This window comes from Corvus hawaiiensis, chromosome 26 (genome assembly GCF_020740725.1).
Source record: "Corvus hawaiiensis isolate bCorHaw1 chromosome 26, bCorHaw1.pri.cur, whole genome shotgun sequence".
NCBI classification, from domain to species: domain Eukaryota; kingdom Metazoa; phylum Chordata; class Aves; order Passeriformes; family Corvidae; genus Corvus; species Corvus hawaiiensis.
This window is the reverse complement of record NC_063238.1, coordinates 12,447,653-12,498,393: the sequence shown is the minus strand read 5'-3', so window position 1 is coordinate 12,498,393 and position 50,741 is coordinate 12,447,653. Positions and strand designations below refer to the sequence as shown.

The 50,741-nt window shown below is 41.8% G+C and overlaps 2 protein-coding genes across 3 annotated transcripts; one reads left to right on the top strand and one right to left on the bottom strand.

Annotated features, from left to right (window-relative positions):
• Window positions 1–12,815: 12,815 nt before the first annotated feature.
• Window positions 12,816–39,626, bottom strand: RDH10 (retinol dehydrogenase 10). 2 transcript variants are annotated; one of them, XM_048286558.1, is made up of 6 exons: window positions 39,022–39,626; window positions 38,315–38,550; window positions 18,477–18,575; window positions 17,006–17,151; window positions 16,563–16,694; window positions 12,816–14,629 (listed from the first exon to the last, which is right to left on the bottom strand). In XM_048286558.1, the coding sequence occupies exons 1-6, from the start codon at window positions 39,311–39,313 to the stop codon at window positions 14,506–14,508; spliced, it is 1,029 nt and encodes a 342-aa protein (XP_048142515.1). In that variant the 5' UTR covers window positions 39,314–39,626; the 3' UTR covers window positions 12,816–14,505. The 2 variants fall into 2 exon arrangements, with proteins under 2 accessions (XP_048142515.1, XP_048142514.1); XM_048286557.1 differs by having other exon boundaries at window positions 38,315–38,553; window positions 39,022–39,625.
• Window positions 39,627–42,129: 2,503 nt separating this feature from the next.
• Window positions 42,130–50,165, top strand: RPL7 (ribosomal protein L7). Its single transcript, XM_048286947.1, has 7 exons — window positions 42,130–42,233; window positions 43,350–43,452; window positions 44,207–44,373; window positions 45,026–45,163; window positions 45,525–45,634; window positions 46,749–46,959; window positions 50,101–50,165. The coding sequence occupies exons 1-6, from the start codon at window positions 42,220–42,222 to the stop codon at window positions 46,955–46,957; spliced, it is 741 nt and encodes a 246-aa protein (XP_048142904.1). The 5' UTR covers window positions 42,130–42,219; the 3' UTR covers window positions 46,958–46,959; window positions 50,101–50,165.
• The last annotated feature ends 576 nt before the right edge of the window (window positions 50,166–50,741 follow it).

Here is a 50,741-nt window from a genome sequence, read left to right as displayed (position 1 = left end):
CCTTTAGCAAAATCTATATGGAAAATAAGTTTATATTTTAAGTTCAGGAAGGAACAGAAAGAGCCCAGAGGGTGCTGATTGTCTGAACACGGTGTACCTGTGAGTGCCCAGGTAAATGCATTTATGTTTGTTTCACTAGGCAACCTTCTTTTCTCACAGGCTGTAGTCTGTGAAGAAGCTTTTTTTCCAAGACTTGAATGTTTCACACTGGGGTTCCTCTCAATCCTCATTTCACTCAAGGGACTGTGATAGCAGGGTGTTCTCAGTGACCCAAGTCCAGATGGAGGCAAGTGTGGTGCCAGTGCAGGATGGGGTTCTGATGCTCAGCACCCTCTCCCAGGAACTTGTTTGGGGGAAAACACTGCTGAGGAGCCCAGCTGCAGTGAAGCCCCTCACTGAGAGGATGGGCAGGAAGCTCTGCCCCAGCAAAGCCCCAGGAGGTCTGGGTTTGGTCTCCCAGCCCCACAGATTCAGCAAAGGTTGGTATCCTGAAATTGTACCAGGATAGTGCTGCACTTTAACCCTTACTTGCTGGTAGTCCTGAATATCTGAAGATGATGGGAAAGGCTGCAACCCTCTCAGACAGTTCTGGAACTGTTCCTCCAGGTCAAAGACAAATCAACAAATCAGATAGATAGATAGATAGATAGATGCAGTATCAGTAGATGCAGAACCAGCCACACTTTTGGCCGGAGATGGCTACAGAAAGAAATCAGAAATCAGAAAGGGATTAATCACAAGGAAGTAGTCTTTGTTTTTAAAAGCTCCTCTCATCCAAACAGCCCTTTCAAATCTGGTTGGGAATAGTCTCCCAGGACACTGGATGAGCAATGAAGCCAGGTGAAGACAGAAGAGCTGCTCAGCCGCTGTGAGATAGCTGTGACTAAGAATGATGACCGCTGTCTGCCTTAATCAAAAAAAAAATAATCCTGTGTCTCTTTTCACTCCCATTACAAGGAACTCACAAATGGGTTTGCATCATTTTCCATAAAGCAGAAGGAAAACCCCTGCTGAGGTATTTTTACTCTCACTCTATCTCACTGTCCTGGTCTAACACCCACAGTTCTCCTGAAGATACAGTCACTGCTTATTCAAAGTTCAAGTGTAGGGGGACCCTGAGCTGTTCTGCCAAAAGCTTTCCCCTTCCCCCTCCACCCCCGCCTGAATCACTGGCAGCAAACATAATGGCAAAGGGTGTCACATTCTTCTTACCGTAATTCTGTAAAGCAGACTGGGATATTTTCTGAGATTTCTTGTAAAGCTGGATTCAAGCAACTGTGTGTGTGTGTGTGTGTACATGTGCGCACACCCGAGTGCCAGTAAATCATCTTAAACTCACGTGTTTGGAAAATAACTGCCTGATTTGGCTGTTTTCTCATAACTGTGTATTCAAATTATAAGTGAAGATTTACTTCTTCAAGCTTTATTCTTCCAAGCTCTTTGTTAAATTTCATATATGAATAACACAAAAGCGTATCCCGGATAGCCGAAAGGCATGAATTGTAAGTGCCCACACCTCAATGCACACATTTTTATAATGGCTTAGGCTGACATGAGCCAGGAAATTCAGAGTTTGGTCTCACATGGTCTTAATTCATACCTTTGAACACACAAAATCTTCTCCCTGTAGGGTTATATTTTAAAAATAGCCAGTGGGACTTAACCCCAAATTTCTGTGCGACTCTGATTACATTGGCTCTTTCTTTTTCAGCTTTATCTTTTACAGAGTTTCTTGCTCATTTTTCAAAAAGATAACAGTTAGAAAGAAGGATTGGGAAAATATTAATTAGTTTTCTATAAGACCAATGTTATTTTTGAAGTGCTGGGGTATTTTTTTTTCCTTTCAGTATACCTTCAGCATGTGTATATTTTATATGTTCTTATCAACACAGCGAAAGATACTGTAATTAAGTGAACCAAGGACTCAACAGTTAAGAAATGCCAGAATAAATTGCTTGCACAAGTCTGTTAACTTTTCTTACACTTATGTCCAGGGAGATGGCTTCCACTTAGGATCAATGAACATTCACTCTGGCACTTGCCCTTACCAGATCCCTCTGCCCTCCATGTCCTCCTGGATCACTGTCACCTTGGCCAGTCAAGCTCAGTCCTCCAAAGTGATCATCAGATCATGGCCTCTCATGCCTCTTACCCTGTTTTTCCACACGTCTCCTAAGCTCCTGGCCCACAAAAGCCAGAGTAATCTCCCAGCTCTCCTCTCAAAGCGTGGTTCTCACTGACAACTGGCACATCACAGTGGAGAGAAATTGGCTGTAGATTGGGTGATTGTTTTGCACATACCCAAATACACCATCTATCAACAAGTCTCCCACGTACTTCACCTGCCACCTGCCCAAGCCAGTAGGGGATACAACTAATTCCAGTTTGCTGATGAAGGCAAAGGAAGGATGTAGGGGCTAAAGACAGGAGATGAGAGTTTAAAGCCAACCCACATTTGCTTGAGCTGAGCAGCCTGGACACAGGACAACCTATGACCGCACAGACCTGACTGTTTATCTGCTGCTGCAGTCAGCAATTTGTCAAGGAGTTGTGCACATCTGGTTGCCTGAGCTGCTCTACATTTGGAAATTGAAAGATCTCTGGTTGCATGAAGGAAAAGGCTTACAAGTCTGGCAGGCCTGACTTCGGCAAAGAGCAAGAAATCAAAACCGCAAACCCCTTACCCACCCACTTTTTTCCTTGGGCATAAAGATGTCCCATCCCAGCCTGCTTTGAATGTTCATGTGGCCCTTAGGCCAAGAACAGAAAAAAGAAAATTGGGTCCCTGACAAAGAGTAGGCCTTTCATCTAGGAAACAAACCTGAAATGTTTTGACTAAAGAAGGAAGCATTAGCCAAAGCTGTGCCACCCCTCCCTGTAAAAGGACCTTTCCCACCACCTAGCTCCTCAGAGCCTCCCTTAGCTGAAGCTGGGCCAGCAGTGAATGAGGCAGCATGGCCCCACAGCTGAATGATCTGGGACTTGCCTGGAAAGCAGCTGAATTCTGCTCGCTTATTCAATGTTTTCGCTTCTAACTCAGTGACAAGACAGTTAAAAAAAACGCATTTCCAAGACTCCCCAAAAACAGGCTACAGTGTCATACCACTTCCTATGTTGCCTGGGTGGTTCCTGCGTTGCTAAATTTGTCCAGAAATGTGATTCTGAGAAAAGCCTGGGGAGAGGCAGTGTCCCAAATGGAGCACTGGCTGACAGCGATGTGAAACAGGGAGCAAAAGGACTGTCACCTGCAGCTTGAGACCTCCAGAGAAAGCATAGTTTCTGAATTTTTTGTAAGCAAACAGGATTGTCTCAGAGAGACAGCTGACTCCATCTTCTGTTTCCCATGCAACACCTGCAGCTCCACATATTTGGCTGAAGTTTGGGTCAAAAAAAGGGTAACATTAATATAATCAAAGTAATATAATGAATTTAACTTAGTGAATGATTTCTAAACAGCCCAAGGTCTTTTGGGCTGTGGACTGTTGGGATTCTGGACCTAAAACTTGTCAGTCTTTTCCAAAAAGGCCAGTGGGCATCTAGGACACAGAGTATACCTTCACTGACAGCTTGATTGACACTATGCTCCCAGTGAGCTAGAAAGGCTTTCATCCATATGGAGACATTTCCAGTGCCCTCAAAAGTTGTGTTTTAGGGCTGCAGTTCTGGTTCTGTCCCTCTCCCCCATTTCTCACTGGGGAGAACAGGATCAGTGCTGAAGACCACAGTCCTGGCATTGCCCACTATACAGCTGAATATAAAGGACATGTAGGATTCTTGCCCTGAAATAAAATCTCTGAATCATATCCTAAGTATTCCCTAAACTCTATATCATCTTACTTACTTCTTCCAGTTTCCTAAGATGCATTTTTATTCCCAGCTTTATTCACTGCATCTTCCAGAGCTCTGCCGCTTCACCTCCATCGATCTGTTCCTTAGTTTACATCTCTCAATACCGATCTTGTCTGTGGCTGAAAGGATGTCCCTCCACCCCCTCCCAACCGTACATATTCTCATAAATCTTTGAAAAACCCTGTTGATAAAGAGCAGCTTGTTGGTTGTTCTCACTGCCTTGGCAGGTAAACCAGCCTGGAGGAACAAGGAGTTCTCTACCCTTGCTCCAGTGGAGGTACAGCCTCCCTTCCACTGTTGCCAGCAGTCTCCAAGAGTACAGAATAACAAAAAAAGTACCCCTAAAGAGCCAAGGAAATGTGACACTGTCTAAAGTCAGGTAAAAGGTTTTTTCACACTAGTTGCTTTGTTTGGTTGGGAACACCAATGGGGTAAGGAAGCAGTGGAAGCTGTTTTCTTGCCTTTCAGCAGAGGCAGCATCAATTGACTGGGTTTAATATAGTGTCACTTACGACAGATGTATGGAAAACTGCTGTGAGCAGTAGCAAACTGCTTGCCACTGGGCAGGTTTTACACAGAATAAGCCATGTGTTCTGGATGCAGACTCAGGGTGCTGAAAAAGAGGAGACAAGGAGAGCTGTGGCATGTGTGTGTCCATACCCAAAACGCCTCACTACAAAGCCCAAACTTGAAGCTGCACCATTTCAAACAGAAGAAACTCTAGAAAACACAGTCACAGGCAACTTCTCTGTGAGGAAATACTAGATTTAAAACCTAAAATCTCTTTTTCATTCTTCTAGTCCACTCAAGTTTCAGTTGTTTCAAAGGACTTTCTTAAAAGAAGAAGAAGAAAAAAAAAACGCCTGAGCAGCAATTTGAGCTTATGCTTTGTGTAACAGTCTCTAGCTTGAACGTGTGGAAGTATTTTACTTTATCTTTGATTCAAGACACAGGCTCAATTCACTAACACATGTCACAGTCTACAAGTTAACTCGTGGTTTGCTCCTGTAACCCAGAGAGTTAGCTGAAGGATCCATCCCACTGGATTTTCAGGTAGAAGATCTTTTTTAAACTCATTGATGGATTTTTTGGGTATTAGCCACTGAGACGTTGAATGCACAGGTGCTCTGAAAACATGAAGTATTAGGTTACACAATAACTGATGTTAACTGATGTGATCTTTTGACTCTTGCATCTGATTGTTAGAAAAAAAAAAGGATAATAAGAAGAAAAAACATCAATTGACTCTACATTTCATTAGAGCTTTTCGTCCAGCAAAGAGGCCAGATGAATTTCTTAATTCTACCTTTCATTTCAGGACCTTATGTGTAATATCAAACAGAGTAAATGAATTACATCAATCCCTGATTCAGCACATGTAGACCCTTGTCACTGAAGTTTCCCAGTCAATCTATCCTCTTCCCCCCACCCCTGACATAAATAAAGTAAGGAGTGGAAGATTCCCTTCAAGGAAATTTATCTCTTTGACAGTCAAACAGGTGGTGAAGTTAATGCAAACCCTCAAGAGAACTTGGTTGGTAAGAAGGGCTCTGCAATAACTAACCACAATGATTTACAAGGGACTAAATTGCCAGATTAGGCCTTGATAATTTTTCAACTCTTGACTTCATTATTACCTTGTGGATCTGGATCTTACATCACCTCTAGGAATGCCTGGGATCAAATTAAAGTGGAAACACCTGGTTGAAAGTCAGTTCAAAATACAGATTTAAGAACTAGGGGGGTATTTGTGTGCTGGATCTGCTTTTCATGCGTGGTAGACAGCTATAAAATTCTGTTTCTCTGTGTTCAAGCTTTGTTTCCAAATGCCAGTTTGCTTTGCGTGTGTGCTTGCTAATAATCACTGCTCTTTGCAAGCACACTCATTGCCTAGAGATCTACAGATCTGTCACGTGAAGCAGATTTAGAAGTTAAATGGAGTGTTCAAGTGAGTCAAACTACAAACTCAAAGACTTAGATCGGTCTGAAAATATGTGGTTTGACCTAACACAGCATGACTGTCCAAGGAAGAAGGCGGAGGTACTCATGCAGCAAGGATTTGCACACAAAAAAAAATAAAAGAGGATCCAGTAGTTAAGATAAAATGCAAAATTTTTAAAGTAATATGTGAGAACAAATAACAATTTTTTCCAGGAATCTGTAGCTGGAACAAACCAGTGGAACACTCAGAGGAACAGTAGACAGTGATTTATTGTCACAGTACTGTTACTACACAGCTCTGTTTGAGGAGTCTCCTACAAGCCTTTATGCGTTTCTTCCCTTTGCATCCTAGTTGTCCTTCACCAGCTCTCCTGCTCAGCTGGGCAGCTGCAGGCAGTACTCATGGTTGGGTTTCCATGAGTCAGGGAATTCAGCACTGGCACAGGAGAGGCAAAGCTCTACAACACTACAGCAATAGGAACCCTTCACAGGACACCAGGTGGAAAGTCAACAATTTATCTAGTCCAGACAGCTGCCAGGCTGCTTAATGAGAAGATGGCTATTTATAGAGTAGAAGAGAAATTCTTTCAGTTAGTTCTGCTGCTGGCACACAAGCAATGGCTGCTTCATCAGAGAAAGTCTCCAGCTCCAGTGAGTCCTGCTGATTTTAATGGGACCTTGCCTGGAGGGTTTCAAATGACAGTTCTGGCCTAACAACCTTGGTGGGTGAAAGCAGTTCAAGCACACTTCCCATGTGGAAAGACTTAATATGATCTGGAGCCATTCCTCAAGGGTACCACCCCATGTGGCTGATAGCACAACTGGGCATGCCATGCCATTCAGAGACCAGGGTACTGGTGAAGCTGGGAAGGACTTGTTGCCATGTTTCAGCAACCAATCCATTGCTTGGTCCTCTTTAATAGGTCAGATTCTCCCATGTGTGGTGCCTTTCTGTTTGAAAAAGATGCATGTGCAACAAGCTTCTGCCTGGGAAGAAGTCCAAGGTGCTTGCAAAGGTGCAGAAAATGACTGCCCATGGACACTGGAGCTTCCTGCAGATATGTGCTCTTTGCCTATGTCCTCGTGTTTGACTTTTCCCGGACTAAAGATGCTTTCTTAGGTGGACAGTGCAGCACAGGGGCTTGAGAGGCAACTTCTATAGCTCAGAAGGTTGGGCCGGAAAAATCACCTGCATGCACGGACCAGACTGTAAGTGGTAACTCTCTCTCCTGCTTTGTTGAGGGCACTTGAAACTTCCCAGTGTAGGCTCGGAGAGAAGCAAAAACACGAAGATGATGGTAAATAACTTCCCCCTTGTGAAAATGACATGACAGATGGGGAGCTCTCTCACTGCCCATGCAATTCGGCTTCTGTTCCTCCTGGGACCAGACCTGGCAGCCCTGGCAGGAAGAGGAGGCCAGGATGCAGCACCTCGGCAGGTGAGAAAGCTCAGAATCCTGACCATGACACTGGAATTGTCTTCAGGGAGTGAGACTCTAGGAAAGGCTCCAGACAGTGACAGAGCAGGAAGTTACAGCAGCTGTAGGAGCTGTGGTTAATGAATTTCCCAGTGGGGCTTTAGCTTTTGCTCTGCCTTGCTCCCTCTGGCCCAGAGTGCCGTATTAGTTTCTCCACTTCCCAGCCATCCCAGTCCCACAAGCTGTTTCGTGTAAGAATTTTCAAGGCACCAGATTGTGTTATGAGTCCCCAGTGAGAGAATAATTTTAGGTCTGTTTCCAAATATTTAGTAACAAAGGCTCAGCTTCCCAAGGTGAATCCCAGGAACACTGACAGCATCTCCACATCTGATCATTCAAGCATCAGGGGGAAGGAAAAAAATGAAAATATGCAGGTTTTTTTAGAAAACAAGAAACTTGGGTCCCACAAGCTCAAGGGTTGTGGAATTTCACGTGCAATTTTGTCCCTTCAGTAAAAAGGGGTTACCTTGGCTGACCTGACTGCTCTTATTAGATGCTTTAGGTCTTCAGAGGAGAACCTCCACAGGGAACTGCAAATATTTATAATACCAAAAAGACAGAGAAAGGTAAAAGCTGCTTGTTGGAGACTCTGGGAACACTTACCTCCAAGTCTATTGTAGTCACTAATTTCAGTTAAAAGTTAGCATATTTTCCAGGTATGAAGAACCTGGGGACAAATTCTCTTCTGGTCCCTGTCCCTGTCCCTGTCTCGGTCCCAGTCCCAGTCCCAGCCCCAACCTGGCTTGGACAGTGGCTAGGTGAAAGTTACTACTGTTCCCTTTAAGCAAAGGAGAAATTAATTATTTCCTTGAAAAAACGCCATCTACCAACAGCTGTGGCTCAGAAGTGCTCTGCCCATAAATAAGGATTCTACATTAAAATATAGTTAAAATTATTTTTAAAAACTAACTCCCAAAGATTATAACCTCTTCATGGGCCTGTCATTACTTAGTTTGTTATCCCATCTAGTAAGAACAATTGCACATCTCCTAATTGCTCCATTTGTTCTAGTTTGCTACACAAAACAAAGATGTAAAAGAAACTGAATGACTGCTTGAACAACCTGCATTTTCAGAACCACTCTAGTATTCCTCCAGAACTCCCAGGTTAGTGCTGGGACTAACAGAGTGCCTTGTTTTGCACATGCTAACAGACGATGTATTACACGAGTCACACGTTGGTTTTAAATGTCAAAATTTTTAAAGAGCCAAACAAGTGATCACTTCTGTGACTCAGAAAAAGAATACAATTATTTAAATGATCTTTGTTTAGAGTCACTGCAAGTAGAGAAAAGCTGGCATTTTTTATCAGGTTTTTACAAGAGATGAGGAAATCCACGTATCAATACTTTTGCTGGACTGTTCTAGTTTATGATGTCTCTAATGAAGCTTTGGTCCCATCTGCCTCATGCTTATTTCCCACCACGGTGAAGACTTGCTGGACAAGTAGCTGGCAACCCTCAGCATTTCAAGCACTGCAGTTCACAGGCAAGCCCTGGGAAAGCAGGGGCCTTGAGGACACACTGGGCCCTTGGAGCTGTATCTGCATGAGGGCTCCCACTGCTGCTACCATAGTGAATTAATAGCAGCCATGAGACAAGAACTGGCGATGAGACCTCTGTGAAGACACCAATAAAATGAAGAGCACTGACACCAGCCTGATTTGGAGATATTTGGGAGATCTTAATTCCACCCTCTGCTCCAATCCTACTGTTGACACATTACCTTACCTTACATGCTGAAGATTTAACTAGGCAGAAGCTCCCTTTTAAAACAGCTGCAGAGGTCAATATTCCTGGCTCTCAGCATGGCAGGAAAACCTAGCATCCTTAATCACTGTGGGATGCTTCCATCTGCCCATTAACTACTGATCTATGTAGAGACCTAACTTGTATTGAGTAACATTTGTTCTAAACATGGATCCAATGCACTTGCCTGTTAAGAAAATAGACCAATTTTAAGCTAAGTGTATTTTAAGTGGTTGCATCCGAATGAAAGTTTGTAATTATCTTCCAAGGGCTTGTTTAGATGTGATGGTTGATGGAAATGAGAGTAAGACAGGCATTCCAAAGGCACAGGCTAGTCCCAAATCCCAGAGCACAGAACTTCTTACTCCAGAGTATCATTCTCGTTTAAGTTGAGCTGAAGCAGTTTACGCTTATTGCAAAATATATAGGCAAGCACACACACATACACACACACGCTCTTAAGTGCAGTTGTTCCAAAATAACTCTTGTGCAGGGCCATGTGTAGAAGAGCCCTGGTGGATGAGCTCAGGACTGTGGCTGCTTGCAGCTGCGATGGGAAGGGAGGGCTGGATGTCAGCACGAGCAGACGCTGTGCATGCACACACCCTGCAACAGGAGCTTCTAGAGCAGGTACAAAGGGGAGATCCCTAGAGCCATCTTAGCACCCCATTCCTCCTCTTCCACTAAGAACCTGTCCCTGGACACAGCTACTAGCTTTCCAAATGCTTCAGCATGAGCTATTCCCCATATTTTACTGCCACAGCAGCTTTTATTGATAATTGGATTAGGAGAGGCCATAGGCATTGGCCCAGGCACATTGTTTGCTAAAATGTTTTCAGACAGAATGGATAACATTTTAAAGGCAGTTTGGTCAGCCTGTACAGACAGGGATGTGTTAAAAGGTTTAATTTTTTTCAAAATACATTGTGGCTCCTTAGATAAGTGCTACAATTGCTCTGCTTAGGAAGAGAGCACCAAACATCCTGCCAATTTAACTTAGGCACAGACACACACAAACACTTGATCCTGACTTCTGCACATTGACCATTTAGTTCAAAAGCTTTTTTTAAATTTTGTGGAAGAAATGAATTGTTTGTGTATTGTCAGCATTAAGCAGATAGGTAAGTATGTAACCTGGATTGTTATTTCTAAAGTTATTTTAAATATTTGGGTTGTCTTCTTAAGTTGTGTTTAAATAAAGTTACTATGAATTTCTTTGTTCCACTGAAGCCATGATAAAGCCACATTTTGTCACTAGATACATCAGCATTTAATGGCCAGGGAAAAAACATGACAGGCTAATTAGCATACCAGGAGGTTGGGGTTTCTGTAACTACTTTTTTAACTTTATTGGACACTGTCCCTAGACTCCCTAGCTTTTTTTTTTTTTTTTGCAAGGTTTGTGACTAAACACCTCGAATTTAGGCTTAGGAGCTTCAGGACAAAGTAACACTTAAATAGATGCCCTCATCAACCATTCTGCCCAATCTGCTGTTTCAGGGACTGTTAGAAGACCTAATCTCTGTGATAGATAGTTTTATTTCCTGTTTATGGGCTATGAACTTGGCAGCAGTGGAAAACTGAGCAGAGCCCCAAAGCTTCTGTACTTGGAAAACCTGGGTTTTAATGGACAGAAACAAGGTTAAATACTGGGGTTAAATACTTACCCAATTACCATTTGCATTATAATGATCTCATTTTGTTGAACAGAGGACTTACCTACCCAGAGACACAAGAAGAGTTAGGACTCAAATTCAGAGGTTAGGTTAATGATTTTATATGCATCAAATTCTTGAGCAGGTGCACACTTTCAGAACCATAGCGGCCCATAACTTACTCCTTTGTGTGCATTCACTACACAGCTCTGATCCCTCTGAATTTTCCCAAATTGCTGCTGAAGACAAGACTCATAAGGGTTTGTCTAAACACAAAAGTTAGGACAGATTATGATGGTGTTGGAAAATAAAGAATAATGCTTGCTTCTGAATTATTTATTTGTTATGAAGTTAAAGGGTATTGTTCCTGATTAGCTCACTTCAGTTAGGTCTTCTGCACAAGTCCTTATGACATAAGGTAAAGTAAACATTTATTGTGTGTTACCAACCCTACATACACAGACAGGCTTAATGGGGGGGGAAGAAAAATTTGTACTACAATGGGCATCCAGCTTAGGTGCTCCAAGCTTCAACTACACTCACACATAAAATAACCTACAAGCACATGACATAGGAAACTACTAACACAAAAAGCAAAGATACTTGAAGCCTAAACTTGTCTATCTTGTTCCAATGACTGAGTGGGTACACCAAGTTTAGAGAACTGGCAACCCCAGATTCTTTTTAAAGACTAGGAAATAGAGGAGAAGCTCTAGAAACCTACTATAGATGAACCAGTGATGCAAATTGTCCTGCTCATTGGGAAGTAGAGTGCTACAGAATGATCTTCAAACACCTTGTTTACATGGCTATAAAGCTTAGCACCATTAAGATAGGAGCTTTCTGAGAAAACTCTCATCAGCTGCATATCCCATCGGGTTGTTACAGCAAGACAAAAAGTCTCAAGAGATGCACCCATATCAGCTCATCTGGGTTTAACAGTGAACTTTCATGGCATTGTCCTACAGAATGAAGGAAAATGTTCCTACATTAAGCTACTAGTCTAAAGTATTAATTTAAAACTCCTACCTGAGCTATTTAAACTAGGCTGGCTTTACATGAAAAAATACACTTCATCAGTCACAGCCCTGAAGAGACACAATTCTCATAGTTTCTGATTGTAGTGTTAAAGGAAACTCTCAGCATCACATAATATTTGCAACAGTTTAGGGCAATATAAACAAGGGATACCCCAGCTCTCACTCCATCCTCAGTCACAGATCTTCTCTTCCTGCTTCATAGGAATCACCCATGCAACTGGAAAGTCACCCAGTCAACAGAAAACCTTGGAGAGGTGATTGACTTCTTTATATGATATTTTTTTTTTTTAAGGTGTGACTAGAGGTGACAGGAGTTTCAGGATTGTTTCCAAAATAGCTCATGTGTATCACAAAAACTAACAAACTGAATTCTTCTGGAGGCTTGGATTGAATTTAGGCTCAGTTTCCTACTATGTAAGACAAGCAGTATACAGCCTCAAAGATCCTCCCCCCAAGCACTTAAGCAAGTCTCATTATATCTACAAGGTATCTGGTATTCCCTTTCTCTATGTGTACCTGTGACTTTTGAATAGAAGATGAAAAGTTAAGGGAATGGGTTTTAGAAACATGCTCACTGAGTGCACCAGCCACAAACCACTCCCCAGTCACACCGCTGAAGAACTGAGAGAAAAGGTAGTAAATTTAGAGAAATCAGGATGACCACACATTCAGTAATTAAAGTAGAACTCTGCAAGCCTTGAAACTTGCTTTTTAAGTAAGCCTGTAGCCATTGTAAATTGGCAGGATGCTTTTGCTTTATAGAACACCTTGGTATTATTGGTTGGCTTTTAATTTTTTCTTTTCTGTCAGGCTAGTAAGTGTCAAGTATCAAACTTTAAAAGCTGCTTCTTAGTCTGACACAGGAGCAAAGATTGAGACATCTTAGGAAAACAAATGTGCAATACAGTGATGCTATGCAATAGAATTAAATTTGTTGTACATGCTCTTAGTGACTTTGCTGTAAGAACATGGGAGGTAATTTGGCCCTGGGGAAATCTTCTAATGACTTTTTCAAAAGAGCATGGAATTTGGAGTAAGGGTTAATGTAAACATTTTCTTCTACTTTCAATTAATTTCTAAACAGAGTTAGTTAACAACACTGTTCTTGACACAGATACAAATGTTTTATTTTATATGTGTGTTATATATATGCAGTAATAACTACAGCTGTACTGAAACTACATTTACTTTTTAACTCACTAAAACTGCACCGACACCACATTTTTTCATAAACCTGAATGCAGCTCTATATAACACTAAAATTAATGTTCTTCATAACCTCTTTGACCAGCTACTTCATCAGTGAGTTTAGAAGATAGACAAAACTGTCAGCTCCTAAAGCCCAATTTCACAGTACCTACTGATAGTCTTCGGAGATTACACTGTAAGGCATGTAACTGACAAAGTGGATACAGGAGTTGAGCCATAAATATTTGATCTGTGTTGACACCAAAGAGCTGTGGAACAGGCACAAGTAATTCGTGTTAGTTCAGTCTTTAAAGGAAACATTCCAGTCACTGTTTTAAGGAAAAGGTGGCTCACTTTAATAACCACAGGCATTGGTCACTATTTAACAAGACATTCTAAAAAAGTAATCACAATTTTTCTGATAGTAGTTTACAAGTGGATGGTATACATTAAGATACAGAGGTAGAATTTCACTTTTACAATGCTTCACTAATACAGATTACCAAATTCAAGGCACAAAATTGTTTGCTTTACAAAAAATACTGTAAAAGTGTCATTTGCCATTCTACAATGTGAGTACAACTCAAAAAAAAATCTTTACACCCTTTCATATTCTGAATGTAGAGTTGCATCAGGCATTATTCTGTTTTTGCCTTTGCTAATAATTGGCATATGACCAGCACTTACATAAACGGTTTGTATCTCAGCTGAGTTGCTTTGTCTTTTAGGCACAAGTCCAGTTAGAGAATTTAAGACAACAGCTTCCTTAGGGGGTGGGAGGACTCTGTCAGAAGTAAGAATGAGGAAGAAGAAAATAAACTGTAGTCCATAATAGTAAATTGGACTCTGACATATCGAGGGAAATGGAACAGAGCATATTTCAAATTAAGTCAACTTGAAAAAAAGTCAGATTAAATCACTGACTGCATTCCTAAAAAAACAGATGCCCAGTACAAGTTTGCTCTGAGAGTATGTAAGACATTCATTTGCCTTTGAATCGGCAGAGATTTACAAATTTCTTTTCATCTTTGTTTAAATAGAACACACATAGTTGCAACAAAAGAGAATTACACCACAATTTGGCCATGTGTCCTTTAGAGAACTTGGGTGAACGAATGAAGAGATGCATTCAGAAACTGTCCTTGAATTTGCTATAATATCATGAGTAGTAGCTTAAATTGCAAGATTTCCCTCCCTTCCTAAATAACATGAGGAAAGTCAAACCATTTCTGAAACATTGCATCTTCTGGTCGGAGACAGCTCTTAGAAGCCTTGGCAGACTAAGGAAGAGATATCACACAGTGCATCCCTACAACAAGTAGTATGACTAGTTTTCTGTACATACAGTGATATTCTAAAGGACAATGGTGGCAGCTACATTGTAAATTCTTTTGAGTTACCTATCACATTTCCCAAGTACTCTAGTCAGTTTTATTTACAGTATATAAAAATCCATTGATTTTTAGAGTTCAATACACAGGTTTAGGACCCAAGAGAATGCCACAGTAAGATGTTGACATTTGCATCTGTTAGATGCAAGTGCACTTTGCAATTCAGTCATGTAGCATTATTGCATTCACCTATAAATGTTAGTCCATCCCAAACGGTTAAATTCCATTTTTTGCTTCATTGTTGTTTGTAGCCTGTTTCCGTTGAGCGATGAAAGGATACATACACTTGTCTGCTCCCAAAAATCGGTACATGCATACAACTGCTTCAAATGGGAGAATACTGGGAAAAAGAAGTTAGAGATTTGTTAGAAGACAGAATAAAACAAAAACTCTGTTTACTTTTAAGTACATGTACTTACATGCACTATGTACTTGATCTCCTTAAAAGCAATATAGTACCTATTGGAGAGTCTTCTTAAAAGACTTAAGGGATTTTTATTTCATAGGGATACTTTCAGAGTGAATTGAAATTCTAGAGTCCCAACCACACAGGCAAGCAGAAAGGAGAAAGAAGCTGCTTATTCACGTGTCCATCTTAGACCAGATTTTCTGTTTCTTCACAAGCAGCGTGATAGCTTGTTTTAAAGAAGTGGAGCAGGGGGGATGGGGGGAGGCAAGGGCATCACAGAAAGCCTGGTAAAAGCAAAGCATCTGCTAAAAGCCACATCAGCAGAGGTCATCAGACATTTAAGATATTCTTTAATGTGGGATTAGTGTTAGTTAATGCCATTCTTTGATCACCAGATGTCTAACAACCTTGATTTATATTCTAAACTCAATCATCCATCCTCAAAAAGAAAGGTCCAAAGTAAAGAGAGCAATTCCCCCCCCTCCAGATAAAATTCCAGGAGGTGATTATGTGATGGATACCTGGCTACAGATCCTCCCCTCCTTCTCACATGAACAAAATACTGTTTTTATTTCAAGTGTAATACTCAGGGGCTCCAGTGAAGGACTAAAATGGGATTCTTCAGCCCCTGGAAATAGCAACAGGCACTTATTCAGTGGCAAGCAGTGCAACTCCAGCCATTAGGAGTAATGCCCACTGAAGCACCAAGACATAGTCACTGGTACAGGTGTCCTCAGTGCCAGCAGCACTGCTTGTGCAGTGACTGGAGGGCCTTTGATCTAAAGGCTGCTGCCTGGGGCATGGATTATGCAGAAGCTTTGATCTCCCTGTTGGAAGCTGAAGTGTTGAACCAAGGAAACCCGAAGGGCTTTTGATGTGGCTGTTGCTGCATCAGGCACTGCTTGTGCAGGAAGCACTGAAGCACCCTCTGAGCTTCTGGGTGAAGGAGTTAGTTCTTAAAGATACTGACAGTGGCCTTCATTTGGTGTCAGAATAGACACATACATCTCTTCCAGGAAAGATGTGAGCAGCTCACAGCTCACTATTTTTTGGTGAGCCTGTCCACCAAGAGACACTTGAGACACAGGAGAACAACCACCTCATAAGCAGAATAAAAATCACCAGGGTGGTCAGTTTCAACCATCCCTTGCAGAAAGAAAATAATACAATGCTATATTTTATAGGTTCCCCCTACACGCTACAGATTTAAAACAAAACACAGAGGCCTGTGAAGCTGTTCTCCATAAACTAGAATTCAAGTGATGTTGTATCACAGGAATTGAAGCAGCTCCTGTATTATCCTGCATCATTGAAATGTCAACCTGATTACAGATTAAAACAGTTTTCATCCTAAAATTGCAGTGCTTCAGAATGAAAGAAGTAATTCCTTTAAATAGCCCTTCCACCAAACTTAGACTCTGAAAATTGGTTCTGGAAGTACCAATTTTCAGTTTATCTACCACATCTGTGCAAGTTCTGAAGAATCTGCAGGCAGGACCTTCTCACACACTGGATCTAGAGACAAGCAGCTAGAGGTTGCTCTGCTGGTAGCTGCCTCATGTGCCATTCCTAAAGAGGAACTCAAACAATGGAATTAAGAGTCTGTTGAAAAGAAAATAGGAATCTAAGGAGGATGGAAGATACAAGAAGGTTAAAACAAAGATGCATAGATACACAGGATCTCAGTTAAATGAAGCTTCCCAAGCAAGCAACCTACAAGCATGCAAGCCAAGAGAGACTTATGAATTCTAACAACATGGCACCTATGGCCTGTGTGGGTGGGAGGGTGTTTGTATCCAGAAACTGGGCACGCTCATGTATTTTGTGGATTGCATTGCCAAAGAACTGGAAATTCAATTCTTACCTTTTCATCAAGGTGACCATATACATGAGGCGAGGTGTGCAGATCATTGGCTGGTCTGTAAGGATGGCTCTCATAGCCTGCTTCACACAGTACTCAGGTTTCAAGGGTGGAAGAAAAGGCTCAATTTCTTTTCTGGAACATTTGATTAAGACGGATTAATACGATACATAAAAGACCACAGACCCCAGTGAACAGTTAACTCAATTTCTTCGGAACTTTTTTATATTCATTGTTAAGTTACAAAGACTATAGCTCAAAACTTGCATTGCCTCTGTACAAAAGGACAGAAGACAGTGAATTCAGAAAGTCTCTTTTTGAGTCTAACACTTACATATACTAAAGGGAGATAATATTTATTTAAATATTTTTATGGTAACAGTTGAGTTACCTCTAAATACTTTTATGACACTACCAGCACAGAGCAGAAGGAGAATTCTACTCACCTGATCCTGCATCCTCTAAACATTCCTGTATCTACAAGATAAGGGCAGACTAAAGTAGTTTTGATTCCGTCCTTTTCAGCAGCCTTCAATTCATGGCTCAAAGACTCATGGAAACCTACAGCTCCAAATTTGCTGGCACAATAATCCTGTGTTGGCAATGAACGAAGCAGGGGAAAAAAAAAAAAAAAAAAAAAGAACTTAAAAAGGACAGATATGAATGATGTTCAAAGCCAGCATACCTGAGGTGATTCTGCACAGATTTTCAAAGCAACAACAAAAGACACCCACTGAATAGAGCATCACATCAACTCATTTATCACTTTACTTTTGAGGTAATTAGCACAGAATCATGAAAGCAGGAAAGCTGAATGTAGGAGGATATTATCTTAGATTCAAGTCTTTGAATCAGGCAGGCTCACATGACAAGTTACTCCAATTACCAGTTTGCTTAATAATAAATGGTGCAACAAAGGACAGATACCTAATACTACCTTGGGTCAGATTTGAAAAAGTTTAAAGAGTTGGCAGGGCATAGGTGTAAAAATCTTAAAAGTGTTATTTTTAAGGTTAGTTTCAACAGAAGACACAATCAAGATTTAAGTATTTCTATGAGATACACAAATAATTCAAATGCTACTGTTGTCTATGCAATAATTTTTTACTGTTGCTGAATTTAGTGTGTTTTCAGTCGGATGTGTCCACCTCTGTTGGTGGTCACACCCAGTCTAGGAAATTCCTTGTAGCTTTCTCAAGACAGTAAACACTCTAAAAAGCCCTAAGTTACACCATCTTCATTCATGTTATGAAACACTGCAGTTTAAGGTCCTGGACTGAGCCTTACTTATATGCAAAGAAGTCTGTTTATGGGGTAATATGACCATTATTATATTAGACACATTAATTAATTTTCACTAACTGAATGCTTTTTGTTCACACTTGCATTTGTATTAATGACTCAAAAAACAGGACAAGCGCTAATCCTAACCTATTTTTATGCACCAGACAAGTCTCACAAACTGGAGCTCTCCAACAGCTGCTAGTGAAGCAGGTGAGCCATATATTCTAGAAGGTTTGCAGTCATTTCCTCACAGAAACAAGAAGCATTACTTTTGAAAGCCCTTGCCTTTGGCTTCAAGCTTTGCACTGAAGATCTTGACAGGAGTAGGTTGAATGACACCTTTCAAGTTCCTAAATTTACCAGGTAACTCAAAGATCACCTGGCATTCTGAAACCCCCAGCCATCCTAGGCTTTTGCTCTAAGTGCCAACTCCACCATCCAAGTAAATGAATACAATGCCTGCCCAAGTCCTGTGGCTCCCACTCATAGGGAGCCATGCGCTGATATGGTACTCAGCACCATAATCTCCAAATATCTTTGAAGATTTGACCTTATTTCCTCTATCTGATAATATGAAAAAACTTGTCTTTGGCAAAAAGTGCCAAATTTTTTGTTCATTATAGTCTAACAAACCTCCACTCCAGCAGTACTGAATAACCCCAAGGAACTTGCAACTGTCACGATGTGTCCGTGGTTCATTTCCAGCATCTTGGGAAGGAATGCTTTAGTGGTCTACAAAGTAAAAAAAAAAACAAAGAAAACAAACCAAAAATAAAACCAAAAAACAAAGCACATGTAAACTACATAAAAAACCACTTCATAAACAAGTTACATTAGCAATGAGTTCTCAGAATCTCTCAGTTTATTATCAAGAATATAGAAATACAATCATTGTACAGGTTTTGAACTTGAGTTTGTCAAAAATGCTAACAGAAAATCTACAGCTTGTTTTTGAATTCAGACAGCATGGCAGCAAAGATTGTGTATCCAGAAATCCCAAGTTTAAAGGATCAATTGAGCTCAGACGTGTTTATTTTTCCACAAGAGACTAGTTATCAGAAGGAGATAATTTGACCTTAAAATGGAAGTCATTTTTTTAAAGACAGAAAAAGAAATGCAAAGTGTTTAATTACACCATCCAGCACATCTCTGTTGAGACCAGTACCAATCATCAGTTCTAATTATTGACAGTGTTTTTTAAGTTAGATATGGCAAGTTTTATCTGTATAACTTATCACCTTAGGCATTTTATATTAAAAGAAATACTAGAGGCAGAGCTTTTGCTGATGTTACTTTTTACCTACAATAGAGTCAACATGTGCTAGTTTAAATTACTTTTCATCTTCATTAGTATCCATGGCATTGCTACAGCTAAAAAGACAAGATACACATTTCTGTTACTGATTCCTTAAGAGTTTAAAAATAAAACAAAATAAACCCAAAGCAAGTCTCAAGATGAAACTTTAACCTCCAATTTTTATGTTTTGATTATAACAAAGTTTGTTTCCATTTAAAAACCTGAGTCAGAGTCAACACCTTTTAAAAATTAAATTTGTAGCAATATATTGAAGGTACTTGCTGGAAGATCACCCCTACCAGAATACCTATCTTTGTCATATCTCTCTTTGGAAGCTGACTCAACACTTCCTTATTTTAAATAAGTATTAACCAGAGCACCTAGTTAATACACTACAAAAAATCGATAAAATAGCAAAATGGTATGTGTAGTTATGATGTACTTCAGCTTTTAGAGTGTCAGCGTCCTATATGAGATCACTTTTAAATTGCCCAAGAACTTCAGACAATGCTTTTTAATCACAAACATGCCTAGTTAATATGTTAATCTATTAGTGACAGAGCTACTAATCTATTTGAACTCAGTCAGTACCATGAATGCTTTACCCTCCCAAAAACCAACTCTTCCCATGTAATTTGTATCCAAACTCAGAGCACGCAAATGCCCCCAAAGTATTTCCTACTTGCTTAATTGTTGGTCTAAGTCATGTCAGCTGCATTCTTAAAAAGACGTGCAAACTACAGCTGAATCCATCTAATTCCATTCTTACGCTGTCTGCATTTTCCAATCACAGACGTCAGACAGTTTTGCTCTAATGATTTTCACATGTTCTTGTACAACATTTTTGCCTGCAGGTGTTAAATGACTAATCCAGACCTCCTAACACCACACAAAAAGTGTTTTCACTGGACAGCTGGCAGATGATAGAAGATTAACAGACCTCCTGACTCCTTGCCTTTTCTACTGTTGATTCATACAGCTCCTAGATTCTGTCATAACTACATAACAAAGCTAATTATAAAAAACAATCTGAGAGCAAGCTGCCTTGCATTTGTTTCTTTCCTTATGGCAGGGATCTCAATCTCAAACCAGGACACTCTAACATAGAGCCTCGGACAAGAATTCAGTTTGCTGTTAAACTAATCTGTGCCAGGCACACAGTTTCAGCCTCTGTTCCCATGTTGCATGGCAACAAAGCCCAGCCATCATCAGGCAGCGCCATCCGAAAAAGAGGCTTCGCTTGGACAGCACTGAAGTTTTACAGACTGTTCTTTATTTGCAGCCTGCCTTGCACACTGCAACACCAATGGTGTGCACGCTAACCCCGATCCTCTGTGCTATCCCTGTAAGACATCCGTGCTCCCAGCTCAGTCCTGCTAAACAGTTTACTCCACTCCCCAACATTTGTCAGCTCCATCAGCAGTTTCCACTTACGTCTCAGCTATCTGTCCACATCACATTGGAATGACTGATTGCCACCTCACATTGCCAGAAAGCTTGATAATGCAGACTGGAGCTCTGGCTGCAAACCACAACAACTACAGAAAAGGGGCCTTGGAGTTTGTCTTGTGGGAGAAAAAGAAGGGAAAGAAGTAGTAACAGATTTTTTCCTACCACTTTCAAGACATGAATCAGTATTGTCTTCCAAGAGATGAATGAGCAAGAGCACCAAGCTATTATCTTTAATATGGCACTGCTTTTTTTCCTCTTTTTATTTTGTTGTTGTTGTTAATATGGTGAACTATAACTGTGTCCATAAGTGCCTATGTTTAGCTTGGCTGAGGAAGAGAATTTTTAGAGTCATATATATATAAATATGCAACATAACCAGACTAGTAAATTTCAGAAAGCCCACTCAACTATGCTATACTGTTTCAAAGCATAAATATTATAGAAACTGAATTTTCAGAGCTTGTGGCTCAAGTAACCCATTTTCAACCAGATGAAAATGGCATATGACAAATACAACTTGCTGCGGACACTTTTGGGTGATGTCTTCAGCATCTCAACTGCAGACTTGAACAACTCCCAGCAGCAGAACTACAGTCACTTCATGTAAGTCATCTCTTAAAAGCCATTTACAGCTACACTGGAAAAAAACCACAGCTCCTCTGCTTCAAAGACAATTAGAAATTCATGGCAATCTCTGCATGAGACCTCAGTGCTCTGAGACAGCCTGTTCAGAGCAAGCCCCTATACTTTGTCATGGCACATTATCCTGAAAATCCACCTAAAACCTGAAGCTGAGGCAGTCTACAAAGATAGCATAACTACCATACGTAGAAAACTTAGTAGTCAACTATCAGCATCTCCACTAAATGGATGTCAGAGAAAGTCATCTCGATTGCTGCCATCCTCCAGCCATCTGCAGCAGCTGGGAGTCAGCACTTGAAAACAAGCACTGTCAGAGGCAGACACACCCTACCGGGGGATGCATTTCCAGGCTCAGAGTAAAGGCTTGCCCACTGCTCCTCCCAGCCGCCTCTCGCTGGGAAAAACAATCCCAAAGTGAAGTTACTCTTTCGTGGTATAAGCAATCCCCAAATAAATCAGTGTTCTTACTGGGTTTCTGGCACTGCACACCTCCTTGATCAAAGCAGCTTCCTCCATAATCTGGTTCCCAGTTTTTCTACCCATTACATAAACCAGATCAACCTAGTTTCTTGCTTCTAGTTTCTTTCAGCTTCAACTACATCTGCCTACCAGACCTGAAGTCTTCTGTGTGCTTGTTGTGCTGCTGACAAACTAGTTAAGAGTTTGACTGGTTTGGAGCAAGATGCCTCCTGGGTGGCCTTCCCATCTGGAGTTTGTCTGAACAGGTACACAGCCCACATTAGTCTTCTGAGGTGATGCACGGACATGCTAATCCTCCATAAAAAAAAGTATTAGAAGACACCAAGCAAAAGATGGGTTTTGTCCACGGCATTAGAGGTCACGAACCAGGTCTTCAAAATAATTCAAATCAAGTCAAGTGGTTTAATCAAACTATCTGCCTTCTGGTTTGATCCTTGAAACTTCAGTTTTACTCTCACAGCTGCAGAGGAAGACATTTAACCAAAACACAGAAGTATTTAAAGTCAGAGCTGGGTCATTTATTCATGACAAACATACCACAGTTTTCAACAGTGAGGAGAAACCAGTAAGTAGAATATAGAGGGTGAAAGGAATTGTGTTGTGATGTATCAGGGTGAACAGTCAGGGAAATTATGCAGTGTTCAACATCAGGAAATACAAGTTAAGCATCTTCTTAACTCATAATTAGCTCTTTTTTAAAATTATTATTTAGGAAAAAAAACCCAACAGCAAAAAGCAAACCCCAAAAGCATAGTGAAAACATGAATTTTCTAACCTGCCGTATACTTCAGACAGACAGAATCTAGGTAGGATAGACAGAGCATATGAAGCTGTTGTGAACAGAGTAGAGCTAGTTTTTCAAGCTAGTTCAGCCTTTAAGTTTTTTGGAATGTAGAGATCAATTCCCAATCTTCTGAGCATTTTCCTCTATGATTTTGAATATATTAGTAAGACCAAACTATTCCCAGCAGCTGTAACCAAACTTCTATCTCATGTGCACCCAGCTTAAATGACTTATTTCTCACTAAGTGTGAAACTGAACAAGCATTTACATGTCACTTCATAGCTTTCGTAATCTGTTCTCAACATTTTGGTTTACGGCAAATTAACTTCTAACAGTCTAGCACTTCTTCCCTCCCCTTCCCCAAATTCTTTAGTTCCATTCTTAATGAAACAAAACTCAAAAGATTGTGCAACACAAAGAGCAGCACAGCTGCAATGTCAAGACAAATTAGTCTAAATACAGCAAATGAGAATATGAAGAAATACTGTGTTTGGGAAAGTGATTTTTTAAATTAAATTTCAGATTAATTATTCTTAAAGAAGAAAGCAAGCATCCACAGAAAACAATGTTAGCTGTATGCAGCTCAAGACAATGGATATTGAATGCAGAAAGCACACCAAAGTAGAAAAGTATGTGCTACCTCATGTTTAGAGAGTTGCCTTTATAGCAAAGAAAGAAATAAACAGGTAAACACATAAGATCCTTCAAGTTTCTCTTTTTCAATACAAAAAAAATTCCTTCATACTTTCTGCCTTCTGTCAACAGCCTTTTAAACTATTTTAATGGCATAAACAAGCTGTATTACTATAAGGTACCTTTATGCCTTTATGCCAAAGTACATGCCAAAGCTCCTTTCCTATACAGCTCCTTCAGGTAAGGAGCATGGTTATTTTTTTTTTTGAGGCTTATCAAAAGAGGCGACTTTTTACATCACTAGTTAGACATAACAGTGGTGTACTGATATAACAGAGAAAACATTTTCTGCCAAGCCACAGCTATTCCTGACTGCCAGAGCAGCTGCCTGACAGCACAAATGAGTGCAACATTTGGGTAAATGTATTGTTTCATCTTCATGTTAAAAACTATTCAGGCAGATCCAAGAAGCAAAACTGGTGTGGTTAGTCAAGGACTCACATCCAGACACCTCTGGGAACTAAGGTACCAGAGACCATAAACAGCCTGCTGCCACACATTAACTAGTTAGTTTAACTAAGAGTGACAAGAGAAGTTTTTTATCTAAAAAAACATGTTTTCTCTCTCTCCCTTAGCATGCACATTCAGCTTTCTTTTCTTCCCATTCTTCTTCACAGCCTACAGCACAACACACTGCAAGTTCTCTTACTCCTGTGCAGGACAGCATGTGGCCACCCACTCCACCACAGAACCAAACAGAGATTTCCATGTGCCCCAAGTTCTTGTTCCATTCCAGTATCTGAGAAGAAATGCGTAAGGGTCTGATAAAGGAGCACCTCTAACTCTTCTGCACACAGGCTGTGGCAGTCTTACCTATAGTAGGTTTGTCCAAACTATATGGTATTGCACTAAGGCAACGTTATATATGTTAAAAAGGAAAGGAAGGTGCCTGAAAGGCAGAAAACCTCAATGGCAAGCTTATCAGTAAACATACTGAAGTTATTTTTGGCTACAATCATATAGCCCAGCTTATTTCAGACAACAGCCACTTTACATGGAGTTTATAAACACAGGTTAAAACCTCACTTAGAGGATTACAGGGGAAGTCATTGCCAAATGGTTTTAGAAGAGGCCTTGAAAATATACCCTAGAACTCTCTCATAGGAAGATTTATCCAAAGTAGGCATTATAATATCCAAAATGCCTTCTCACGCACCAAAGGATGAAGTTGCAAGCCTGCATTTAACCATTTATTTTCCTTCTAGCTTTTTTATTTGGTTTCAAAGAGAAATGAGAGTAATTACTTGTCATTTGCACTATCATCTCAATTACTTTCCCCACGTAGTCCCCACATCCTTCCTGAATTCCCCTCTACAAGCATCTCTGAAATGTTAGCTTAAGGTGAGATTAGTAACTGCAGTAAGACTACAGGAAAATACTGAGTACGGAGCTGAAGACTAGAGAGACCACACAATACAAAGGATGTGGCTCTGACAGTAACAGGCTGAATACAGCAGGCAGACAGAAGTCTACAACTACTGATGACCTTGCTAACACAAGGGACCAAAGCTGTACTTTAAAGGACCTCAGATGTCTCTACTGACTGTTTTCAAGAACTGCTGGGCCCCTTCTGGATAATTAGCCACTGTCTAAGTAAATATTTGAATAGCTGTGGAAATTAGAACTATTTTTGATCTTTGGTTTCTATTCTCAAGAAATGATAATGAAATATAGGTCAGAATTACACAGTCTTCCTAGAGTAATGAATTAAAAAATAAAGTCACATTTCTCTGAATTTTTTGATAGGCCTACCCATATCCTTTTGAATCAAAAAGGATCAGGAGATAAACATGACATCTTCAAGCCAAGCTTCCATAGGTGGCTATGTTGAAAGCAAAACCAGAAACTATTCAAGGACTATCCTCAAGTGTGCCTTGCACAAGCCCTGCATTCAGAACAAAAAAAGCTAGAACTTCCAATATTTCATCTCAAAAGAAGTCCCTTTGTTATTTATCTCCTGGCAGGCAACACAACCTTCAAGTTCTCGCTAAAGGTTTATCTGTCCTTCACATAAAAACCCACTGTTTTGGGGCCACAGGGATTCCTTTAATACTGAACTGCACCAGCAGTTAATGCTTAACATACATGCACAGTAATAATGCTAAGATTGCCTTGCAACCAGGAGTTCATGAAAGAACAAAACAGACTTAAACAAAAGTCTGTAATGGTGATGAGTAACACAGAAGCAAACCCACACATACACTCCCCAATACCTTGGATAGCCTACATTAGCAGACAGAGTGAAACTACAGATAAATCTGCTCAGTTTAAGAAGTGAAGGTAATAAAATAAATACCCTAAAAAAGTAAATCACAAATGAAAAGAAACATCAGTTAATTTAAAACTGTATTTAATTTACCAAGAAATAAGCATACTTTTCTTCTCTCCCAGCTCTGCATGAAATACTGCATTGAAGTACATGAAGTCTTAAATAAGTAAAAACATAAGCTATTACTTGAATCACTTGGTTTATAATTTATTATTAATTTATGGAAGCAATTTTCTCTACCCTCATGACCAATCTACAAACATAAAATCCCCTGCTCCTCAACAGACATATTAAAACACCCAAGAAGCACCAAAGTTGTACAAAATAAGGTTGAATCTTATTTATGGAAGGCTGTGAGTGGGTTTGTTAGTAGCAATAAGCATCTGTCACACCATTTGCTAAAGAACAAGTATGCTACAGCCCATATTTACATTACTACATTGTTTAGTATTTGTATTGTTTAGGGTTCAGTTCCAGAATTTCTCCAGTTTTCAAAGCCAATAGTCACCACTCTTTCCTATGAAGAGTTCAGGTATCATAGTGGTTCCTCTTTTACATGAGTTAACTCATGTTGAGTTTATCAGACAAAGCTGAAACTGAATTAAATAGTGCCACAAAGCTGTTTACAATGGGTAGACAGCAAAGATAAGATAAGTAATGCTATTAAACAAAAAAAAAAGCACACAGGAAACTAATACCACTAGTTATCTCTCAAACATTAATCATTGATTTCCACTCTTTACTACTAGAACTAATTATGCTATGCCTAGGGCACTGAACATTGCCTGACTAAATTGCCTTTTGTATAGTTTGTTAATAAGGCTTAGCTGAAAAAGGTTGTGTCTACAGAGAGAGGGATATAAAAAATGCTTACGGAAGGATATTGCAACAGAAGCTTTTATTACTGTTGCCTTATCACATTGCCACATTGTCTCCCCCGCCATTCTTCTAAGGGTTTAATTTCCTGTGATCTTACCCCAAACTGGGGTAGAAAACAGCTTTGTGTAGTACATCTAAAGTGTAGGTTAAGTACTCAAGAACACTACCTAAATAATGCAATTCTGACTTCAGAAACTTTCCTCTTGAGCATCAAGGTGGAAAAGGTATCACTGTAAGTTTTATATTGCTCCACTGCTAATCAGACTTCAAGGTCTCTTCCGTAAAGCTTTTCTGCATCCCCCATCACTGCATCACTCTAGATTTTGTGTGCAGCATAACCTAGGGCAGGGGTTTAGGTACATAGAACACCGGCAAAGGTAGCCCTGATTTCTCCTTAAGAACATTTAACTTCTGTTTAAGAGTCACTACTTCATATAGTTTCTGGGCATGAAGAATTTCAGGTATTCAAGCTGAACTACCCTTGTTATCATTATATTAGCAAATGGAATTTAGAGCCTTTATGTTATTGGTATGCAGTCTCCACCTTTCTGCCCCTGAGAACTTCGAAATTTTTCTTCCTAAGAGATTTTAGGTTGACATGGTTTTACAGGACAGGCGTGACATCTGAGGATGGAAATAATTTTAAAAAGTGTCCAATCTTTTTAATGTCTATATGCCACCAGTCATTTCTGTGGAAACATCTAGCTGCCTTTAAAGGACGTGCTTGTATACACAGAATACCATAAATGCACACCAACTTGTCCACTGTCACCTGTACTTGCAGATACTCCTTCGCTGATGTGTAAGTGCTTCCTATATATGCAGCAGTATACATAACTGCTTCAATCACTGACTATTTATTTGGACTTCTTCCCTCCAGAGTTTGCAAATGTTTGATTTCATATGTCTGTGGAAAATGAAGTACATTCTCAGAGGTTGCCCAGAGAGGTGGTGAAAATCTTCATCCTTGGAGGTATTAAAAAGCTGTTTGGACACAAGCCTGGTCAACTGGCTCTAGGTGGCCCAGCTTGAGCAGGGGAGGTGGACCTGATGACCTTCAGATGACCTTCCCACCTCAGTCATTCTGTGATTCTTCACTTCCCTACACCAATTCCCTGCTCAACAGCCCATTCTCCCTTCTTCTCACAGAGGAAGGGGTTCATAAGCCAGCAGAGACCTTGCACTCTTCACCACTATGTTAACTGCAAGTTTATCAACAAAAACTTAACTAACTGGAAAGGACACCAATTCCTCTGCTACATCTCTCCTGTATCTCTCTGACAGGAGCTCTTGCCTGCAATAAATTATCCTGCTCTGAAACAGTGTCTGTTCTACTTCCATTTCTCCTTCTCCTTTGGTCTCAAGTCCTTCCAGCTGGAGGGAGGGCCCAATGAAGCAGTGTAGAGCCCCCAGATGAATTTCTTGTGGAATTAACATATTTTCAGCCAAGTTCAGCACATACACATACCGTACTGTTTTCAAAAACTAATTATGTCCCCCCGGCTATTAGAAGCCCTCCAGTAACTACACTACCATGCCAGCTTCTTTAGGACATTCTGAGCCCTCATAACCATTTTTTCCCCCCTTTGAATTTTAATGGTTTTAAAGCTTGGTCAGAGCAATCACACATTAGATTCTTGACAGCTAGCAATGAACAGGGAAAAAGTATCTCTGCTTAAGCTGTGTAAAAGTGCAAAACATAAATTGCCAATGATGTTTGTTGTGAGCTTGAAATGCCAAACTAATGTAAAAGATGAGACTGAACAGCAGAGGTAAGATGACATGGTAAGAGGGCTGCTGGAGGCCCAGCTATGTATTTAGTCTGCCTTACACTGAAAAACAAGCAAGTCTAGAGTGGAACGAAGTGGAACAAAAGTGTACCTGCAGACTTTTTCAGACAGCACAAATTTAGGGCACATCTAAGCATGAGAACTGAATGTTTCAAAGTATTAACTTTCAAAAGCTGATCTCTTCCCTCCTGCTCAAAGGCATTTTATTAGACAAGCTGATATTTCTTCTCCATAAGTATTAATCTCATTCTACTCTGAGACTATCACAGCCATCAAACCACAATTACAATTCATTTAAATGAAGTATTACACAGTTGGCAGCCACTGAAAACTAAGATACAGCTTAAAGAAAGTGAATCCTTCTGCTCAAATCTACCAAATCTATTTGAGCTTTCTGTAGAGCCAAGACTAACACAGAGCTCCAATGTGGCTGTGACAGCATAGATACACTGCTGCAAATTCAGGAATTTAAATTACAGTCGAAGAAGGCAGCACCACCAACCTTGTATTCTTCCACAGGCAGATCAGTAAAGATGACCTAAAAATAGGTTTATTCAAATGTCAAATTTGAAATTACTTTAGAATTTTCTACTCAAGTGACACAGGAAGTTAACACTTGCCTACTCCCTTCCACAAAAGGTGATTTAACCCCTGCTTAAGTCAAGCGACTAGAAATTCTACTTTGTTTATATACTGACAAATGGCTGTGTCAAAGGATTTGTAGTGTTTCAGAGCTATGTTGACATTAGTGTAACAAACACATTAGTCCCTCACCTTCATTAGCACAAGTTTGCAGCAAATGTCCAACCATTTGGAGAGCAGTTATTTATTGCCAGCTATTTGATAATCTTGACAAAAATGAAAACATGCTCCTATGAGTCTGTGAAAAATCCACATAACAAATTAATTTTAGAAAAAACAATTAGATAAGAGCTCAGAATATTTTGTTCAGTGAACAAAAACACAATCCAACTTTCAAATATGTATTTTTCTCCAGCTTGCCATAAGCTTAGTCATCTTCCAGAATATTTAGTAAAACTTGGTATTTTAGTCTACAGGTTTCCAAAACATTACTAGAGAACAGTACTGTCAGAACTACTTAAGGAAAATATGAAGTCATCATTCATGATTTATGTAGCAGGCTTTTTAAAAAGTGGCTAAGCAGAAAAGGACTGTCTCATTTTATAGATACCTTAAGGCCAGTACCTTCATAACAATGCAATTGCTAGAGTACTTGCAGGCAGATGAAAGCTGAGTCACTTTACTCATCCTGCCCAACTCAGTCCCCAAGTCATTGTTTTAAATCAATTGCTTCATAATAAGGAAAGTTATTGTGCTACAACCAAGTATCTCACAAGAGGAACAAGACTAGAAGGAAAGTCTCCCTTTCCACATAGCAGTCTTCCTTAGTGGAAACAGAAAACTAGGGAAGATGATATAGCTGAACAGAGATTTAGCTTCAGTATTTCTTTAGGAAATAATAAGACCCTAAAAGACTATGACTTCCTGTGAAGTAACTCACTGAACAAGAAGCAACATTTTTAAAATGCATGAAGTTTTTGGGTTTTTAAAAACCCAGGTGTTTCTGTTTCATACTTCTCCCCATCCTTCCACAAAAGGGTGTGCAGAACATAAATAGTCTTAGCAGGTAAACTTTTGCTTCATGAGCCAACAAAGGATAAAATGATCAAAAGACTCCAGTTCATACAGTGACTAAACCACCAACTAATACAATTTTCAAAGATTCTGCTTGCACAGGCATTTTAAACATCAGCAAACGACTCACTTTCTTGGGGGCTGAATTTTCAAAGAGAGAAATACTTCCTTTGCCTGTCTGTGGAAACTATGCTTATTTCCCACAAGCTGAAACATGGCTCCAGCCTGTTTTTTCCACATTCTGTGTTAGTACAACTGATTTCCAGAGAAGTCAAACAGTGCAGTAGGCACAGAGATCATTGCTCTTGATGATACACAACAGCAATCATAGTATTGTTTCAAGGTAAATAAGCTAAAGCTGTTAACACAACATTATCTGACGTATACAGTAAACTAGCTTGCCTTTATCTAAGGGTTTTTAAAAGTTGTAATTAAAATACTGCCATCTCTTTTGAAGTCATGTTGTTAGGTTCAGACTTATGCCAGTGGAGGATTTGCTACAGTTTGGAATCATTTATGACTACTTAATTATTTAGAGGATGTAAATCTTACTCAAAAAAAAAAAAAAAAAAGGTCCAAGAATGAGGTTTCACTAGGATAGTCACAAAGGCCCTGTTCAGCTATGTGATTTTATCCTACTCCTCCTCACCCTTCCCCCCCCACACTGGCCACTCCAAGTCTGAAATGCTGATGAGGTGATTCTAGTCTCCAAATAGAAAAATGGTTCAACCTGGACAAGAAAATTAGCAGCTTTCCTCCCTGCCCTGCAGAAAAGTTAGTGAGCTGAACTAGCTCACCCAAATGTTGGCTGAATATAAAACCTAGTGCTAGGTAAGATGCAGATTCAAGGGATGGTCCCACAAGACAGACTGCCACCACTAAGCTTCCTTGTAGTTTTGTCCTAAATTAACAGAAATTTTGGACAACTTACTTTTAAACAAGCACTCACGAGCTTTTTCAAAATAATGCTGAAAAGGGGAGTGCTCAAGAAGCTGTCACACAAGTTCAAACAGATGGCAGAAGCAACCAGCATCAGGGCACATTTAGGTGCAGAATTCAACAGCCAAACAAACTTGAATTTCAAAAGGCTCACACCAAGTAAGCCACCTCAGCTCCACAGCTGTTCCAGCATTCCTTGGCCTACCATGCCCTCCCATCACAGTTGTGATATCTCACTCATGTCAAGTGTTAATTTGACTGACATATAAATCATTATACTAATATAATTATTTACAAGAACAGAGTGTTCATTCAGAAGTGTAAGCACAGATGTAAATCTCTCCCCCATTTGTGACATATCTTCTTTCAAACTAAACCCTCCAACCCCCAACATTCTACGGATCTCAAAGTCTACACCTACTCACCTATATTGTAACTGCATTTGGAAAGACTGCAATTTTTAACACATGAAGTCTAAGACCACAGGTAAAAGCATACAGCATCATGTGTAAATCAGCTTCAGTTTGCCTTTGCAGAAAGATATCTGCCATTTTTCACAAAAGACAGACGGGTATCAGTAACTCAGTTTTACCGTCAGTGTCAATAGCCAGAAAACTCAAAGGTCAAAGGGAGCAAGGCTTATCAAGTGAGTGATGCACTGGCTTTTACATACAGAAAACTGTGGAAAGATTTAGTACTAGAGATACATAACAAAAACCTTTCTTCCCCTCAAAAAGCCCCCAGAAGTGAAATCAAAGCATGAGAAACATTGGGAGAGAATAATAGTTCACAGCTGATAAGGATAAAAGTAGAAAAGATTTAAGAAGTGCAGTGTTAAAATGGCAGGGATGGTGCTAGAAAACATAACATTCATCTTTCCTTAGCCTGTCTAGTCAGAGTAATTGATGACACTGAGAGCTACGAAAAAGGATTGCTTACCCACACAGATCAGTTAAGACAAGTCTTAGGCAGTGATGCAAACATGGGGTTAGCAGGATACTTGGCTGCATCATAATTAGGGTTGCTTTTCTCCACCACTGAGCACATGAACACAGCTGTCTTCTAGAATCCTGCTATGGTCACTTGGTTATTACAGAAAGTTAATAACATAATAACACAACATTAACTTAGCTGCTTTTCATAAAGTAAAGGTGGATGTTACCTGTAGATGGAAGAATCTGGAACTTTAAACTCCACTGCCCTCCTAACAGGACAAGAAAGGCATACACATAGGCTTTTAGATGAGTATTTCACTGAAACATTGAAGAGCTGCTCTCTCCACTTGTAGCAAGGTTAAGCACCACACTGGCAAAGACTATCATCACATTCAAGGTTTTCCTGTCTCCCCAAATCCTTCACAAGTAACTGCATAATTGCAGACCAAAGCCAGGTCAGAGGCTTTTGCTTATCCAGCTGATCTACTGCATTCCGTAAGAAGGAGGAATATAACCATCACACTGATCACTCATGCAGGGCCATGCCTTCAAAGATTAGCAATCTTGGAAACATTCACACAGTTTGCTGACAAGTCTCCAACCCTCAGAAAAAGTTACAGGAGGCTAAAGTGACATTATCCCAAGTGCCTTACCTCTGCAAGCTATATTGCAACTCCAGCTTCATTTTAGATGGATGTAGAATTGCAAGCAACTTAATAACTAATACGTCAGATATGTTTCAAGTAGTCTGAGAAGTCTTGGCACGGTCTCCTCAGGACAACTTCCCCTTTCCTTATCTGAACTTTCAGAATTCATTTCCATGGAACATATTACTCTTTTCACCTAAATTCTTCAAGCTTAATATAGGTTAGTGCATGGAAGTAACTGTCTGATCACACCTCATGCTACTATCTTGGACACCAATCTACAGGCAACAAACAATCCATGGGTCACAATCAGAGAATCTCTATTTTCTGCTGAAACTAAGATCCATGCACCTTTCAAATGGTGCAGCAAATTAAATTCCAAAGTACATCTGAGAGAAGTTGTCACAAAAGCTCAGGTGTAACTGAACCAGTTTAAGGAAAACATTCCAGAAGGTCATTTTAGAGTTGCTACTTGACTGGGATGAAAATCAAATACTTCACATCATCAGTGAGAGGGAAGGGAAACGCACAAATTCAGCTGTCATTTGAAGAAAAGAAGTCAGCATTCTCCATCACACAAGGAAGATGCTCTAGCACAGAAAGTATATGTAGGAAGGCTAGTGTTGTAACACATTCAGAGAATCTTCAATATGATTTTCACACAGCCCTGAGCGTTGCTAACTAACCAAGAGTACTGTAATTTATTCTGCTCACACTCCTTGACATGTAACTACTTATTTATCATCAAGATACAGTAGACAATGAAGAACCAGGACAGAACAGACTTAATAGCCCTTAGGGACTAGAGCTGAGAAACATGTGGAACAACTACAGTTTGGTGGGCAGCACTGTGGAATCCCAATTATAGATGCTCAAACTCACGATTCCTACACAAGGCAAATGAAGAGGCGTTTTGCATAAGACTAAGACCTAACTACCACCCCATCCCTACATGCTCAATTATGCACATTGACTCTTCAGATGAGTACATTGCCTAAAGATTCATTTTTATCCTCTTCCATTACTATTCTGAAACTGGAATAAGATTGGTGTTATGGTCAAAGCTCAGACATACAGGTATCTAATTAAAGGGTTTGGGTTGTTGCCCCCATTAAAAAAGGAAGAGAAAACTTTAAAAATAACCAAGAAAAAACATGGAAGTTTTTGAAGTGATCACTATAACTAAAACATGATTACAAAGCTAAGCTACAGATATACACAAATTGCAAGATACAGGCTACAAAATTAGACTGCATGCTGGTCACTGACAACAGTGCTTGACACATTGCTAGTCCTCATAGATCATAAAGTAAATTCATGAGGAAAGCTCTGAACCAGTAGTCTTGTGCCTCCTTTAACTCCAGAAATATACATCCACCCCTTTATTTTCCAAAACCCGTGTTAAGTACACTGCTTTATAAAATGCAAAAGTGCAGTTTTCTAGGGCCAGCATCTGGAAGATAGTATATTCTCATTTGATAGATTCCCTCTATTTTTTTGAGAAATGAACTCAAAAACATATGAACAGCAGAACCATACCAAAGCACTTATAGGTTTTAAGTATGACTAATATGACTATTTCCACAGCTAAGAGTATGATTGCTTTTTCCTTCATACTCACTACTCAGCATGCTACCACAGTATGTGAAACACATATGCTGTCCAGGGTAATTTACTGGTGGCATGTAGTTGGAATAATTGTGCAAAGGAAGAGGTAGTTTTGATGATACTTTTTGGATCACATACAAATGATTCGCTTGAACTTAATCCAACTCACTTTTCAAAAAAAAAAAAAAAAAAACCATCAAGAACATGTAGATTAAACTTTTTAAGTGGACTTGTGCATCTTGGGGTACACCATCATGAAATTTAAAAAAAATGGAAAAAAACCAATTAAAGCTAACTCCACTCATCAAAATACTAAATATAGCTGAGTGGCCTGTCAGGGGAATATTGTCTCTACACTTGATCATAGCTGCTAGAATCCTAAATTTGATAACAAAAATTAAACTACTATGCCAACAGGACACAGGACTTAGCAGGGTATAGCTTCAAATAACATAAGCTGCTTTTTCTTCTGTAGAAGATTCTTTGTGTACACAATGTGTAATATTTCTGTATTTGAACTAAAACTATAGGCATAAGTGATCTTTATTTAACACCAGGGAGCTTGAAGAGAAAACAACAATACAAACACTGATACATTACAAATAAGAATAATCAGCAATGAGCAATCCTGTCAGTCTAAGGAGACTGATAAATACAGCAGCTGCATCAATGGGTATTTGATTCAGTAACTCTGTATTAACCATCTTCCCAAGGTATATTTAAATTTTAGAGGTTTTCATGAATGCCCTAAATACCTGAGTACTGTTTCTCTCTCTAATCAGTATTTATCTCCCCCTGTACCAATGCTGGGCAATCTAAAAAATTACTTCAACTCCTACAGAGATGCCAGCATACCTTCAAAAAAATCAAGCAGCTGTAAATAAATGAACAAAACTATTCCAGCTAAGAAAGCAGTACACAAGTCTTTAAACTCTGGGTCCTAGTCTCTCTATATATGGATTTTTTTTTTTTTTTTTAATATGACAGAGCTGGAGCAGAATGCTTTTGCTTCCCCCTTATGGCAAGTTGAAGAGAACTCTAGGAGGAAAGCTTTAAGCTGAAATATTCGGAGTATCCACAGGATAGGAAAGCACAGATCACTGATCTCTCAGAGCTGAATACTGAAGACTTGTTGTACAGAAGGATCTGCATGTCACAGAATTTCAGAACCTGCTCATTGCCCTGCCTTCTTCCCCAGTGACCAAAACTAGAAGGATTGCCCAGGTATTATAGCAATGTCTAATATTAATATCTACTTATGCAGCAATAGATTGTTCTTCCAGAAAAAGTGTTAGAGTAGGTACAAGACTCTCAAACTGTGCCAAAATTAAGAGTTTGTAGTTTTATTCAATACAGTGCCATTACCTAAACACAGTATTTTGATACTTAAGCTTTATTGTAAAACAACAATAATCCTATTCCTATGTTTGCTAAAATCTGATTCAGCAGCAGCTTTAAGTTATATTGTGACTTAACATTTTTTAATTTGAATCCTGACACATCACAGGAAGAAAATTTCCTAGTCTGTAGAAATTCAGTTCTAATAACTGACAAGTGCAGCCAAATAAGTTATTATTCTTGCAACAGACTGGCAGGAAAGATAGTGTTACATTCCTGCTACAATTTTATGCATCTGCAAATTACAGTAAACCAGAGCTGGCTTATTTCAAACTGGGAATGGATTTTGTCCCTATGTTTTCAATATCAGAAGCATTCAAGTTATCACAGCATGAAATAACAGGTTTTTAATACTGCAGTGGATTTTACACTGTGGAAATTGCTACATGATGCAGTGGTGACATGTTTATATAGAACACTCATAGGAAGGAATACACAAATCATGCATGTCAGCAAAATGGAAAGCATCTGTTTAGGCTGTGGCATGCTGCTAAGGCTCTTGACTGCCAGTTTGTGATATGGTACACAGCCCAGTTGGAGTCACAACAGCAAAACTGTGACAGATTTTCATGTCACTGCCTACTGCAGAAGTTGGGCAGCCTTCTGATAGTAGCTGCTAACATAAAAGCAAGATCAGATCAGCTGCATTTTGCATGGAGAACAGGCAATTACTCTGATGTCAAATGTTTCAAGGGACAGTACTAGAGCCCTATTTTCAGTTTTTATATAGAAACACATTGAGACTTGATTAATGATCAAGGGATGAAAAAGAATTTCCCCTGAACCACATTAAAAAAAACCAAACCAACACACCAAAACCCCAGAAAGTACAGACACTTAACTACTGAAGCAATATTACATGCAAGATCCATGTCTTCACAAAATCCATTTACAGCTTTTTGGACTAAATGCCCTCCAAGAATACTTAAAAGCCTACATAATGCTCCAGGGTATTAGCTTTGCTTTTGGACCACCAGTTTAGCTGACATGGAAAAGGCTAGCTGTATAAGACTTCACACATCTAGACACATTGTTCTATTTAAGTCAGCATTGACTTGCATCAAAAAAGTTGGCTTCAAATCAGCTGATTCAGATGATATCTTATGAATTAAGTAGTATTACTTTCAACAGAAGTCCACCCACTATTGGTCAAGCCAACCTCTTCTGGGATCATGAAGGGGAATACAAGGCAAAGAGCTTTGCCAACAGCAAAAAATAAAAGCAAAGCAGGACACAGAATCTACAGGAAGTTTACATATGAACAGATCCTCAATTAAATCTAAAGGGTGTTGACTACTCCTTTAAAACTAAAGCCAAGATCTCAAGTTCCGCAGTCCAGACACAGCTATACCTTCTTGAAGTTTTTCTTTTTTTGTTTTTTTTTTTTTTTTTTAATTTTAAAGTCACTTCACACTAACATTTTGAGATGAATGGAACTGTTACGGAAACCCAATCACAGCAATACTAGACTCTAAGTTTAGTTTTCTATTACTGTAAGGGAACACACAGAGTGCTTTAAAAAGGTCTCTGAAACTGTTATAAATAAGTGTATGACTTAGGCCTGAAGGAAGAACAGCTGGAGAATTTAGGATCCTCCCATATTTTAACTCATGGTGATGTCATAATTTAGAGTTCTTGGAAACTGTCAATTCAACATTTAAGACACATCAATAACAGTCATTAAATATACTACACATCTCTATTGGATTGAACACCAATTTAACTTTTATTAAGGGGAACACACAGAACTCCCAATTATAAGAAGTCACATGAGCATTCTCCTAACCTCTCAGGCTGCTTTAAAATATATACTTTCAGAGTTTAAAAGAGTTTCTAAACATACTATCTCCTGTGCACTGAAGTTTAAGCACTCTCTGCAAGCTTTACAATACATTGGAAAGAGACTGCTCTGCCATTAAGTATTTCACAGTGCAGATTTGAAGGGGCTCCTTTAGGGTTATGAAACAGCATTTCATTTCCATGTTAAAAAAGTTTGGCTTGGGAGAGCCTTCTATGTTTTGAAGATGAGGCATTTTACAAAATTTTATTATGAAAAGGTAAGATCAGTCAAAGAAGGTTTAAGTCAGAGTATACTTCAGATTGCTTAATCCTTTCATTGTTATGCAAGTGTATTTCATAACCTTATTTGAGGAATCAAAGAACAGTTTTAATACTAACAATGGTCTCAGTCTGACAGCTAATGCTAAACCAAGTGTGCATCATGCCCTCCTTCAACACTCCAATTTATGTAACTCCACACCACCATGGGTTTAAAAATAAACCACATGGGAAAACAAGGTTTAGATAGACAAAGAGTAAGATCACATACTTGTTCTCCTTAATTAGGATCTGGTTGTGGACACAATACCATCCCAGAAACCATAGTTAAGATTTTCTTACTTCTACAGGCAGCCCCTAGAGAAAGCTATGAGGACAAATACGCAGGATTCCTGAAAAAGTGTTCTTGGCTTGATGTCTTGAGAAATCTTTTTCGCCTTTCCTCTCGGCCTTCAAAAGGAGCAATTTGCCTCCAAGGCAATTCAAACAACATTTTCAGCAGGGGTTTCAAAGATTTTTTCCAGAAATACACAAGTTTGCTATTGTAACCATCATTAAAACAGCATCTTAAAGCTGCTAATGTGCTGGCAGAAGAGTATGTGAGCAAGACTGAGAAGCCATTCATTAACAGTAACAACCTTTAAGCAGATTCAGAGATTATTGCTTAAAAAGGATTTAATATCCAGAGCTACAGAAACGGCCACAAGACTTAGAACTCTGGATTCTAGGAGGATACAGTTGATTTAAAACTATTTGCTAACAGTCTTAATACCAGCATTCCTGTTAAACAGAACAGTCAGTTCAAATTAAGAAACACTCAAAGCAGTGATCTTACAAGTGAAAAGGAGCAAGTGCAAAACTCATGGAGATAGGAGTTCAGTAAAAGCAGTTCATTTCCTAATATTAATTACCAAAAAGGGCAGCAGAAAGGAGTTTATAGTTACCCAGAAGTGTGCATGACAGTTAACCATCATGGTCCTCTCAATAAGCTCATCAGGACACTCCAGAAGATGGTGCCCGGAGACCACACCAGCATTGTTAACCAGGACAGACACCTCGCCAACCTCCTTGCGGACCCTCTCAGCTGTCAAGTAGACATTCTCTCTTTTGCCCACATCACAGGTGTACGTGTAAACTTGCAAGTTGCAATGGGGCAGCACATCGTTCTCTCCATCTCCAGCTACTAAAGAACACAGATAAGAGAACAGAAGGGGTGGGGGGCAATAAAGTTCTTGCTCATATTTTGACATTCAAACAAGTAGTCAAGCAGAAACAGCAAATACAATTCCAAACCACCAAAACTTCTATTTATTTTAGTATCACTGCAGTACACCAGGTGCCGGCTATTTACTACCGCTGCTACGTGCTTTAAGAAAAGCTGCAGGTTTTAAGGCCGCTGCTGGAGTCCGAGGCCCCGCGAAGCATGTCTGCGCTCACCGCTGCGGGCACAGGGCCGGCTCTGGCTGGCAAAGGCACCGTCGGGGCGTCTGGTACCCCTGCACCCAGCGGGCTCCAGCCCAGAGCCGCTCTCAGGGCCCGCCGCAGGTGAGCGCTGCCCCGGGCTGGACCCGCCAGGCGCGCAGACCTGGGCCGGGGCCGGGCAGGTGAGCGGCGAGGGCGGCGGGGACAGCGCGGGGAGCCCGCCGCTTACCTCCGGGGGCGGCGGCGGCCGCCTCCTCGGCCATCTCCCGGTAGATATGCTGCACCATGCCCGCCGTCTCCTCGTTGCTTTGCGTGTTGATGTCCCACAGAACCAGCAGCGCCCGGCGCCGGGCGAACTCCAGGGCGAAGAGGCGGCCCAGGCCGCTGCCCGCCCCAGTGATTAGGCACACCTGCCCCGCCACACTTTTCTCTTTGGGCCGCACCAGCCACTTGGCCGCGGCCAGCACGAACGCCCACAGCACTCGGAAAGTCACCACGAAGAACTCCAGCAGGATGTTCATGCTGCCGGACCGCGGGGCCGGCGGCACGGAACCTCCTCTTCGCCCGGCTCCCCAACCTGGAGCCGTCGCTGCCCAGGACCGCCCGCTGCCGGCACCGAGGGAGGCTCCGCTCACGGGGGTCCCGCCGCCCAGCTCCCCCTCTCCGTGCCGCTCGCCCTCGCAGCCCCACGCCCCGCCTCAGTCACACACGCCAAGGACGGAGCCCGGACACAGCGCTGCCTGCCCGCTCGCCGGCTCGCCGCCTCCCCGTCCTGAGCCGTCCCGCCCGCGGCCCCGCTACTGGCAGTGAACATCTTGCTCGCTCGGCCCCTCTATATAGGGCGGACCGGGCGGCCGAGCCCCTCCCCCGGGCCGGCCCATCCCGCCCCGCATTCTCGGGACTCCCGCCCCCGCCGCGCTCCGCCCCACCGCCGGGGGAGGTCCCCGACGGGAACGGGGCCGGTGTTTCGCGCTGCTCGGGGCGGGCGGCCCGGCGGCTCCCGGCGGCTCCAACCCGCCCCAGCCCGCCCCCGGCGTACGGACTACAAGTCCCGGGGTGCGCCGCGCCCCGCCGGAGCGCCATCTCGGGTGCGGTGCCGCAGCACGGGTTAGAGGAACGCGCACGGGCGCTAAAGGTTCGTGCTCGTGGCTAGAGACGCAGGGAAGCTGGAAGCGCACAGGAGCCGCCGGGTCCCTGCAGGATGACCGATACCCGCCTGCCTGGGCTTCCTCTGCTGAGCCGTGAGAAACCGCTGAAGAAAACCCCGATGGTTTCTTGGTCTGTCAACGAGGTACAGAGGTCACTGATATCTCACCCGCCACTGACTAAAATAGGAGCTCACAGGTGCCAGCACACGGAAAGTGTTTTCTTCTGTGCGGTAACAGCGGCCGCTCCCTGTAGCTGAGCACCCTGCGGCCACCCGGCGCCGGAGCATCCCGCTCCAGGGCATTTGCCAGTTCCAGAGGAGGAGGACCAGAGCGTGCCCTTGCGATTTCCCAAACGTGGGTGTGCAGGATTTATCCTACTGCCTCTGCCCGCCTGCAACCGTGTGCCTTAAGTGCACGACGCTGCGCTTTCTTCCCTGTGTCGCCGCCAGTTTACAGAAAAGTTCTTGGAACTTTGTTTGTGAACGCTGCCTCTCGAATTGAGCAGAAATTCGAGTTCAAAAGTTTTGGAAGAAAGTGCAGACAACCTCTTTCTTCAGTAGATATTGCAAGTGTTCTTGCGTGCTGATTTTAATCCCCCCTTTTATAATACTGCTAAAGACATCAAGTGATACAAACATCTGTATTAGCATAAAATAACAATGTTGTGAATAAATGAACACTGATACACCTGTAACTAGGATCTAAAGCACTCAATAGCCTTCTCAGGTGCAAGTGCCGTCCGACACCTCTGTGTGCTGTTGATTGGCAACAAATAAAAACACAGAGCTTGGCATTCTTTATCCCCAGCCCTGCTGTCTACACGGCTTTTTACACCGGACAGTCCTTTGCTGCTCAGAGTTCCACTAATTTCTCTTGCTCCCGTACGTGTGTAATGATGTGCCGGTGTCTACCTGGGTGATTTTAGGAGCACAGGTAGGCGCGCACAGGATCAGACTTACGAGCCACAACCTTAAGCAGCCTTCCAAGCTGCTGTGCTGGGCAGCGCTGCTTCCCGAGCCGCCCTCCATTCTCCACAGTGCAGTTATTGATTCCGTGTGGCGAGCCGAAAAGATGCCCAACCTAATGAAAGCACATCTCGGCACAAACGGAGCCCGTGGTTCCCACTTCCCCGTGCGTCCAGGTGAACGATCCTGCGGGCGCAGTGGTCGGCACGGCCAACAGCCGTGCTCCTCCGGCGGGGCTCCCTCCAGCCGCAGGGACGGAAACACCTCCGTGATCTCTGGCACTCCTGCGGAAAGCGCTTCGGTCCTGAACCGGAGGAGTGCGGATGCCAGCGGGACCCCGCTTCCCTGACCCGGCAGGCGGCCGGGGATGTAACCGGGCCGGGGGCGGCGGGAGCAGCATTCCCCCCTCTCAGCCTCCATCCCCGCCGCGGTACTGAGCGCGGGCGGGAGGTGGCGTCCCGTAGGCATTAACGACGGGGTTTAAGGCTGGAATAGGGGAAATCCTGCCTCATGCAAGACAACCTGGCAGCCCCACCACCGCAGACCTCGTTCTCAGCCTCCTGCCGGGAGCGCCGGGTCTGGCGGCGGAGCGGTTCCCGCCCGGCCCGGGACGCAGCCGGCCCCGGGACAGAGCCACTGCCCGGCACACAGCCAGTGCTCGGGATACAGCCGGTCCCAGGACACAGCCGGTGCTCGGGATACAGCCGGTCCCGGGACACAGCCACTGCCCGGCACACAGCCAGTGCTCGGGACGCAGCCGATCCCGGGACACAGCCGGTCCCCGGGACACAGCTGGTGCTCGGGACACAGCCGGTGCTCGGGACACAGCCGGTGCTCGGGACACAGCCACTGCCCGGCACACAGCAACTGCTCGGGACACAGCCAATCCCGGGACACAGCCACTGCTCGGGACACAGCCGGTCCCGGCACACAGCCGATCCCGGGACACAGCCGGTCCCGGCACACAGCCACTGCTCGGGACACAGCCACTGCCTGGCACACAGCCACTGCCCGGCACACAGCCGGTCCCGGCACACAGCCACTGCTCGGGACACAGCCGATCCCGGGACACAGCCGATCCCGGGACACAGCCGATCCCGGGACACAGCCGGCTCCGGCCCCGCCGGGCGGAAGCAGTTCCCGGACGCTTTTACCTCAGGCACTCGCCGGCCACCTCGGCGCTCGCACGGCGGTCAGGCACAACGGCGGACTTCCAAACCTGGGGTCCTGCCGGCGGGCAGGGCCTCGCCTGCGCGGGCGAATGAGCTAAGAGTGCGCCGCGCACGCGCACGCCCCTCTCTTCCGGCGCTGACCATGGCGGACAAGGAGTGAGTCTCGTCCCGCCCGCTGCTATCCGCCGCCATCCGTGGCAGCCGCGCCGCCCGAGCCCTGCCCACACCGTCCCCGGGGCCGCCGCGCCTCCGTCGGGGCTGGGAGCGGTGGGAGGGGAGGGACCGCGCGGTGGAGATGGAGCCGCCACCGGCTCGGCCCTTCCGCAGGCGGCGGCTGCGGCCGCCGGCCCTTGGCGGGATGGGGAGGGGGATCGGGCCCCGAGCGCCGTCGCCGCCGGGCATGTGGGGCCGGGGCGGCTAGTTCCTCCTGGCTGGGCGGGCGGACAGGGCTGTGTTGGGATTACAGCAGGGAGTGGTTGCCGGCCGGGCTGGTGTAGGCGCTCGCCAGGATGATTATGGCTCTATAAACGCTGTTCTGACAAGTTCTGTCGCGTGTAAAAGTTAAAAATCTGCAGGACAAGAGGGAACGGGGCAGGAACTAATATACAGGCAATTCGCCCGAAGTTGAGGAGGAACTTCTTTGCCGTACGGGTGACCACACACTGGAGCAGGTTGCCCAGAGAGGTTGTGGAGTCGTCCTGACTGGAGATGTTCAAAACCCATCCGGATGCAATCCAGTGTCCTGTACTCTGGCATGACCCTGCTTGAGCAGGGAGGCTGGACCAGATGATCTGCTGTGGTCCCTTCCAACCCTGACCCGTTCTGTGATAATCTGGGCAAGCTGAGAGTCCTGTGAAATAAATTTCACAGTACTACCAAATTAGCTTTTCCTCTTCAAGCACCTGTTGAAATGTTCATTGGTCAGAGAGAAGTTATTTTGAAATGACTTTGTTTTATTATCAATTGTAGCAAAGTAGGACCAGTCTTGGTAGTTATGACTTAGTGCAGCTCTGGTTGGTCTGTCAGGCTTCCTTGTCTGGAAAATGTGGACAGTGCAGGTTCTGAACTAGAACATCACCCAGTTCAGTCCCAGGGAACTGTCCTGGGACACTGTTCTAGGCCTAGGAACAGTGGGGATGAGGAAGACACAGTGAAGTGGCTCAAGGCACTGAGGCCTGCACATGTGTTTCTGAGAGTTTTGATGTTTGTCATATGTAACTTCTTTTAGTTCTTTTCTACCAACTAAAAGTTTTTATTTGTGTTTTCATTTAGAGTAAAGAAGGTGCCCTCTGTGCCCGAGAGCCTGCTGAAGAAGCGGCAGGCCTATGCGGTTATGAAAGCCAAACGTCAGAAGAAGATTTTGGCTATAAAAAAGGTGAATATTCTCTGATCCTTTGACTCAAATTGCTGTGCTGCTGCAGTAGCAGCTGCTGCTACTGCTGATGTGGTGCAGTACAGAAGTTCACAGTGTTGAGACCAGCATGTTGGTATTTTCTTAATTGTTGGATTAAAATATACTTTTAGTGGCTGATAACAAAGTTTGGGCAGAGTTAAAGGTAAAGTGTACCGCTGTCTGTAACATTGAAGTTAGTCTTGTTCAGGGCAAGAGGTTATAATAGCCTTTGTGAGGGGGAGCTTGATGTATGATCAGAGAATCCTAGAACTGTAAGGGGTTGGAAGGGACCCTAAAGATCATCTAGTTCCAACCCTCCCTGCTATGGACAGGGACATCTCCACTAGACCAGGTTGCTCAAATATCCAATCCAACCTGGCTTTGAACACTGTTGGTGCTGGCCCATCCACAGCCTCCCAGGGCAGCCCGTTCCAGTGTCTCACCACCCTCGCAATAAAGAATTTCTTCCTTATATCTAACTTAAATTTCCCCTCTTTCAGTTTGTGCTTATTACTCTTTATCACCACAGTTCTGGTGAAGAGTCAGGAATAATAATATTGTTTGCTGTATAACAGCCTGCCAGGTTCTCTGGAGCATCACTGAGGGCTGTTCTGAGCTGTGTGATACTGATCTGTGTTACTTGTGGGAAGTTCTAGAACATGGCATGTTACTTGAAGGTGATTTTAATGTGTTAAAAGGAATTATCTAACTTCAAACGATTTCCAATTTATTGCAGTACCGCAAGGCACAAAGGAAGCTCATCTATGCAAGAGCCCAGGCTTACCACAAGGAGTACAGGCACATGTACAGGCAGGAGATCCGTATGGCCAGGATGGCCCGGAAAGCTGGCAATTACTACGTCCCAGCTGAGCCGAAACTGGCATTTGTGATCAGGATAAGAGGGTAAGGTCGGATACAGATGTAAGCAGGTTTATATTCAAAAGCACTGAAGTTGGCTTTCCTGGTACCTCTCTGTTTGGAGGGCTTAAATACTTTACCAAGATAAAGCCTCCTACCAGTGGCTTGAGAAGTTGTTGGTAGATGCTGTATATGCCCCAGAGGTGTGTTTAATTAAGGACTAAATCATTTTGCTGTCTACTGTCTTTAGGAATCTCTGCTTTTAAGAAGACAAGGCTGCAAGTACATGCAGACAGTTATTCTTTCTCAACTTTAACTTGATAAAATTATATGCCCCTATTCCCAAACATTCTGCTGAGTTTTCCTTCAAGTGTTTGTTTTGTTCTATTCTGGTAAAGTGTTACAGGGAACTAAAAAAAGGTGTGGTTGGAAGGATTACATTCATGACAGCACAAGGGTAGTTCTCAATTGTTCCAGTGTAATACTTATTTCAATTCTTTTCATGGAAATAGATGTTTTAACTTCACACTGAAATATGTAGTGATAGTAAGTTAATTTACTAAGCTTGCTTTGTGTAATTCACAAAATATATTTTCATGTGGGAACAGTACTATTGTATTTTGGGGCCTTTTTTTTAACCTGATACCTAGTGTTTATGGGGTGTTGATGATTCAGGCACTTTCCCTTTCTTCTCCAGTACCAATGGTGTCAGCCCAAAGGTCCGCAAGGTTCTGCAGCTTCTTCGCCTGCGGCAGATTTTTAACGGCACCTTTGTAAAACTCAACAAAGCCTCTATCAACATGTTGCGGATTGTTGAACCCTACATTGCCTGGGGGTGAGTGAAAGGCTCAGTTGTACCTAATCAGGGTGCAAGTATTGAGCGGCTTTTGCATTTTGCTATGCTAGACTTGCACAGCTTTTTTATCTTCTGTGTGCTTTCCTGTCTTTGCATTGAAAGTGTCTTTAAGGCAGTGCTTTAAAGGTAATGGCTGCTAGATATGATTGCACTCTCATACTGGTGTTCTTGGGAACTTGGTGCGAGATTTGCTTCTCTGTTGCTTTTGTATTTACATTTGTGACATGCTGAAATGATCTTTAGTTGTTTGGTATGGAAGTCCAAATCAGGGAGGTTAACATTAACTTGAAATGTGGCTTGCAGAGACTTACAATTCTTTTTTTGAACGTGACTGTTTCAGTTACCCCAACCTCAAGTCTGTGCATGAACTGATCTACAAGCGTGGTTACGGCAAGATCAACAAGCAGCGCATTGCTCTGACTGACAACCGCCTGATCCAGAAACGCCTTGGTAAATTCTGCTGAGCAAAACAGGAAGCCAGCTGGTTGCCTTGGGGTGATCAATGCAGTGCTGAGCTGGACGACTGTCCTTATGTGTCACTGGAGTACGCTGGTGTTAGGTTATGATCTCTACTTCTGTCTTAATTGCTTAATACAAAGCAAGCTGGGAGTAACTTCCATCATAAAGTATTGAAAACAGGTGTAAATAATCAAATTTTAGCCTTTTAAATGTGTGAAGTTAAATGTAAACTTCTTGACCTTTAAGGGGTCAGTAGATCTTTGAGTAATGACAGTGTGCTGTAATATGAAACAGTCATCATGGCTCTGAGCTTTCAAACTTAGAGACATTGTATCTTTGACTTTTGTGATCTGGTAAACAGACTTTTTAAACTTACTGAAGGAAGAAGTAGGTAGTAAAAGTAATCAGTGTATTCAGTAAAAAACAAAGCATGGTAAACAGTTGTTGGGATATGGGCTGCTCTAGGAAGCTCCCTTCTTTTGCAGTCATGCCAGAATGAGTGAAAGTGATCACTTAAGTCTCTCCCTTTTTTGGCACTTGATTTGCATTTTTCTTCAGATAAGGCGTGTTTCTTTTCCTGTGCAATAGATAAACAGATTCTAAAGGTATCTATATTCTGTTGTAATCTCTTTTTAGAACTCTATTTTATGAGAGTTAACTTGTAACATGTTGCTGAAGACTCTGGAAGGGCATTAAGGAAGCATGCTGTAGCATTATTCAGCAGCCTAACTTAATAGTGAGTTTCCCTGAGTTACACATAGCTATGGTTTAGGTGTATTTAATCAAACTTTTCTCCAAAGAGCAGTCTGTTTTCCTAAGATTCACTAAGTGTGGGTTTTTTGTTGTTCCTCACCGCCAGCAGCAAATATTTTAACAGTTGAAACTGATGCCTCTTGCCAAATGTGCCAATTACATGTTGACTTGGCTGCAGCTAATCCATTTTAATTGGAAAAGTCAGCCATTCAGTTTCATGACAAAGTGAGTGCTTTCTGACTTCCTGAAGTTTGTCAAAATAAGTAGGCATGACAGTAACAACGTGATAATTTTTAGTTTGTTACTGACCAGTGCCTATGTAGTCTTTCTGAAAGCTATGTCTGAATTTTAGGAAAGCTTGGCATCATCTGCATGGAAGATGTGATCCATGAAATTTACACTGTTGGCAAGAACTTCAAAGTTGTGAACAACTTCCTTTGGCCCTTCAAGTTATCCTCTCCTCGGGGTGGAATGAAGAAGAAAACTATCCACTTTGTGGAAGGTGGGGATGCTGGTAACAGAGAAGACCAGATCAACAGACTCATAAGGAGAATGAACTAATGGTGAGATATTGCCCAAAGCAATCAACTGTTCAGCTCTGCAGGCTGCTGTCATTATTTGTCAGACATTCAAGTTTAATAGATGCTCACTCATTCTTGGGTGGTACCTACAGTATAAAGCTACTTGAACAATACAGTGTTCTGGTTTTATTTTGGAAGTCTTACTAAAGCATAAACATCTGGGAAGTTGAATTGTCTCTGTAGCTGATAATGTTTAGAAAATACAAACATTACCAATAACTTGTTTTAAAGCCTTATTTGGTTTTATGATGGGAAGCCTTGAGATCTTGGCTAAATCTTTCAACCCTCATTAATGACCTGTTAGTATCATCAAAAACTTGTGTTTGCAAGTACGGTGTTTTTTCAAGTTTTCTAGAAAAGCCGGATTAAGATTGGTGTAAATTTTCAGCTTGTTCAAGCTTCAGAATGATTCATTTAAAGCTTTCATGTCTGGTGACCAAGTTGGTAATTTTGAAAGACTTGATTTGCCCATTTGAGTAGTCTATTCCTTAGAAATGAGAAGGTTTATTAGCACTTGAAGTGATTGAAGTGACAGCTGAGTCCTAAAGGTAGGACCTACTCCAAACAATCTGTCTTATCTATTGTTGTCACTCTCCTGTTTCTGCTTTGGTGAGAAGTCTGTGCCATTCAAAGCCAACACTTTTTTCAGATTTCTTGTACTTCCCTTTGCTTTTTAGACACTAAACTAGCTTCAGTGTTGTCCATATCTTAGTTTCAGTCAAGGGTAAATATGTTTTTTGCTTTGACAGGTATGCTGGTATTTAAGAAAACTTCATTGTGTTAGGGTGTTTGGAAAGGACATCAAACAAAGACCAAATTTTCCTCAAACTAATTCTTCCAAAGTCAAAATGGTTTTTTTGGTTGGCTTGTTGGGATATGTGTGGGGTAGGGTTTTGTTGTTTGGTTGTTTTTTGTAGGGTTCTGTTTTTTCTTTAGATCAAATGTGCAGTTTAGTTCTGAATTTCTAGCTTCAGGGGATGGATTCATAAAAAAAAAATGGGTAGTGTTGTGGCTTTACAGTTTAAAACTGGTGCAGTTGCATTTGGATGAGTTCTCAGAAATTAAAGTTTTTGAAGGGAAGGAAGTTTTACCTTGCTTTGTTTTGCTGTTTTGTTTTTTTTTTTCTCAAGTCTTTTAAAAATATTCTTAAAGCCAAGGCACAGCAAATTGAGCTCGTTGGGTCTGCTGTCTGTCCAAGGAGCTAAAGGAGATCTAGGAAATACTTTCCATTTGATTGACAGTGTTTATTGAAGCTTTTTTTGTAGGCTGCTGATTTCCTCGGTTCAAGCTCCTTGCATTTTGTGCTGTTACTTCCCATCTGTGAAGTCAGCAGAGTTTTAAAGCACCGGTTACATGGCACATGGAAATTTGAACTTCAGGAGAATAGTTCCTTACTGAGGACAGTGTTCTTGCAAAGCTTTTTAGCTCAGCTATGGGAAGATGTTGGTAACTTTGAGAAGCAGAATTGCTGTAACGTTTGGTGCCTGGGGTGATGTTAAGTTACTCCCACTACTGTTGTAGAAGTTTTGCTGGAAGAAACTTGAAAGTTCAGTACTGGCAGATGTGTCCTTGAAGTTAGTGCATAACCAAGGCTGAGGAGGACCTTATGCTCCTGTCTGGTTTCTGAGCATAATGCTGTTTTTAATGGAAACACACTGCAGCTTTTCTGTCAGTGTAGATCTTTCTCCTCCATCTTCCCTGCTAAATGTCTAACCCAACGCTTAGGTTGTTCACTTCTGAAGGAGGTGAGCAATGTGGCTCTGTTTTCACTCTTGCAAACCTTGTGGTCTGCAATTCAGGCTCGAGTGCATCCATGTTACATTCTGCACATTCGAAGCCACACCAATTTACCAGGGTTTCTAACAGAAGGCAATGCCAGGGCTGACATGCTGGCCAACCCTGCGTGGGTAGGGCTTCAGCCTGACAGAATTGCACAAGCCATGGTGTCCCATGGTTTAGAAAGAAGCAGGAAAACTCCTTGCTAACAGCATTTTTGTATCCACAAATGTCAGGTGTATATTGGTAGTCTTGTTTTCAGGAGCCTTCCTACAGGAGGGAAGCTTCTAGTTCGCTATTGCAGTCACTGTAAATGCCTGTGAAGGTTGGTATATTGGCAGAGAAACAAGGGATATTAATTCATCTGGTTGCTCTTGTTTCTCACTGGACTTGTAGCTCAGCATCCCTTGTAAATGGCATACATTAGAGCTTTACTTCATCTTTTAATTTGGAAAGTGACCTTGCAGTTTCTTATTTTATGCTTATAAGCAGTTTTTACACTTTTTCTGCAAACATACATAACTAAATCTGAGATAAATTGATTGTTCTCATCTCTTCCACTTTCTTTTCCTGCTGTTGTGGACAGAGAGCATGTTTAAAATAGAAGTAGCCTACACATAGAAAATAGAAGAATGTTGTATAATTTCTACTGAGGCTGTGGCCAAACTGGAGTAGTAAGATCAGGTGACATACTGGCAGTATTCTCCAGGTAATGTCACGATGAGGGGGCTGTGTATCTGAAGAACAGTATTCCTCTTTGCTATAAGTAGATAGTTTCCTGCTATTTGTCTTTATTTTTTTACTACTTAAGTCATAGTCTCAAATGAATTTAAGAAATAGACTTCCAGTACTGATTCCTTTGTATAGATTGGGAGGAAAGAGCATAGTACTAGACAGCAAATGTTGACAACTCAGTTTTGGCAACATAGTGAATGTGATTAATTTTTGGAGCAAACTTTACAGGAACTGGTCCCAAGTCAGCTTTTTGCTTTCATTTTTGTATCTAAACAGTCTCTGAAGTGTGCTTAAAATGAGAATGCAGCAAAAGGTAGAATATGTACAATATCTTGGCATGTCTTTAAATATCAAGTGTAGGTACCAACAGTTCAAGGTAGAAATGCTTATCCTGTTAGGTCTGGTACTCAAAGTCTGTGTTTTCAGTGAAGAGATGTTAACGTAGAAGTTAGTTATCGTGTGCAAGACTATTGCAGTCTTCAATCCAGTGAAATAAAATGAGTGTTTTCAGCCCAAATTACAAATTGTGAAAATGTATTACTTTTTCATGTGGCCAGAGTTGTTTCAGATCTACATGTGCCTAATGATACCTTTTTCTTTTTTGCCTTGCAGGTAAAGATGCCCAGCTGCAATATTTCAAAGACTGGTCTGTTAATAAAACAATCTTGCACAAAACAGTCTGTTGTCTTGATTGGTCTCTTTCTTCTGAAGTGGCGGCGTTTGCCAGGTTCACTTTGGAGTCGTGTTTCAAGGAGCCACAGTTTGAATTAGCAGTATGTAGATACTGCTTAACCTTCATCTGGAGGAAGAAAATTTGGAAGGCTTTGTGCAGGTAACAGATGAGGTTTTGAGGTGCAACAGTTACTTTTGGTGTGATTAAAACGTGCAGTAAATGACAAACTGAGCTGTGTGCTGTTGAGAGGGCAGGGTCCCTGATTAGTTGTAGTGCACCAGAAAGCTTTGTGAGAATCTATGTAAAGAAGCAGCAAGTGTAAATCTGTTCTTAACATCTTAAGATCAGAGAATCATAGAATGGCCTAAGTTTGAAGGGACCTTAAAGATACAATCTAGTTTCAATGCCCCTGCTGTGGACACCTTTCACTAAACCAGATTGTTCAGAGCTCCATCCAACCTGGCCTTGAGCACTTCCAGGAATGGGGCATCCACAACTTCTCTTGGCAACCTCCTCCAGTGCCTTGCCAGCCTCACAGCAAAGAATTTCTTCCTAAAAATCTAATTAAATCTACTCTCAA

What these genes read in the sequence shown, in the direction of transcription:
- RDH10 (XM_048286557.1), bottom strand. Translation starts at nt 39,313, where the DNA reads ATGAACATCCTGCTGGAGTTCTTCGTGGTGACTTTCCGAGTGCTGTGG. An exon ending in GGCCGCCGCCGCCCCCGGAG is followed by an intron (nt 38,554 to 39,021) that starts GTAAGCGGCGGG and finishes TGTGTTCTTTAG; the next exon opens with TAGCTGGAGATGGAGAGAAC. An exon ending in TTTAGAGGATGCAGGATCAG is followed by an intron (nt 16,695 to 17,005) that starts GTGAGTAGAATT and finishes CAAATGTTCCAG; the next exon opens with AAAAGAAATTGAGCCTTTTC.
- RPL7 (XM_048286947.1), top strand. An exon ending in GAACCCTACATTGCCTGGGG is followed by an intron (nt 45,164 to 45,524) that starts GTGAGTGAAAGG and finishes TGACTGTTTCAG; the next exon opens with TTACCCCAACCTCAAGTCTG. An exon ending in CCTGATCCAGAAACGCCTTG is followed by an intron (nt 45,635 to 46,748) that starts GTAAATTCTGCT and finishes TCTGAATTTTAG; the next exon opens with GAAAGCTTGGCATCATCTGC.